This window comes from Macaca fascicularis, chromosome 3, assembly GCF_037993035.2.
Source record: "Macaca fascicularis isolate 582-1 chromosome 3, T2T-MFA8v1.1".
Lineage (NCBI taxonomy): Eukaryota > Metazoa > Chordata > Mammalia > Primates > Cercopithecidae > Macaca > Macaca fascicularis.
The window spans coordinates 159,640,123-159,712,211 of record NC_088377.1 but is presented as its reverse complement, the minus strand read 5'-3'; the positions used below and the strand labels follow the sequence as shown (position 1 = coordinate 159,712,211).

General features: G+C 36.0%; 1 protein-coding gene across 1 annotated transcript; it reads right to left on the bottom strand.

The window, feature by feature from the left end:
- Positions 1-29,142: 29,142 nt before the first annotated feature.
- ANKRD7 (ankyrin repeat domain 7) lies at positions 29,143-44,432 on the bottom strand. Its single transcript, XM_005550604.4, has 6 exons — positions 44,108-44,432; positions 34,295-34,409; positions 33,966-34,139; positions 33,004-33,110; positions 32,222-32,359; positions 29,143-29,228 (listed from the first exon to the last, which is right to left on the bottom strand). Exons 1-6 carry the CDS (start codon positions 44,311-44,313, stop codon positions 29,180-29,182), a joined length of 789 nt encoding a protein of 262 aa, XP_005550661.4. The 5' UTR covers positions 44,314-44,432; the 3' UTR covers positions 29,143-29,179.
- Between the last annotated feature and the right edge of the window lie 27,657 nt (positions 44,433-72,089).

Genomic DNA, 72,089 nt, shown 5'->3' with positions numbered 1-72,089 from the left:
TTGAGTTACATAGTTTGTCATGTATTTGTGAGTACTCATCTCATAGTATACTTAAGATTTGGACATTTCATTTTACATATATAAATCTCACCTTAAAATATATAAATGTAAATATGAAAGTCTAGTTAACATGTGCTCTTAAATATTTGAAAGAAAGTATTTGAGAGGAAATACTGATGTTTGTAACTTACTTTGAAATGCATTAATAGAAAGGACTGATGGGTGGATACAGGGCTGGGTAGATGGGTAACTATGTGATAATGTAATATATAGAATAGAAATGCCTAGGTAGAGGGTATACATATATTCTTTCCAATTTTCTTAATGTTTGAAAATTTTTTTCAAAAATAATGAGATAAAGACACACAGAAAATGTGATTTTTATGTGATTTTACAATGTTTCAGTGTGACATTTTAAAGGTGATGGGGATTTGGTCATAAATTTAGAAGAAATTAGGTTTAAATGCCAACTCAACTACCTTCCATCTATAATTTTATATGCAAGTTACTTTGCCTTCCTCAGCTATGGTTTTTTATTCTATAAAATTAAGATACTAACACTTGAGCAACAGAGTTGTAAAGATACTTACCTAGGAGAGAATACTAGCCCTTTGATAAATACAGATTCCCCATCATTCCTAAGTGTTTCTTAGAAAAAGCCATTCCAGGGAACGCCATGCCCATGGGAAATATTTTTGTCGTGAGTTAGAATATTTGACCTTGTGGACTTCTAATAATCTCTTTCAACTCTAGGATTTCATGTTTGGATATGTTAGTGAGTCCTAAGTGAATTTCTTACATTTTTTATATAGGGCATCTACATTTGTTTTCTTAAGATTTGGGCATTTCGTTGTATATAAATATTACCTTAAAATAAATATTAAACTCTAGTTAATGATATGCATGCTTTAAGTATTCAAATATAAGCACTACTTCCCAGGACATTGAGTTTAATGTTATATACCCATTCCACTTCCTAATGATATGAAATGCTGCATACTGCTTTAAAAATCTACAGTGAAATTGCAGCTGCCCTAAAAGAATGAAGTAAGTATACCTATTAATCTTATACTTGATCTATAAACTTTCTTCTCAAGGCTACTTAAGCTATCAAAGGCACTTTGAGGAAAACATCATTGATAGAATGGAGGAAGCTTAAGCTCTGGAAAATGAATCCACTTTTAAAATCCCCACAACAAGAAAAAAAACTCTAAGATTTATTGGCTGATAAAAGGAAAAAAAAATGCTATCAGGTCCAAAATGAAAGATATATATAGATATAGATATAGATATAGATATAGATATAGATATATAGATATATAGATATAGATATAGATATAGATATATAGATATATAGATATAGATATATAGATATCTATATATATATAGTTTTTTTCATTCACTATAAAAACTTGTCTCTGACACAGAAATGATTGCTCAAAACTCCTTTGAATGAGCTTACATGAGAAATACTGACTTCAGGCTTCATCATCATCATGGCTACCATCAATTATAGCTCATTACACTGACTCTAAAGAGAAAGAGCCTGGCTTGGAACACCAACGCAGCTGGGAAACACTGTGAAGATTTGGCATGCAGAACACGGACGTAATTTTTGCTGCTTTCTATCAGAAGAGGTTTTATAGCAAAAAGTAATGTAATTGATGTACTTAACACAGTTGTAAAAAAGGTTTAAATTTGAGTTTGCTTGTTTTTGGAATTAAGTCTTTCGGGAAATAGCGAAGTACTCTTTTATTGTATGCCTTTTAGAAATTTCTTAAGAATGAATAGTTTTTATTAGCAAATTAAATGTGTTGGATATAAAGTTTATTATCTTTAAACACAGGAAATTTCTGTTTGGACACATCTTTTAAAATATTACCTTTTGAGAAAATCTGATTTCCCTGTATCTAAAACAAACTACTTCAAAATGCTGACATTTTAAATTTTACTACAATGTTGTATTTTGTGTGTATGTGTGCTGAAAAACTAAGGCAACTTTTCCATTTCTCCAGCCTCATTCTTTAAGCTAAGCTCCTCTAATTCATTTGAATTTCTGTTCTCACATGTAATAGAACATTCATATATGAACATATTCAAATAGAATATATCTACAAGTAAGCTACATTTTTAGCATTTTTGCTTAATATGAAGGTTGCCCTCTTAAGATAGCCTCTCCCAACATTTGTATCTGCAGAGCTAAGAGAAATTGCTGTAATACAAAACATCACCAATACATTTTTATCATGCTGAATGGCTCCTCACATGAACAAGAAAAAGAAAATTGAGAATATGAAACTTTTAATATGTGTTGCACATATTAAGAATGTATCAAAAAAGAAATTTTACTATGAGTTATCATATCAAGTTCTTCCAGAAAGGTAGTTCTCAACCAGAGGTGATGTTGTGCCCCAAGCAAACATTTGGCACAATCCAGAGACATTTTTGGTTGGCATGACCAGGGGAAAGGGACGCTCATGGGCATATAGTGGGTAGAGAATAAGAATGTTGCTAGGCATCCTACAATGCACAGGATACTTTCCCAAAACAAAGAATTATCCATCCTGAAGTGCCAATAATGTTGCAGTTGAGAAACTCTGTCCTAGAGGCAGAAATAAGTCAAATTACAAAGCCCCTTTAATACATAAAATATCAACAATAAAACAATTGGTAAGAGTGGTAATATACATAACAACCTACACATTAAAACTGTGGTGACAGAGACAGCAATAAACCTTCCCCGCTTCACTTTAATTTTTAGGCTTCTCAGGCTGACACAACAGGGGGCTGAGTCATGTACATAGAAGATATTAGTATACCTTCCTCATAAGGAAGACAGAAAGTCATCTGTGTGGCAGACTGTTTCCTCTGGTTCCAACACCACCAACAACACTACAACGCTGTCTCAGCAAAAATTTCCCAGGCAATAGGATGAGAAGCAGTAGAATTGCTGAGAATCAGTCATATAGTTGTAACCTACACTTCTCTGCTAACTCAGGCTCCACTGCTGGATTGACAGACTCCATTTTCCCTTTATCTTTGCAAACTACCATTTGTTGGAGCAGTCTCTTTAACCATTATATTGAACTCTGTTGGGGAACAGAGGTCAAAGACATTTTTCCTGGGCTTCATGACCTCCGTGTACACAAGGAGATGCGAATGGATATTTGAGTTTGAGGCATCACTCAAGCCCAACTAGAAGCATCTAGTGCCCACTATGAATTTTCACACCAGAAGCCACTGAACCACATCACTGTAAGTTCTGATTTAAAGAACCTCTCCAAGTATTGTTAAATGTCCATGCCTTACAAATAAGGCTCTAACTGGTGCCTAAAGTAGAAAAATTCATAGTAGAAATAACCATCACAGAGGCTATCTTAATAAAGTTTATTGTTGTTAGAGTTTGCTGGTTATTCACATATTGTCCACTTACCATGCCCCAGATTCATTTTTAGCCTTTCTCTGTACCCTCTCTCTATTCTTCAAGATTGTGAACCCTACAGACTGCATCTTGCCAACTGGCTCCCATTTGTATTCAGCCAGTAGGAGGTGGCAGTGATCAGAGGGTAAGGGGAGAATGATGTCTGTGTATTCCTCACTCTCTAAGATGTGTTTTCTGACAGTGCTTTTATCCCTTGGTTACAGCAGTTCCTGTCCTGCACCCCTTGTCCAAGGACTCCAGCTGTCACTGGACTATTAATGGCATCTCAATATTGCTAGTCTCTAAATTATTCAACCTCCTTGCTGGTTTCCTTAATCTGACATAACTCTCTAAATTATGTCTTCCTTAATGTCTCGTGTTATCTAAGTTTTATAGTTTCTTTCTGGGACTCTGATTGTTATAATGAATATTATATATCTGATTGTTATAATGAGTATTATATATGTTACACATGTTTACATGCATTTTAACCACTCTATTCATGTAATAACTTAGTTTCTTCAAGCTGCAATAGTAGGTGAAATTCTCCACAAACAGCACCTATAAGAAGAGGACCAGTCAGGGAGGCAACTCACCGCCAGCCATCACCAAATATATTACAGTAGCTACAATTCAGTAGTTAAAAGGATTAGCTTCCATATTATCAAGATTAATAGGGGACATGAATAACAAGATCTCTTATGACTTTCTACAATATAAAACATTCACTAACACCAATAAAATTAAACTAATCTCAGCACTAGATCATTCCACATGAACAATCATTTCTACTGATGATGTGTCTGTCAGATCACTGTGTTATTTTTAATATATATTACGACTGGAAATTTATTAGACAGTTTACAGCACTGACAAGTTATGCTGATCTCAGCAGTGGTGCCAAGCAAAAAGAAATATATTATATGAGGGCAGCATTTGTTCTATACAAAAAAAAAAAATCTAAGCATATTTCTCCCTTATTTAAATTTGTTCATGGAAACCATTTTCCACAGATAAGTGAACAGTAAAAGTGTTTGCAATGTGCTACTTTATTCCTATCCAGAGCAGACAAAATGAGAACCATGTTTTCATAAATAAAAAGCAACAGACCATGTTATTGCCCTCCTCTTTCAGTCCTCTACCCATGAGTGTATGTGCAGTGGGGGAAGGTTCTGCTTCACACTGGACAGTGGAACTCAATATTGATGAAATTTGCTGATGGTCAGTTTTTGGACAAAATGTTTCAGCACAGAACACAAAGACCATGCTTCCTCTAAATACAGCAGGTTTAATTTGATTTGGCTAGTTAATAATAAATACAATGATTGCAAAAGTAAATCAACTAAGAAAAATACCACAGTACAAGGAACTTATATACTACGTAATTTCCAACCATGTTCTTCCCGGTGAAGAGTTTAGTTAAAATTTTAGTGCACCAGAAGAGTTGCCGAACACCTTTTGTATGCAATTCAAATTTAAAATAATTTAGTATAGCTTACTTACATAAACAAAATCTGGATATATTATCAAATCACTTGTAAATGCTTTGATAATTCATTGGCAGTATGAACTTAGAGGTAAAAGGAAAAAAAGTTGTTGAGGCATGATTAAGGCACCTAACATTTACCCATATTCCCTGCATAAGTCAAATTCATAGTAAATTCTGAAAGACTGTTTGAATAAATTATGATGTTACTTCCATTAATATAGGAATTTTTTCCCTTATGTGCTAATTAGATGCAAATCTTACACAAAACATTTTCCTCACTACCTAGACTTGGCATACACAAATATATTTAAAAGATACCAGTCATCAAGTGGAAATATAGCTAGTGTCCTCCCTATTCTCTATTACAATGCACTACATTTATGTAAAATAAATAACTCTTTATTAAAAGGATTTGACTACAGTAAATCCTTTAAGAGGCTAATAGGAACAGCTAAAATAAAATATATGCATTGATGTGTACTGCAGAGTTAATAAAAACCATTCTATGGTTGGGTGCAGTGGTTCACGTTTGTAATCCCAACACTTTGGGAGGCAGAGGCGGGTGGATCATGAGGTCAGGAGTCGAGACCATCCTGACCAACACGGTGAAACCCTGTCTCTACTAAAAATACAAAAAGTTAGCCAGGTGTAGTGGCAGGCGCCTGTAGTCTCAGCTACTCGGGAAGCTGAAGTAGGAGAATGGCGTGAACCCAGGAGGCAGAGCTTGCAGTGAGCTGAGTTAGCGCTAGTGCACTCCAGCCTGGGTGACAGAGCGAGACTCCATCTACAAAAAAAAAAAAAAAAACAAAAAAAAACACAACCATTTTGTAATCTAGATGTAAAGTTTAAGATTTTATTTTTAGAGCTGGAAAGGCTAACTTAAGTCATTATTCATTGAGCATCTACTATGTAGTCAGATTACATATTAATCTGATTATCAGTGCTAGACACTCTTAGGGACATGAAAATATAAAGCATTACCATTCAAAAAGCTGTCCTTACAGAGATAAGATATACTCTCATAAAGTTATTAAATATTTGACAGTATATGACTATGATATGATAGAACATTGCTGTAAGACGATGTTTAGTTTAGGTTTTCAACCACACATTCACATTCTTGACTTAGTATTAATAGCAACAACACACACACACGCACGCACACACATACACACACACACTTCACAGAGTACCAAAATCCTTCCAACATTGCTCATCTCTCCTGAAGTCTGTCTTTACTTTCTGTCTAGTGAAAATAAACCTTCTTCATGACTGCTTCTGGTTTTCCAAACTCCCACTTTGAAGATTTTATAGTTAATATTTTGGTCAAACAGGTAATACCTTTACAATAAAGAACACTTCAGCCAGGCACGGTGGCTCACGTCTGTAATCTCAGCACTTTGGGGAGACCAAGGCAGGCGGATCACCTGAGGTCAGGAGTTTAAGACCAGCCTGATCAACATGGCAAAACACCATCTCTACTAAAAATACAAAAGTTAGCTGGGAGTGGTGGCACACGCCTGTAATCCCATCTACTCAGGTGGCTGAGGCAGGAGAATCACTTGAACCCGGGATGCAGAGGTTGCAGTGAGCCAAGGCTGTGCCACTGCACTCCAACCTAACCATGTGCCACTGTACTCCAACCAGAGCAACAGAGTGAGACTCTGAGAAAGAGGAAAGAAAGAAAGAAAGAAAGAAAGAAAGAAAGAAAGAAAGAAAGAAAGAAAGAAAGAAAGAAAGAGAGAGAGAGAGAGAGAGAGAGAGAGAGAGAGAGAGAGAGAAAGAAAGAAAGAAAGAAAGAAAGAAAGAAAGAGAGAAAGAGAGAGAGAGGGAGGGAGGGAGGGAGGCAGGGAGAGAGGGAAGGGGAGGGGAGGAAGAGGAGAAGGAGGGAGGGAGAGAGAGAGGGAGGGAGGGAGAGAGGGAGGGAGGGAGAGAGGGAGGGAGGGAGGGAGGAAGGAAGGAAATTTCTACTCTGTCTATGCTGAACACTAATTTCCGAAGTAAAAAAAAAAGAATCTGTTTTTAAAAGTTTCCTGTAGCTTACAACTGCCAGCTATGCCAGTTAGGTATTACTCAAAATTTATATTTATTACTCTATTAACAATAGTTTGAATTTACATATTGATTTCACTTTAAAATTTTTATTTTCAAATGAACAACAAAAAATAAATAAGGCCCCATTGCAGAATGGCTTACAAATGTAATATTTAACCTAAATTAATTCTCACAACAGATTATGTCATTGATAAAAGTGAGCCTCAGATAGGTTTGAAAACTTAACCATAGTTTCTGAGTTCAAAAATGGCAGGGGATGAATCCAAATCCATTTTTTAAAGTGAAAACCTGGCATTGTTTCTATCACTCATTTTTTCAGAGTTCAGGCTTTTATCCTATTGAGCTAGGGAGCTGAAGCCTGAGAGCCAGACCCAGGTAGTTATGGCAAAGCTGGAAGATGGTTTTCGCCGTAGGGTTGTGTGCTGGCAGGCACCATAAAAGGATGAGAACAAAATATAAAGGTATTCAGAGCCAGTATAATCTAGTGGTTCTTAGGAAAGAATAAACTCAACAGCTTTGAACGCATCTCAAAGTTTAGAGTCTTACAGCTAGGAGAAATAACACAAAAGCCTCCACACTTTTCTTTTTTTAAAACTGGTATAGAGGTACTGAATACCTGAAAACAACAGGAAATGATTAGTCTCACTGAGAGGTGACAGTGTGCTAGTAGCCCTCGCAGCCCTCCCTCGCTCTCGGTGCCTCCTTGGCCTCGGTGCCCACTCTGGCCATGTTTCAGGAGCCCTTCAGCCCACCACTGCACTGTGGGAGCCCCTCTCTGGGCTGGCCAAGGCCGCAGCCAGCTCCCTCGGCTTGCGGGAAGGTGTGGAGGGAGAGGCGCAGGCGGGAACTGGGGCTTCCCGCGGCACTCGCTGGCCAGCACGAGTTCTGGGTGGGCGTGGGCTGGGCGGCCCCGCACTGGGAGCAGCTGGCCGGCCTGTGCCACTGGCCCCGGGCAGTGAGGGGCTTAGCACCTGGGCCAGCAGCTGCGGAGGGTGAGCCCAGTTCCCCAGCAGTACTGACTTGCAGGCACTGTGCTCGAATTCTCACGGGGCCCCAGCTGCCTCCCCACGGGGGCAGGGCTCGGGACCTGCAGCCAGCCATGCACGAGCACCTCACCCACACCCAGGTGGCCTCCGAGCCTCCCTGATGGATGGCCCCCTCTGCTCTGTGGCGCCTGGTTGCATGGACCACCCAAGGGCTGAGAAGTGCAGGCACTGTGCTTGACTGGCAGGCAGCTCTGCCCGCAGCCCTGGCGCAGGATCCACTAGGTGAAGCCAGCTGGGCTCCTGAGTCTAGTGGGGACTTGGAGAACCTTTATGTCAAGCTTTAGTCACCCTGTGTCTAGCTCAAGGTTTGTAAATGCACCAATCAGTGCCCTGTATCTAGCTAATCTACTCTGTATGTAGCTAATCTAGTGGGGAGTTGGAGAACTTTTCTAGCACTCTGTGTCTAGCTAAAGGATTGTAAACACACCAAACAGCACTCTGTCAAAATGGACCAATCAGCTCTTTATAAAATGGACCAATCAGCAGGATGTGGGTGGGGTCAGATAAGGGAATAAAAAGCAATCTGCCCTGACCAGCAGTGGCAACACGTTTGGGTCCCTTTCCACACTGTGGATGCTTTGTTCTTTCGCCCTTTACAATAAATCTTGCTGCTCCTCACTCTTCAGGTCTGTTCCACCTTTATGAGTTGGAACACTCACCACAAATGTCTGCAGCTTCACTCCTGAAGCCAGCGAGACCATGAACCCACTGGGAAGAACGAACAACTCCAGACATGCCACCTTTAAGAACTGTAATACGGTAACACTCACCGCGGGTCCGTGGCTTCATTCTTGAAGTCAGCGAAACCAAGAATTCACTGATTCCAGACACATCACCTTGGGTTGTTGGTTCCTCAGGCTTAGAACAGTCCCCAAGAATAAGTTCCAAACTGTGAAAGGGAGGGAAGCAAGAAAACATTTGGTGCCTGAAGTATAAAACAGTAGTCAAAATTGAGAGTCAAGAAGGTTGGTATTTCCAAATAATGTAAGTTTTGTTAGAAAATGAAGTTATATATCATTCATATACTGCATACTTAGATTTTTCTACACAGTTGAATAATGTGAAAGAAAATTAGAAAAATTAACATTCGACATGCATTAGAATTCACTAAATTTTAGTTAAAATTTCCAGTACAGATTTGAGAGTAAAAGTGTATTGTTATACAATGTATAAATTATAACATATTCAAAAAATATTACATTATGAAATCTATGGCTTATTTTCATATTTTCCCTCAAAGCTAGCAAAATTCCTAGTGTTAATTTTAGAAAAAAAAGTATTTTTTTAATTAATCAATACTTATAAATATAAACCATAATGAGTACTATGTAAACTAAATTTTAAATTAATTTGAAAAATAAAACTGCATTTTCTGATACAAGCATGAATTATCAATTTGTGAAACTCAGATGCCACCTATTGTTTGGAAAAATAAATACATCTTTTTTTTAGTTCTATTTTTGCTAACTTACATGTCTCTGGAAAAATATGAATATTGTACCCACAAAACAGTCTGAGCTCTCCAAAAATATAGAAGAGTTAGTTTTCAAGGCCATAAATATGTAAAGTAAAGTGTCCCTAAATTTATCTTAGGTTGGAAGAAGTAAACTATCCTTAAGTACCCATATCTTCAGAGGAGCATGTTTTAGCCTAGTAACTTTTTTCATATATATATAATTTTTAATTAAAATTTTTTATATTAAATTATTGTTAATTCACATTCAGTTACAAAAAAATAGAGAAATCCCATTTACTCTTTATCCTGGTTTCACCCATGCAAAATGACTAAAATATCGTCATTGACATAGTCAAGATATAGAACATTTTTGTCATCACAAGGATCCCATATGTTGCCTTTTTATAGCCATCCCTACCTCCTTCCTGCCCTGCACTACTTCCTTAACCCTTTGCAACCACTAATCTGTTCTCCATTTCTATAATTTTGTCATTTCAAGAATGTTCTATAAATGGAATCATACAACATAAGAACCTTTGGGCCTTGCTCTTTTCATTAAGCGTAAGTCTCTGGCAATTTACACAGGTCATGGTATGTACCAATAGTTTGTTCCGCTTTATTGCTAAGTAGTATTGTATGATATTGATGTACCACATCCATCTAGGTCATCTGACAACCTAGATTTCCATAAAGGGGTGGAGTAGTATTGTATGATATGAATGTACCACAGTTAAACAAACTTAGGAAAGGATCACAGTTAAACAAACTGTGGCACATCCATATCATACAATACTGCTCCTCCCCTTTAAGGACATTTAGGTTGTTTGCAGATTGTGGATATTACAAATAAAGCTGCTATGAACATTGGTGTACAGGTTTTTGTGTAAACATAAGTTTTTATTTGGTATAAATGCCCAGGAATGCAAGTACTGGGTTGTATAATAGTTGCATGTTTGGTATTTTAATCAACTGCTAAATTATTTTTCAGAGTTTCTGTACCACTTTACATTTCTAGCAACAATGAATGAGTGGTAGAGTTTCCCTGCATCTTCACCAGCATTTCACATTGACACAGTTTTTTATTTTAGCCATTGTGACAAGTATATAGTGGTATCTCGTTACAGTTTAATTTCCATTTCCCTAATGGCTAATGATGTGGAACATCTTTTCATTTGCTTATTTACCATCTATATATCGTCCTTGGTGAAGTGTCTTTTCATCGATTTTGTCCTTTTTCTAATTGATTGTTTTTTACTAATAACTTTTGAGTATTCTCAATATAATTCATATACTAGTCTTTTATCAGATATGTAATTTGCAAATATTTTCTCCTATAATAGATTGTAGCTTGAATTTTTATTCTCTACAACTAGGTCTTTCACATAGCAAAAATTTCCAATTTCAATGCAATGTAACTCACTGAATTTTTCTTTACTGGACTATGTCTCTGGTGTCAGGTTTAAGAGCTCTTTGTTTAGCCCAAGCCTAAAGATTTTCTCTCTGATTTTTTTCTAAAAGTTTTATACTTTTATGCTTTATATTTAATTCCATGATCCATTTCTAGTTTATTTGCATACAAAGTGAGACTTAGGTCAAAGTTCATTTTTTGGCCTATGGATGTATGATAGCTCCAGCTCTCTGTTTGTCGTCTATCCTCTGTTGAATTGCTTTTCTATCTTCATCAAAATTCAAGCATATTTGCGTAGGTCTATTTCTGGGTTTTCTCTTCTGTTTCATTAATTTATGTGTCTATCCCTCCAAGAATACTACCACACAGACTTTCTTACTATAGCCATATAATGTCTTTGAATCAGGTAGAATGACTCCTTCCACTTTATTCTTTTTTCAAAATTGTTTTAGCTATTCTAGTTCTTTTTGCCTTTCCATATAAATTTTAGAATAATCTTGTCTGTACCTACAAAATATCTTGCTGGGATATTGATGAGATTGTATTAAACCTACATATCTACTTGAAAAGAATTGTCATCTTCACCATGCTGAGTCTTCCAATCTACAAACGTATTAAGTCTCTCCATTTATTGAGATCTTGTATTTCTTTCATCAGCATTTTGTAGTTTTCAGCATAGAAATCCTGTAATGTTTTCATTTACAAGTATGTCACAGAAGTGTTTCCTTTATGAAAAAATATTTTTAGTTTTGATGCCCACATGTTCATTGCTAGTATACAGAAATATAATTAATTTTGTATGTTTATCTTGTGACTTTGACGAACTCATTACTTCTAGTAGTTGGTTTTTGTTTGTTGGTTTAGGTTCCTTTGAATTTTATATGTAGCCAATTATGTCATCTACAAATCAGAACAATTTTATTTTTTCTTCACAATCTTTATGCCTTTTATTTTCTTTTCATGCCTTTATTATGCTGTCTAGAAATTATATTACCATGTTGACTAAGTGAAGCCATCTGAATCTGGAGTTGTCTTTGTGAAAAATATTTATCTACATTTCTTTAGTATGTAGAAGTCCATTTAGTTTATATGTTTCTTCACATGTAGCATAAGAATCTTCAAACAATATACTTCCATATATTTTCTTTCCTGCATTGTCCTTTATTTTTATACATGTTACATCTCTATATTTACCTGTTATAAATTTTTAAAAGGTAAACTTCTTATTTACTCTCATATTTCCCATTTCTACAATCTTTTCTTTTTTTCTTTTTTTTTCTTTTTAGAAAGAGTTTCACTCTTGTTGCCCAGGCTGGAGTGCAATGGCACGATCTTGGCTCACCGCAACCTCCCAATCTGTGTACAAGCGATTCTTCTGCCTCAGCCTCCCAAGTAGCTGGGATTACAGGCATGGACTACATCGCCCGGCTAATTTTGTATTTATAGTAGAGACGAGGTTTCTCCATGTTGGTCAGGCTGCTCTCGAACTCCCGATCTCAGGTGATTCACCTGCCTCCACCTCCCAAAGTGCTGGGATTACAGACATGAGCCACTGCACCTGGCCTCTACAATCCTTTCTTTGTTCTTATCTAACTTTCCATCTCTTTCCATACTCCTCTGTCCAAAGAACTTCTTTTAACATTTCATGTCTGCTGGAAAGGAATTATTTCTGCTTTTTGCTGTGTAAAAAAGACTTTCACCTTCCTTTTTTAGAGATATTTTCACTGAGTATATAATTCTAGGGTTTACTTTTTTTCTTTTAATCTGTATTATTAAGATGATGCCCTCTATTGTCTTCTGGATTGCATAGTTTCTAAAAAGAACTCTGTTGTAATTTCTTCCTTGGTTACTCTTTAAGTTAACTTTCTTTTTTCTTAGGCTGCCTTCTGCTACACATATAAACCAACTTGAAAAAATATTTTTGATCTTTAAATTTTCACAAAAGTCAAGTGTTCTTAATTACAGCTATTCATAAATAGTTTTGATATTCCTGTCATTTCTGATACACAAATACATTTGAAGTAATTAATTTACCATAGAAAGTGTACATAAATATGATATTCTCAAAGGTGATGCATTTGTTTTACTTCTCTAAAGAAAATATGCCATTATTTTTAATATTTCTAATTAGCCACTCTATGTGAGAACATAAAGAATCATTGTACTTCCTGCCTGTTTTTCAAGATATTTCTTTAAATGTCAAACAAGTTGCTTCGAAGTGATAGAAACAGATTCCTTTGGTGATATTAAGCTTTATTTTCTCACTGACCATACCTCTAAAATTAAGGAAGAACAAATACATTTATTCTTCTGATACATACTTTTGATATTACACATACAAAGCTCAGGATAGTGTATATGTCAAGATAGACTGTATTTTGCTATGGCTAAAGAAACTTCAGTGGCTTAAAACAACAACGATTTATTTATGTCCATGCTAGACGTCCACTACTGGTTGACTGAAGCTCTGCTCTATGTTGTCTACACTCCAAAAATCCTGGTCAGAGCAAGTGATCATACCAAGCTTCACATCAAGGACGTGGCAAGATATTTCTGAAACATACTTCAGTCTACTACGGTTAGACTTGTATGTGGACAAAAACTCAAACTTTCAAGTCTAGGTCATCAATTGTCACACCTGCAACCTACATTTGCCTAGTTTTTGATCCTGTGCCAATAGGTAGATAATATAAACCTCCAACCAATTAAATTGAATACTTTTCAGATAATATAGGAAATGAATAAAAAGGATGGCTGTCAAGAATATCATTTAAAATAAAATTTTGTAATTATGTGTGGGTTTCAATAATCCATGGCATTAGAAACACCCATAAAGATACTAAAGTAAAAGTTAGGTATATTTTAGCCTAATAAATATTTAAAAAGTCAACATAGTTATTTAATCTTTCCAGCCCAATATCAAAGCAAGAATTTTATACAAGAATACAGTAATATACTTTTTACTTCTATAAGAACCTGTTTTTATTTTTCTTTTTTCATTTGTTCTCTTCCTCTCTTGTCTAAATTAGATAATAAAATGCATACTCCTTTCTCAAGTAAACTCTGAGTTAACAATTCTCAAAATCCAGGGGCAGGGTAGCAAAACAGGGAAAATCTGTCATGCCATAATCACTGGTAGCCTTTTAAAACAAAATACCTTCATTATTTTTCTCTCTTCCATTCTCCTCTATCCCCACCATCACCTATTCACACTATCACACATATTTGTCAGCTATTTTTATGTCTTTCTATAGGAAGAGAGCAAAAGTTAACCAGGGATTCTATACTAACTTCTTTCTACCAGCCTGGTTAGAAACAACTCTAAATAATACTATAACCCTAGACTCTGTCATGGAACCTGGGAAGACAGAGTAGATATATACCTAAATGTAGCTACATTTGAATAGATGGTATCTGTCTACAAAACTTTATCTTAATCACTATGGAATATAATTCTTTACAGCCCTCTGAAGTAGGCAATTTATATTAGTTACTAAAAATATTAGTAGGATAAATATATTGACTGTAAGTCACTACCAGTCAATTTCACCTAAACAAAAACAGGGATCTAGTGAAGAGGAAAAACAATTTAATTAATAGAAGTTAGGAAATGCTTAAATCCTAGAGCACTGTAGCATAATTTGACATACTAGGCAAATGACATCACAAAGACCTCAAGCATTTAGGAAGAATAGGAAATGAAAGCAAAGAGAAAATATCCACTTTGTAATTTTGTTGTAGTTGCCCTAGGATCACTCTCTCCAGTGATGGATAGTATGTTCCAACATCTACATCTACCTTATCCATAAGGTAATCATTGAAAAACTCACATGTTTTATTTACAGTCAAAAAAATTTAGAGGTGATATCTTAAATATTTTAAGTCCTAAGTTCTATTATTCTTTTCTTATTTACTTTCATGCTGGTTTTAGTCAAACTAAGTTCTATTATTCTTAATGAATGAATAAACCTAGGCCCAAAAGATTGGAAGATTTATTCCCATTCATATTTCTCTGTGATGGAACTAAGTTGGAAATGTTTCCTGACCCTCTAGGCAAGCACTCATTTTCATTACACAACACAAAGTTTTTACTTCCATCGTACCTAGGTGTAACAATTTGGTGATGCTAGACACCGCTCCCACCACAAGTTGTAAAACTGGAAAATCTGACGTAAAGCATGTATCTTTTTCTATGAACTATTTGGACACTAACACACTATTAACTGAATACTGATAGAGAATTGCATGTTCATAATATAACTTCCTATAGCAGCTTTTACCTTATGGGACCGATAAGGTACCAGATAATTTATTGTTGCATTCACAGTTTTTCAAAGATTGTTAACTGTCTGTAGAATTCATAGCATGACAATCATGCCTTTTATCTTCTCACAGGTATTTAATATAGATTGGTCAATTTTGTGAGGTTTGGTATGTTTTTATACGTAATCATTGACAGATTTACTGTTAAAAGGCTCTTTCACTTGTAGTGTCTGAGATTTGGGAACAATGTAAACAAGACTGAGACAGATTCAGTTAATAGAATATCACAATGTATTTTTTTTTAATCTTATAGTATCTATCAGCACTTTAGGGAGTTTCCATGCCTGACTCAAATGAGGAAATAATTTACAAAATTTGAAAAGTAAATGTGTATCCATACTATATACCAGCTGCAATTTCCTTATAATTCTATGCCTTCTATTACCATAACAATTCAGGCCCTTTAATGTATAGATAGAATCACTATTAAGAGAGAGGCCAAAGGAAAGTGTTGCTATTTTCCTTTTCTAGTGTATTACCCAAACTTTTTTTCTCAGGAAATCTTGGTATCCCATTACATATTGGAGCAATTAACTGATAAAATTCCAATGGCCTCCTTAACTCCCACCTTCCAAGTTCCTATTCTTATACTTTGTCTTCTTTAAGATCATACTTCGATTATTTAATTATAATAATAGAAATATTCCAGGGCATCAGAAGACCAACATTTCCCTTAGGGCTTCAGGGCTTCTGCTGGCATTTGGATTCTTCAACAATCCCAATAGTTTTGAGTCCCATAGTAGGGGTGGTTCACTTGGCTATGAAGGCCTTCAGTGTACAGCCAAGTCTTTTGAATGAAGTGGGATGATCCTTCTAGCAAGTGTGTGTGTATGTGACTAAAAGAAGGGTTAGATACATATATCTAAACCTGAAGCAGAAATCAGAAATCCATCGTGACATTCTATCACATCTTAAATTTATCTTCCTTAAATAGAAAGGAGAAACTTCTTACTTTTAAGAAACATAAAAATAAACAAGAATGATTCATAAAACACATGTTCCCCTTCCTTCTTGTCTCTGAATGGTCAATCTCTGGAAAGCAGGAAAGAATACTTACAGTATCATACTTGTAAACAATAGATAATCACTGTAGTCTTTTAATTTCATGTGCTTCTAAGAAGAAGAAAAATTACACTTGTTATGGGTGGGTCAGTTGCATTTTCTCCAGAATCTCCATTATGTATACATTCTTCTCAAAATCCAGCATTAATTCCTCAAATATTTTAGTTACATCGACTACATAGATTTTTATACATATAATTTTTTACTTTACATTTTTATTTATGCCTGAATTATCAGGGACATAATCAACATTAAACAAACAAAAAAGGAATACAAACTCTCCAGATACACTTCTTGTTGACAATTGAGGTTATTTCAAAGATAAAGGCAGACCTATTTTAATGTGGAGCTTGGATCAGTCATCAAAAGCATCTCAACAAAGAAAAGCCCAGAGCCAGATGGCTTCACTAGTGAATTCTACCAAACATTTAAACAAGAGTTAATGTCAGCTTTTCTCAAATTCTTCCCCAAAATGAAGAAAAAGGAGCACTTGCAAACTCATTAAGCCAGCATTCCCTGATATCAAAGACAAACAACACAAGAAAAAAAACTACAGGTCAACAAGCCCGATTAACAAAGATGCAAAAATTCTCTACAAAATACTAGTAAACTTAATTCAGCAGCACATTAAAAGATCGTATATCATATCAAGCGGGATTTATCTCTAGGATGCAAGCGTGGTTCCATATCCAAAAATCAATCAGTATGACCATGCCCATTAACAGAACTAAGGGCAAAACTCCCATGACCCTCATAATATATACAGAAAAGAGCTTTTGATGAAATTCAACACCATTTCATGATGAAAACTCTCAACTAACTAGAAATATAAGGAAATTACCTAAATATAATAAAGGCTTTATTTGAAAAGCCTGTAGCTCACATCATTCTCACTGGTGAAAAACTGAAAGCTATTCCTGTAAGATCAGGATCAAGGAAAGGTTTCCCACTTTCAGCACTTCTATTCAATCAAGTACTCAAGTCCTTGACAGAGAAATTATACAATAAGAAAGAAGAGGCATCCAAATCAGAAAGGAGAAAGTAAAATTGTCTGTTTGCAGATGACATAATCTTCTAAATAGAAAGCTCTAAAGACTGCAAAGAAACTCTGAATTAATAAACAAATTCCATGAAGTTGCGGGATATGAAATCAATATAAAACAAGCAACTACACTTCTATATACCAACAACCAGCTACCTGAAAAATAAATTAGGAAAACAATTCAATTTATAATAACACCCAAAAGAATAAACTTAGCTAGAGAGGTGAAAGGCTTACTGAAAGTTATAAAGCATTGATAAACTCAAAGTTTTATATGTCAGAGTCCTGGCACAGGGTGGTGGGCTGTCTGCGCAGGGTCTCAAATCAAGGTGTCCACAAGCTGCTTTCTCAGCTATTCCTCAGAGTTCTCTTCCAAGCTCATATAGGTACAGAAAAAAATCAATAATTTGTATCTGCAGGGTTGAGGTCCCCATTTTCTTGCTAGCTACGGCTCATGGGATGCTCTCAGTTCCTAGAAACTACTCTCAGATCTTGCCACATGGCCCCCTTCATACTCAAAGCCAGCAGGAGAGTTTCCCTCACCTCAGATCTTTCTTACACTTGCATCTCTGACTTCCATGTCTGAACTCTGGACCTAGATTTAAAGGGCCTATGTGATTAGGTCAGGCCCAAACAGGTTAATCTCCCTTTTGCCATTTAAGGTAACATAATTACAGGAGTGACACTTGATCATATTCACACTTTCCAAACACACTCAAAAGAAGAATACATAAGGGCATAGGTCACAGGGGCACATTTTACAATTCTGCCTATCACACAAGGCATGGGGAACCAAAAAAGCTAAAGCATAAGTTCTCAAAGAAGAAGTTAAGAGATTTTCAATGTGTTATCTCTCCAATTAGCTAAAAAATATTATAGACCATAAGATGTTTATCTTAGTACTGTCATGCATAATACATGACCAACATGTAACAGAAACTCAGTATTTGTTGAATGGAACATTTGACTTTCCTTTGTGAATACAGACTTCTAAAACATGCATTGATTAACCTTACTCTCCAGCACCTTCAATTGCCTTAATTGTTCAAGGCAATCAGGTGTCCACTGCCTTGAACTTCCAGTTGAAGTTCCCTGCTAGTTGAATATGCCAGCGAAATCCCAAAGGAAATAGTTCCTAGTAAAAGCAGCATAGCTTCACTCACTAGGCCCATGAATTATGAGAACCCTGACTATGAAAAAATGCGAAAGTAGCAAATCAGTCAACATTCATTCACATGTAGTCTAGATGCATAAATTGGTCATGTAACATAGACATTCTTTGGTAATATATGAACAAGTCCTCTGACTTGTAGCCATTCTTTTTGCTAATTCTACTAAATAGAAATAATGAAGTATAAAAATTGTAAATGCTGCAACCACTGAAAGACATGTATAGTTCACTAAACATTTTATTCATTCATTCAACAAATATTCCATTCAATAAAATATTTAATTTCAATAGGTGCCTACTAGGTGCTAAGAAATGTAGTAGATATGGGAGAGGATACAAATTCCTTCAAAATAACAATTCTTTTATATACAAATCAGAACTGATTTATAAATCCCTGTGTACTAAAATAGCTTAAAACTTGAAAACGTGGAAAAAACGTTTTCTCCCTACAAGACATTGTGAAAAGATCAAATTGGAAACTTTATTTTGCAAAACTGAGCAGCATTTAGATTGTCCACTAGATGGCAAATAGTTACACAGGGAAATACACAATAGAACAAATACTTTATAGAATTATAGATTCTGTTATAAAGAAAAGGCAGGGTTTTTAACAAATGAAGCAAATGCCAAATAAAATATTCTAAAAGCACCTTGAATCTTAATCTTATTCAGAATAAAATCCTTTGATATTCCTATTACCTTATCATTGCTTATGAAATCAAAAACATGGCCAAAAAGAGAAAAAAGACAAGAAATGAAGTTATATAAAGGAAATCTTTCTTAACTATAGGGATTAAATACAAGGTGCACTGTTATTTTTCAGTGAAATAGGTATAAATAAGATAAACATGTGCCATAAGCAACTCTGTGAGTAAAACAGTCTAGATTGTAAAAGACTGTAATCACTTAATAATAACTATGTCTAGAAGAGAAATATTAATCATATGAAGAGGACCTATTCAAATATGTAGTAGTTCAGTGAAGAATAAATATATCATTGGGGGTGGAGCTGATTGCTGTAAGAAATCACTGAAAAAATCTGTTGAACCAAAGTTAAATCAACTACAAAGTATGTCATATGCAATAAATGCATATGAATGTGTATTTGTAGTCTTCATATTTTAAGTATTAATGAAGGTAATTAAGAAAAAAACAGGAAAGGATAGGTCAGGCGTTTTATACTATTATCCCAAAAGGAAATCAAATGGCTAATAAATATGAAGATATTCCCCTACTACTGGTATCCAACGGGTAGACTCTGAAGATTGCTAATACCCAGTGCTGCCAGATGAGAAGAGAGGCACAGCCAAGGTTGATGGGTAAGTCAATTTATTCCCTTCGTAAGTATATAAATTGATCCAGAGTTTATATTTTCTAATGCATCAAAAGAAAATGGCAAAACAAATACAGTAAAGAACAGCAAAGAATCAGCAGAATCATCAAGATAGGCTACTGGCCAGTAAGCAGGAGGGCAAGAAACTTATTTTTCATATTTAGCATTAGGAGAAGATCATCTCACCTTAGAAGTCCAAGGCATCTCTATGATTGAACAAAAATGACTTCCAAACTTTTGCCAATATTTAAATAAATCTGTGATGTACATCAGTGTATATAAATATTTGCCTTATTTTCTAGTCATTTTCTTAGAATATATGCCAAGATGTGGAACGGTCAGGTCCACTAACAATGATATACTTTTAATAGTACAGTTGCTGATTTACAGTAGTCTTGAGTTGTCCAATACAAAAGGGTTTATCTTTCCAAAACTGGATGCTTCCACAAAAATGTCCTTAGAATTATTTTTGAAATGTTATATCAAAATATTAAAAGTTATCATGTTCAAAAATACAGTGAGTTCTGAGGCACGCAGTGTTGCTTCCTTCTTAGGCATGTTTTTCAGCAAGAGTTGATGTGCTTACTGATTAGATACACTAATGTGGGGAAAATATTTGACTCAGGATATAAGAGATCCTCTGACCTCTGTGTCCACTTCTCCCACATACTGTCTGCTACAATGAGTGATGCATATGTAACTTTCAAACGAATAGAACCGACAGCTGTTTTTTGTTAGAAATGGTTATAGTCTCCTCACAAAAAGAAGGATTATTGTGCATTTTATATATCATCATATGGATCCAGTGGTTTCCATTTAATCTGTTTATTTTTATAGCAGCATAGCCCTATAATACCGCTGATTAAGGTACCAAGTTAGAGTGAACATTGTTTTGTTTTCATTCTGTAAAATGTCTATGTTTCAAAATATTTCACATATGTGAGGATGGGAGAGTAAAATCTCAGCCAGATTTTTGAGCCCCTAAGTCTCTTCTCAACAACATTTTAGAATTTTAGGCATTTTAGAAGACACAGTCTCTTTTTTAGTGTCAGTTTTACTTAAGTCCACATTAAAAATACATTGGCATGGTCTAACATTTAAAAAATTCAACAATCTGAGAGCCAAATCGTGAATGAACTCCCATTCACAATTGCCCCCAAGAAAATAAAATACCTGGGAATATAGCTAACAACGGAAGTGAACGACCTCTACAAAGAGAACTACAAATCACTGCTCAGAGAAATCAGGGATGACACAAACAAATGGAAAAAACATTCCATGCTCATGGATAGGAAGAATCAGTATCATGAACATGGTCATACTGCCCAAAGTAATTTATAGATTCAATGCTATTCTCATTAAACTACCATTGGCATTCTTCACAGAATTGGAAAAAACTATTTTAAAATTTATATGGAATCAAAAAGAGCCCAAATAGCCACAGCAATCGTAGGCAAAAAGAATGAAGCTGGAGGCATCACACTACCCAACTTTAAACTATACTAATAACTGAAACAGCATGGTACTGGTACAAAAACAGACACATTGAATAATGGAACAGAATAGTTCCATTGAATATGGAAATAATACCACAGAATAATACCAGAAATAATAATAATACCAGAAATAAAACCCAGAAATAATACCACATGCCTACAACTATCTAATCTTTGACAAACCTGACAAAAAGCAATGAGGAAAAGATTCCCTATTTAATGAATGGTGCTAGGATAACTGGCTAGCCATATGCAGAAAATTGAAACTGGACCCCTTCCTTACATCATATACAAAAATCAACTCAAGATGGATTAAAGACTTAAATGCAAAACCCAAAACTATAAAAACCCTAGAAGAAAACCTAGGCAATACCATTTAGGACATATGCATAGACAAAAATTTCATGATGAAGATGCCAGAAGTAATTGCAACAAAAGCAAAAACTGACAAATGGGATCTAATTAAAACTTCTGCACAGCACACGCCACCCCCCCCCCCAAAAAAAAAAAACTATCAACAGAGTAAACAGACGATTTACAGAATGGGAGAAAATTTTTGCAAACCATGCATCTGACAAAAATCTAATATCTAGCATTTATGAAGAATTTAAACAACTTTATGAGAGGAAAAAAACACATTAAAAAGTAGGCAAAGGACATGAATAGATACTTCTCAAAAGAAGACATACATGCAGCCAACAATCACATGAAAAAAGCTCAATCAAAACCACAGTGAGATACCAACTCACACCAGTCAGAATGACTATTATTAAAAAGTCAAAAAATAACAGATGCTGACAAGGTTGTGGAGAAAAAGGAATGCTTTTACACTGCTCTTAAGAGTATAAATTAGTTCAATGACTGTGGGAGACAGTGTGGTGACTCCTCAAAGACCTAAAGACAGAAATACTATTCAACCCCACAATCCCACTGCTGGGTATATACATAAAGGAATATAAATCATTCTACTATAAAGACACATGCATGCATATGTTCATTGCAGTGCTATTCACAATAGCAAAGACATGGAATCAATCCAAATGCCCATCAATGATAGACTGGATAAAGAAAATGTGATATATATATATATACACACACCATGGAATACTATGTAGCCATAAAAAAGAATAAGATCATGTCCTTTGCAGGGACATGGATGGAGCTGGAGGCCATAATCTTTAGCAAACTAACCCAGGAACAGAAAACCAAATACTGCATGCCCTCAATCATAAGCAAGAGCTAAATTATGAGAACACATGGACACATAGAGGGGAACAACACGCACTGGGTCCTATCAGATGGCGGATAATTGGAGGGAGAGGATCAGGAAAAATAACTAATGTATACTAGGCTTAAAAAAAATCCCTCAGAAAAATAAAACAGAAACCAGAATTGCTAAATATATTCTCTAGAATGTCCAGTCTTTCACCAAAAAAAAAAAAAAAAAAAAAAAATTAGACATGCAATTCTGAGAAAATTTGAGCATCAAGTAAGTTACACAATCCATTGAAATAGGAAACTATGAATTCAAATTCATGTAAACAAATGGAAAGTGTAATGAGGATCAGGATCTTTACATTGTTTCAAAATACCTCCCTACAAGATACACATTATTACAAATAGAAAAAAAAAAAGAGCAGCTTTACATTGCAGAAGGCTGGCTGACAATACCACCTTAATCCAGTGATCAAAGTAAACTGCAAATTGAAATGGTGTGGCACAAGAGAAGATGCAACAACACTTCTGGGATAATTTTACCAAACACCCATAACATGGACCCAATCATAAAGAATTACCAAACTCAAAATCAGAACATCCTATCAAACAACTGTCTTATAATTCCTAAAGTGTCAAGGCCATAAAAATGAATGAAAGACCAAAGATTTATTGGAAAGTGAAGGAGAATCAAGAGATAAGATAGAGGCAATATTTGATTATTTTGCTATAAAGAACATTATTGGATCATTTGGGAAAATATGAATGAAATCTGAGAAGTATATGTTAGTACTGTATCAATATTAATCATTCCCCAATTTAGATAGTTATATTGTGATTATGTAAAAGAATGATCTTATTTGAGGAAAATTCACACAAAAGGCTTAGGGGTGATACAACATAAGGTCAGCTACTCACACAATGGTTCAGAAAAAAATTGTACCGAGAAGACAATTTTTCTCTAAATTTGAGATTGTTTCAATTTTTATTGAAAATTGAAAATTTTGTTTCAAAATTTAAAATAAAATCAGTAAGTAATCTCCAATCCACTCCACTGCACCTGTGGGTAGCAGAATAATGGCCTGTCAAAGATATCCATATTCTAACACCCAGAACCTGGGGATGTGTTATTTTAAAAGGCAAAAAAGGTATAAAGATGTGATTAGATTAAGAGTTTCAAGATGGGAGGCAGGCTATCATGGATTTTCCAAGTGGACTGAATGTAATCACAAGCATCTTTATAAGTGAAAGGAGGAGGCAGGAAAGTCAGAGAAGCAGATTTGAGGACAGAAGCAGAGGTCAGAGTGATATAATTGCTGGGGATCAGGAGCTAAGGATTGTGGGCAGCATCTAGATGCTAGAAAAGGCAAGGAAACAAACTCTCCCCCAGAGCCTCCAGAAAGGAGCTCATCCTGCCAACATCTTGTGGTTACCCTGCTAGATCCACTTTTTACTTCTGACCTCCAAAACTGTAGATAATCATTTTGCGTTGTTTCAAATCACTGCATTTGTGGTAGTTTGTTAAAGCAACAATAGCAAACTCATAGAACTCCTTAGGAAAGAAATGTCAGGTATTTCTTTTAAGGCAAAAAGTGATTATGTAAAAGTATGATAAATCTCAGTAAAGACTGCAGAATGAAAGCATCACCTATGTAGCACATGAAATGGTTTTCCTTGCAGCTGGTAAAAGAATCTTTTGTGGGGAGAGGCTTGATTTCTAGAGAATGAACATGGGTCGAGATGCACACTGTTGATCTGACAAGCTGACTCCATGATTTCTGTTATCAGTCTTCTTTTTGCTGGGGACAATAAACAATCTCACAGTATCAGTGGTTTAAACTCCAAACGTTTATTTCTTACTTTTGAGTATTGGCTGTGGTTCTGCTGAGTCTGGCAGGGTTCCTCTTATCAGCTGGGCTTAATTCAGACATGACCCATCTGTGTCTCATTGGGAGACCAAGGCTGGAGAAGTAGCTGCTATCTAAACATGCTCTCCTTGGAGAGGATGGCAAGAGTGCAAGAGGGTGATGGGCTTTGATAGGGAAAAAAAAAAAAAAAAAAAAAGGCAACCTGTCACTTCCACTTACCTTTGAAAACTTAAAAAAATGTGACCTTTCTTTGACAGAGGCTTGTGTCAAAGCACATGGTTTAGTCAGCATCACTCCCTCCACAAGGGTGCTCTAAATCTGCACCACTTTATGCCGTAACTCTAAGTTGGTTAGGGGAAGAGATCATTCATGAAGAAATGTATTCCTCCCAGCTGTCCACATGAGTGAGAAAAGTAGTCTACTTATATGGTTGCTTAAAGGAAGTGTACATGTTTACCTAAAGTTGGGTATGTATTAAATAGTTTTCTGTTGTTAAACTTCTTAAAGGAAAAGTAAATGTTCTCTGTTTTAGATATTACCAGACACACTAAAAAGTAATTCACAATTTGACAATATTCTAAGAATTGAAATACTTGAGAGAATTCACAAAAATATTCCTAGAAAGGTAACAGTAATGGAGAAGCAGAGCTGGCAAAATCAGATCAAATATCTGTGTACTGCATCTGCACTACAGCATACCATTTTAGAGTACACATTTTCCCCAAAGAGTAGTCAACACAAATTCGATTATAAGATACACAAAGTTCTTCATTCCACCTAATCTACTTTTTTTTTCTTTTTGTGACAAGGTCAAGCTGGAGTATAGTGGCAAAATCACAGCTCACTGAGGCCTCAACCTCTTAGGCTCAAGCAATCCTCCCACTTCAGCAGGAGTCTCCTGAGTAGGTGAGACTACCAGCATGTGCCACCATGCTTGACGAGTTTTTACATTTTTTGTAGAGATGGGATGTCATTATGTTGCCCAAGCTGGTCTCAAACTTCTGGGCTTCAGTGATCCTCCCACCACAGCCACGTAAAGTGTTAGGATTACAGGTGTGAGCCAACGTGCCAAGCCTAATTTTTTATTAGATGTACTATGTCAAAATTCCACCTACCCTTCAGAACCTGGTTAAAATCTCATCTACCCCGCCAATGTTAACCTTGTGGTGACTTCTTCTCTCCTCTGATTCTTGGGTGTTTTGCTTCTGCCTCTATTATGAACTTTTTATTATGGTTGAGTAAGTTTTGATTTGGAGACCTAGAGAAACCCTACTTATTCTATGATCCCAGCCAAAAAGTTCCTTTTTAGCTGAAATCACCCCTGACCCTCCCTACTCTAGTTAGTTACCACTCCCTCCTTTTCTGCTAATGACGAAGGTACATTACACCTGTTCTAACTCTCATTTACTTACCTACTAAAAAGACTGGGGGGGGGGGGGAAACTAAACATCTGTGAGTTCATTTAAGACAGAGTATATAATAACATCTTTTTCATCTTTGGTCCCCAGCATATAATATAGAATCTAGGTCAGAGTTCTCAGCCTTGAAACTGTTGACATTTGGGGCCAGACAATTATTTGTTGTGGGGACTGTCCCATGCATGATAGGATATTTAGCAGTATTGATTTTCAGTCTTGACAACCAAAAATCTCAGCAGACATTGCCAAATATCCCCTGGGGTCAAAATTGCTCCCAGTTAAGAATCACTGATTAAAACCATAGCAGAAATTAAATGTTCTTTGACTTGAAGTCAGGATTGTCTGGGGTTTTTTTCCCTCCATTTTAGCTCTTCAACATCACCTAGCACTAGAAGAAAGTGAAACAAACATACTTAAATAAAAGAGTGATTTAAACAAGTTTCAAATTAAAAGAAAATCTTCCTTCTGAGCCATTAAAAATAGAGCCTACAAGGATGACATACATTCATTCATGAGAGAAGTGACATGGCATACTGGTTTACGGTACGAATTCTAGCATGGGACTGGCTAGATTCAAATCCAGAGAGCATGGGTTTATACACCAGCTCCCAGTGTTCTAGCTCAGTAACCTCAAGCAAGTCATTGAACCATGTTGCACCTCAATGTTCTCATCTTAAAATGACGATATAAATACTTCCTACCTCAACAAGACTATGCAAAGATCATGAGGTAAGATACATAAGGTTACTGGAACAGGGCCCGACAAGTATCACTTATTATTTAGCAAATTGAATATCTACTATATACCAGGCGTTTTACAAGTAGTAGGGAACAAAAAGTTCAAGCCCTCATGGAGCTTTAATTCCAAGATACAAGAGGAGTAGAGAGTGGTGCATTGTAAGTGACAGAATGACAGAGCAGCGACTGAGGTCCCATGAGGAGTTGTCCTAGGCAATAGCTAAAGGAAAAAGGGTCTTATTGGGAACTGTTCTGAAGCCAGACCACACTTGATGTGTTCAAGCTATAGCAAAGAGCACAGTGAAAACTGAACAATGTATTGTGTTTTCAAGAAGAAAAATGTAAAATTGGAAATTCTCTTTGAGGAAAAAAAAAAATCTAAGCAAATTTTAAAATACTACAAAACATGCCAAAAATTTAACAAGTGTTTTGTTTGCGTAATGAGACTTTGAGTGATGCATTTTCTTTTTTTCTTTTCTGTAATACCCAAGTTTTCTGAATATATATTATAGTACTGCAGTGTTTCTAAAAAATCAAAAAGGCTTTACCAGTGAAAATACTTGTAAATAAAAGATAATTTTGATTTATACGGGATTATTTATAATGTTTTCCTTCATTTTGTAGCTGAAATGTATTTTTATTTTATTTAAATATTTTAATGCATGCCTAACACAGTTTATTCATTATTATTCCATTCAATATTTTGACACAAATTTTTTTCTGCCTATATGTTGAACACAAATTATATCTTTTTGGCTGATGGTTCACAATATAGATGTTTATCTTTTAAAATTTCTTCATGTCTTCTAATGTGGAAAAAAATATCCCATCCATTTAACAAACTTTTCTTCAACTGGGTAGTCAGCAAAAATGTTAAAATAGTTCACTTAATGGTTCTTTCAAAATATATTTTTCCAATTCAAGGAAGCAGCAAAGAAATTGTAGAAATGGGTTCCATATCTAGGAAACAAATGATATTTATAATGTCTTTACTTATGACTAAATATTTCCATTTCTACATGTACTTCTTAAATTATATGCCTCAGCTACGACACAATTATAATTTAGCATTTCTATATCTAATAGTAATTTTTTAAATGATTAAGTTGTCCCTTTTGAATTTGACATAAACATAACTTTTTACGTTCACCATTTTTGCAACATCTTTTGGTAATTTTCTTGACACAATAAATCTATGCTTTAAAACATTAAGATTAACATTTCACTATGAACTGTAAACAAAGCTTGCCAAAATAAAATGATTGAGCCTGGTTTTAAATGTCTACCCTCAAGAGGCACTCAAAATGCAGCAATGATTTTTCTGTAGTTTCTACTGCTTTAGTTCCCTTAAGAAACGAAGTATAAATCACAGAAATTCTTCACTTCTTAGAGCTGCAGAGACATTTAAAAGAGAGAGAGAGATGCAGGAGAAGAGGAAATAAGAGTGTACATTAAGAGTAATTCAGAGGGCCAGGCACAGTGGCTCACGCTTGTAATTCCAGCACTTTGGGAGACTCAGGTTGCAGATCATCTGAGGTCAGGAGTTCGAGACCAGCCTGGCAAACATGGTGAAACCCCATCTCTACTAAAAATACAAAAATTAGTTGGGCATGGTGGTAGACGCCTGTAATCCCAACTACTTGGGAGGCTGAGGCAGGAAAATCACTTGAACCCCGGAGGCAGAAATTGCAGTGAGTTGAGATTGCATCACTGCACTCTGGCCTGGGTGACAGAGTAAGACTCCATCTCAAAAACGAAACAAAACAAAACAAACAAACAAAAAGATAATTCAGAGAAATTCTCCCTTAAGTTTATTCACCTGGAATTGATAGGACCAAACATTGTTATAAGCATTATCACTATAGATTTGTGGGGATGGAGGATGGAGAGGGCTTGAATAATTGTGAATTTATATGATCTCCTATTGCCTACACACTCCTTCTATGTCCTTTTTATTTTCTTCCATTTTACACTGGGGGTGAATTGTAGTGCAGGAGTCTGCTAGTGAATACAGAGGAGAGTTCTAAAAGTTTCTCTCATCCAATAAAACAAGTCAGTGTAAAACATACTTGTCAATAAAAACTATTTTTTACAGACCTAAATAACTGTATACATTCTTGAAAATGAATAACAAAATTTTATTTTAGTTGATGCACAGTAAATTCTTTACAAATATTGTTTTGTTTTAAATTTTATATAATTATTTGGTATATCTTATATCAACTACTATCAACACTGCTTATTTAATGTATTTTTACAATAAAATTAAAATTTTAATGATAGCTTTTCATCTATTAAAATGTCTATATATGTGCAAAAATTTTGTTTTTTATAGCTAGACATGAGACAATGGGTTAAAAAATGATCTTAATCGTTAAGCATATTTTTACATTACATCTTTACATTTTCAGCCAACACAACATCGGAATATTTTAAACACAAATATTATTTAGAATAGTTCTTAAAAATATTTGACATTTCAAAATAATAAAAAATTTCATTTTAAAATTAAATGTTACTTAAGAAAGTTGTTTCCTTTCCTAAAAAATTAACAAACGAAAAGCAAGGAAAAAACCCTAATCCAGTTAGCAATCTTCTTACCTTCCTTTAGTCACATGCAGTGCCAAGAATAAGGTGTCTATTTAACATGTTTCTTCTTTCCATGACTTGCAGTGAATTGTGGATATCTATCCATAAAGGAAATTATGTGTGAATGCCAACATGCATAGAAATTTAATTCCTAACATATAAGTATCAAATCAAAACCTTAGACACCAGCCAATGCCGTCCCAAGAATGTAACACACTTGAGGACAAGCTTCCTCTTGAGCCAACTCTGTCAACAGACACCATTTTTATTTCATGTACTCCCATTCTCTGGCACCTCTTTTCTTCCTGCTATCACAAATATGATTTTTTTTAAAGCCACTATCAAGGTAGTAAAAATGGCTTTAATTTATACTTGGTGTATTCATTTGCTAGGGGTGCCATAACAAAACACCACAAATGGGGTGGGTTAAACAGAAACTAATTTTCTCATGGTTCTGTCGGCTGCACATTTATTGAGGTGCCAGTGGGGTAGGCTTTCCCTGGGGTCCTTAAGGGAAAATCTGTCCCAGGTACTTATTTGCCTTTTAGATAACTGTTCTTTAGATTAGTAATCCCCAACCTTTTTGGCACCAAGGACCGGCATTGTGGAAGACAATTTTTTCACAGAAGTTCAGTGACAGGGGTGTTTCAGGATGAAACTGTTCCACCTGAGATCATGAAGCATTAGTTAGATTCTCATAAGGAGATCACAAACTAGATGCCCTGCAAAGCAGTTCACAAGAGGGTTCGCGCTCCTATGAGAACCCAATGCCTCTGCTGATCTGACGGGAGGCAGAGCTCAGGTGGCATTGCTTGCTGGCCCGCGGCTCACCTCCTGTTGTGCTGCCCGGTTCCTAACAGGTCTGGTCCATGGCCCAGGGGTTAGGGACCCCTGCTTTAGAAGACTGCCCTTTAGATGACTGGCCTTTTCATATACGTCATCCCTCTGAGCACAAGCACCCCAGTGTCTCTCTGCATGTTCTAATCTCCCGTTTTCATAAGGACCCAGGTTAGACATTAAATTAGGACCCACCCTAATGTCCTCACTTTAACTTAGTCACCCCTTTAAAGGCTCTATCTCCAAAAATGGTCACATTCGCAGGTACTAGGCCACGGGCTTTCACGTGTGAATTTTAGGAGGAAATTCAGCTCACAGCACTCAGGTTTAATAGTAAATTAACAAAGTGAAGACAATTAACTCAGTCAGGGACTGAAACACATCCAGTGATGAATATACTTTTTCTCCATGACAGAAAAGAGCCATATGGCTTCTGAATTTTAATGCGAGAAATGAAGAAATGCATGGGTTATGGCTAACCATAAAATAAATACTTAAATATAATTCCTTCATTTGGAAGTGTTTCACTAATTTTTTAAAACTATATAAGGAATATTATCTATGCTTCCACTTTACTAAGCCATAGAATCTATGTAGATTCTACATAGAGAGTCAACAAATGATGCTATGAAGCAGCACATGCTTGAGTACGTTAGATAGGCAACAGCTACGCAAGCAACAAAAGTCACAATTACAGAAAGCTTAGTTCCCACTGCAAAAAAGGGGCAAATACTGCAAAAGAACAAGGGGAATTAGACTGTAGTTTTGAAGAGTCACTTGCAATTTTTATTAAATGTTGATCATTTCCACATCCTAGAGGTAATTGCTTAATCATTAGAAAGTTGCTTCTCTTCCCTTTCACCTCTTTGAAAAAAAGAAAAAAAAATGTAATTCTCTTAGAATTTTCAACATTGAAAATGTGAATCTATTAAGAGGACAAAAACTTCATGGTCAATATGTTTTTATTTTTAAATTAATGATGGAGCAATCTACAAAAAGAATTTTCTGTTCTAAAAGCCATTTGGGGTAGATAAAGGAAGATTGTAAGATTTCCTTCTCATCAAACTATCCAATAATGCCTTCATAAGACTTGCTTACATAGATGTAAATAAGTATTTTAATATACAAGTACTGTTTTTGACCAATAGATACATTACTAAACAGATACATGTGTCTTCCAGTTTCATATACCTAAGCTTTTTAAGTGATGGAAAAAAATTTGTACATAAAAGAAACATTAGGGATCCCTTTTATAGAGTGAAGAATCCTTTTATAGTTTGGATATTCACCAATAATTTACATGTTTATTTCATTTAAGTTTTTATGCATGTGATCTGCTTAAACCAAAGTAAAACAAAGTACACATGTTCCATATTACAAAGATGAAAATACTATATTTATTCAATCATGGTTCATACATTTAATAGAATAAAAATTCTTTTGTGTCTAAAGTTAAATTAAGACTAAACATCTGTATCTATATGTGATTATTTTTCTTCCCTCCCACCTATGCTTTTCATAATGGAATTAATGATTAACAAGTATTCCTAGAATGTGAATAAAGCAGTGAAAGAAGAAGAATAAAAACTGAAAAAAATACCTACTTATAATTTTAAATTGCTCTTAAAATAAAATTATAGAGAAAATACTTTGTATGTTATTTAACTTCATTAAGCTATAAATTTAGTTATAAATTATCTATAAGTTAATTCATTAGCTATAAATTAAATTTCTCTATATCATATCTAATTTTCTCATTATTAAAAATCCGAACTTCGTATTCATACATGAAAATAGTTTTTCTTTTGGGTGTAAATAGAGTGTACTTTAGAATTCTGAACACTTATCAAACTAAAGTTAGCTAATGAAATGTTAACAATAATATTCAAAATATGAATAAAATCCATACATTAATAATATCTATATCTAAAGGCAATGAAAGGCTTTGTGTGAATGAATCATCTTTTGTCCAACTCTATCACCTTTTGTTTTTTAATGGCTATGTTACAAGTGTCTAAATCCCTGTCCTGGCACACTTCCACTGCTCGTGCCTCTGGTAGTTTATTTGCATATTCAGCCCATTTGTAGCCCTTACATTGATTGAACTCACAGAGAAAATCAAGAATCCCTGCACAGATTTGTATGTGGTTACCCCTACTGTTGAGCCTATTCCAGGCTTGTACTTGGGGGCTTAGGCTTCGATCCTTACAATCAAACCCCACACAGTTGTTAAAAGACATGCAGTATCACTTACACAGTAAAACCATTGAAATAAGCATATTCCTCAGCTGTGAATCCACAAATATCTTGGCAAGATAATTCCACACCTTGCTGAAGAAGAAGCTTTACTAAACGTGTTGGTTCACCACTGACAGCAAGAATAAGGGCTGTTCTGGAGCAAGAAATAGAAACGAATGCCCATTTAAAGATCTTAAACATGCCTCATTTTAAAAAGTCAGTCTTCTCAATTTACTATTCAAATGTAGGACCTCTATCAGAAAGAATCAAGGCAAGAATGTAAAAAGTACAGCAGATCTGCTCAAAAAAGGGTGCCAGTCACAGATCATATCATGGAGTCTAAACATGCACAGTACCTAGGAAGCAGCTAGCTCAGTCATTTTCAATCTCTTCTTCCTGGAAGCCTAGTGTTTCCAAAAACATGTCTCAAAATTCCATGAAGGAATGTGTCTTAGGACTTTGGGTCCCCTGATCCCATTTAACTACAACAGTTGGTCATCTATGTAAGAGTCTAACGTTAAATTCTAATAATAAATGATAAATAAATAACAACAATAATAACCAATTAGTAGTTGGTCCAACTGTTTGATTTTACAAAGGGAAAAACAAATCCTGAAAGTTCAGATAATCTGTCCAAAAGCATGTGAGCATACATCCTATGGGTCTTATGGTTCTATATTTTCTCGTTATCATATCCCTGTGTTTCGTGGACACACACACACACACACACACACACACACACACACACAATCCTATTAGGTAGCTCTAGTTACGTGCTATCTTATTTATTAATTATACCTTTGATAATTATCTGAAGCATTCACATCAGCCCCTTTCTCCAGAAGAAATTTTACCATTTTTGGATTGTTGTTAATAACAGCAACCAACAGTGGAGTATAACCATCCTGAAAAAATTATTTCAAAATGATTAAAATATTGTAGCAAAGTTTCATGCTCTTTAGATTTAAGTTCAACTTAAAATACGTGTGTATAAAAACTTCTGAATATACACTGTAACCCTTAAAAGATTTTAGTGCATAAAAAAATGTGATTTCAAAGACCAATAAAACAAATCAGGGTTGAGCCAGACAAAAAATTAAAGTTGCTATTTTAGGCTTAATTCAAATTGTAGGTTAAGAGCAGCCTAGAATAAGTAAGTGATGAGCACCTAGCATTTAATGTAAGTATTGCATACCATCAATTCACATTTCATAATATTGTCATATTCAGATTTCCATTGGGTTTCATTTAAACCTCCAAGGCTGGCACTTATTTTGGATGTCATGTAGACAAAATATCAGTAAAGTATCAATATGCTTTTTAAAAAAATTCATCGGTTATTCATAATGCCTTAATAGAAGAGTTAGATTAATTTTAATATTATGTGATTTGCTATTTCAACCCTATTATTATTATTCATGAGTATATCAATAAAATAGAAAAAAGGTGGGTTTTATGTTTTTATCAATACCCAGTTATAAGAGAATTAAATATTCCTCATTTGTTAAGGCCTGTTAAACAATTATAATTGTTAAATATAGTGTTTCTTTGGAGGTCAGGATTACAATCTGCAATAAAATAAAGACTTTAAGAGAAGAAAAATTTTATCAGTTTTTGATAATCTCTTCTCTTTCTCCCCAATTTCAGTTTGGAAAATTCATTCTTTATATAACATATATTTCAACATAGATGAATTATCTGAAATATGCTCTTCAGTTGCTTTCTAAAATATAGGATTTTTTCCTTTAATAGAAAACTACCTTATTTTTCGCTTCAAGATCAGCTTCATAATCAAGCAGTTGTTCAACTAATGAGAAACTTTGACCACAAACAGCATAGTGAAGAGCAGTATTATAACGAACATCCCTCAGATTTGGGTCTGCACCACAGTTTAGAAGAATAGTAGCACAATCCTCATTTTGACACTGTACTGCCTGTTAATGCAACAAGAGTAGATGAGTAACAAATTTACTATTTGGGATATGATAAATTAATGTTTGATACTATGTTTTAAAACATGAAAAATCAACAAAAGTTAACTAGGAGAACTCAAACACATTCCAATTGAAAACGAAAAATTATGGCATACCTTAATCAATGGGGATTTGTTTTCACTATCCCGGATATTTATTTTGCATTGTTGCTCAATTAAGAAAAGTACAACATCTCTATGTCCATTCGCACAGGCCAGGTGCAAAGGTGTTCTATGTCAATAAAACAAAACACAAAGTTAGAGATAAGTCTCCGTTTGAGAAGTTACTTATTTTACTCAAAAACAAGCCAGATTGTACATTGCTAAAGTACGTGCTGCATGCACATATTTCTATTTAAACAAATGTACATTAACTACAATTACCTTTTATTGAAATTTCAGGGCTATGCCAGTGTGTTGAAGATTAAGTATTTAACTGATTTCACTTCAAGGAAAATGTAACTATAATTAGATGAAAAATAGATTTTTTAAAAAGTACCAAAATGATATCTGGGCTTGGAAAAGATAATAAAGTTATGCATCACAATAAAATTTAGAAATTATATTTAAAACCTGAGATGCATCTAATAGGTAACAGGAGGAAAGTATATTACTTAATGACATGTTATCCCTAATTGTGTGTTTTTCTTTATTAACTCAGTGATTAATGTTGGCATTTGTATCTGAGGAGTAAAAGGTGAATGCCTAAGGACTCTCTAAGTTGTAGATCTTAACCCTATTTTAAGTTATTACACTAATTTCCACTTCTAAAGAACCATATTCTAGGTAGCCTGCCAGAAACCAGACACACATTCATGAACTTTGACAGAAGACTAATTAGATCCATTTAAATTTTGCAATTTTTAGCCTGGACTGGCCCTCAATAAACATTTATCTTCTCCTAAGGCGATATCATTATAGCCTTGTTTTTAGATAATTTTATAATGCCAAGGCCACATATAAATAATCCATTTAAAACAAGAAGCTTAAATATATTTTCCTTGTTTCACTCTAGCTCCTCAGAAGTACTCTATGGGTACCTAAATAGACCTGCTATTGACACACAGGAGTAGCAAAAAGATGAACCTCAAAAATAAGATAACTACTTAAAAATAAGGCAATTTTCAAAAAGATAAACTAACTAAACCTATTCACAATAACTTACCATCTCTAGCAGTAAACCAAGAAAATATAAAAACAGTTTGAAAAAATTGGAGAAAGCTAAAAATCTAAGTTTACCCGAATGTAATCTCTGGAAGGCAGGACTGTAATATAACTACAATATAAAAAGCCAAATTTTAACCAGTTATATTATTATTTAGCTAAAGAGAGAGCACAGTCAGGAAGAGGACAGTCAGCTAACATAACAGAATAAAACCAGAAGTTATCCATAATTAACGTACTTCATGGAAAAGACAATCTGAACTTAAGGAACAAACAAAGAAGAACTTTGTTGTAGGACAAAAGTGATTCATCAAACACCATGGTCTAAATTATGTTTCCCTCAAAACTATCCACCTTACTTTACTGTGATTCCATCCTTACCAAGCATTTCTGATGACTAATTTCTCAGTAATCCTGATACAATGAAGCATTGATTAACCTTTCTGCTCACATTTACAATTTGGTTTAAGGATGAAATTCCTTATGTAATAGGAGTTTTCAGAGCCCTCAATCCCAACACAACACAGGGCTAAATAGCTTTAAGCCCACCAAAGATAAGTCTTTGCAGTAGATAGCAAATCCTGGCAAACATTTTGATGTGTCCCCTTCATCTGCCATTACACCTATCTTGAGAATTTAGTTCCAAGGAACTTTGGTGGTTTCCACCCAATTTTTAGATCTGCCTCTCCCTCCAACTCCAGTTTTATTTTTTACCTAATTTAAAATAAATACATAAAATTACATACACACACAGAGAGAGAGAGAGAGAGAGAGAGAGAGAGAGAGAGAGAGACTGTTCTTACTAAGAGAAAGTAAATGGATTCCCAATAGGTCCTCCAAAAATAGCTGCTGCATCCTGCTGTATACCTCACTCTTCTACCAACTGAATCTAAAACCTTCAGTAACAAATCTACAAAAAAATTTCATGGCCCATATTAAACTCCAAGAACTTAGGAAATCAGCCACAAATTCAATAAAATAAAATAGCCTTGAAAGATTCCACCTTCAAAGGAGGTATTGAACAATGCAGCCTGGGGTCATTTATACAAAATCTGAAAACAAGAGCTAATCTAGCTTGAGCATGCACAAAACACTAAAAAGTTGACAATATTCACTCAAACTGTCAGTCTTGTAAAGAAGATTTTTACTTAGAATATTTGACATCCTTTTAAAGCAGTTATCTTAGTTTAAAAAAAAGTTTTAAAAACATACAGATTTAACATTTACATTGATTTTATTTTAAATTTTAGATTTAAGTGTAAAATTTTAGAGCTCACAATTGGAGCAAGCAGCAAAAGAAAAAAAATTGTCATGGCTTCTCTATATGTTTACACATATAATGTAAATGCCTCAAGGCCAATAGGAATGCTTTTCCACTTAATGTCAAAAACAAAGGCCATTCTATTTTTTGAAATAGTTGAATGCAAAAAGTGTATTTACAGATATCTTGGAGAAACATTTTTAAATCAATGTTATTCCATTTGTCAAAAATCCTTAACTTTCATCAATACATCACACTCCAAATTTAAGACTTTATATTGTTACTTCTTAACTCATGGTACTTAATCTAACCAGAAATCTAAATTCCTGTGAAGCTTAACATTGGTTACTAGGTTTTCAGGCTAACTGGTGTCATTTTGTTTCATTCAAGTTCTGTTTTCTCCCAGACTCCCACTCTCTTTTATATCAATGGAAAAATTGTCAGCATAGACTGTGGACAGGTGATGAATGATCAGATACCAGAAATCTCAAATTGAACTTCAGCAAAAGGCATGACTCAGATGAGTGTCAAGGCTGAATGATTACTTTGAAAGCTGAAGTGAAAAGTGTTTTCTGCTAGACAGAGTACAGGGCCAGGGCATAGCTGTAGCCTTCAATTGAGTCTCATCATGAGAATGTCCTTTTTAAGTAATATTCTTGGACTCTTGATAACTTAAGAGTTCAGGGTGAGTGAAGGAGAAGTAACCAAGGAAGCTAACTCACCCTAGGTCATTTATTTTCAACTCTAGACTGGGCACTTTCGATGTAATCTAGGTTTGAGTAGTACGGTTGAAGGTATTAATTTAGAATTGGGCCTCCACTCCCCAATTTATGAAGGTGATCTGAAGGGCTTTTTTATTAAAAACCATAAAAGTGATTTTATAGCAGGAGAGATATCAAACATCTCCAATTCATTTTCAAACTTATTAGGCACAGTGCTCTTGAAATAAAAACAAAAATAGAAGCTAACTATGCAGAGCACATTAACAGGGAGCTATTCTGATTTAATAAGATGCCTGCAACAGAGCTTTGCAGATCTTTGTTTAAAAAACACTAATCGAGTAGTAGCTCTAGTTTGAAAGATGAGACTGAAGGTATATCCGCATTATACAGATGTAGAGAAGGCCTCAAACTCAGATCTTGACTCTCAGAACAATGTTTTTCCTACTAGGCCACTATGGCTTCCTGAACAATCTGCTAATGCTATTTCCCTTGTCCCTTTTTTTTTTTAACCAGAAATTCCAATTTTCAGTATCATTATTTTTACTAGAAAACATATATAAAAATATTACTTCCATTAGGCCATTAATATGCACATATGCTTACATGAGGTTTCAGAGACCTTAAGCACAATGCTTCCAAAATGAGTCTGTGAAACATTTGATAAAACATTGTAATTTACCTTATTAAAAATTCAAACAAAACGAATAGTTCCCAATGACCATCTCACTCTATCTACTTTCCTCTCCCCACATTTCATCTCTCTCAGAAATAGCAATTTAAGTGTATGTTCTTTAAGATTTTATCTTTCTCATTTTTGGTATCTCTCTCTTTACACACACACACACACAAATGTTCAAACAGAAATATACAGTTTGAGATTTTTTCATTCAGCTTTATCGAGGTGTAATTTATAATAAAATTAAAGTGTACAATTTTATGAAGTTTGACTAGTCAATTTACAGTCAATTCTCTGCAGTCAATTCTTTCACCCGCCCCCATATCTAAAACCACTGGTAACTATTAATTTGCAGTATGTCACTATCCTTTTTTTTTTAGATTCGGGGTGTACATATGTAGGTTTGTTACATGGGTATCTTGCATAATGCTGCGCTTCTGCTGAACTCATTACCCAAATAGTGAACATAGTATCTTATAGGTAGTTTTTCAACTCTCATGCCCATTCTAACATTCCCCCATTTGGAGACCCTAGTGTCTATTATTTCCACCTTTATGTCCATGTGATAGAGATAATTTCATATCCTCTTTGACAGTTTTGGATGCCTTTTCTTTCTTTTTTTTTTTTTTTTTTTTTTTTTGAGACTGAGTCTGGCTCTGTCGCCCAGGCTGGAGTGCAGTGGCCGGATCTCAGCTCACTGCAAGCTCCGCCTCCCGGGTTTACGCCATTCTCCTGCCTCAGCCTCCCGAGTAGCTGGGACCACAGGCGCCCGCCACTTCGCCCGGCTATTTTTTTTTTTTGTATTTTTTAGTAGAGATGGGGTTTCACCGTGTTAGCCAGGATGGTCTCGATCTCCTGAGCTCGTGATCCGCCCGTCTCGGCCTCCCAAAGTGCTGGGATTACAGGCTTGAGCCACCGCGCCCGGCCGCCTTTTCTTTCTTTTGCCTGATTTTTCTGGCTAGGACTTCCAGTACTACGTTGGATAGGAGTGGTGAGAGCAGACATCTTTGCCTTATTCCAGTTCTTAGGAGGAATGCTTTCAACTTTTCCACATTCAGTATGATGTTGGCTGTGTGTTTGTCATAGATGGCCCTTATTATTTTGAGGTATATTTCTTCGATGCCTAGTTTGTTGAGGGTTTTTATCATGAAGGGATGTTGGATTTTATCAATGCTTTTCCTGCAACTATTGAGATGATCATCCGGTTTTTGCTTTTAATTCTGTTTATGTGGTGAATCACATTTATTGATTTGCATATGTTGAACCATCCTTGTATACCTGGAGTAAAACCCACTTGATTGTGTTGAATTATCTTTTTGATGTACTGCTGGATTTGGTTTGCTAGTATTTTTGTGTCTATGTTCATCAGGAATATTGGACTGTAGTTTTCTTTTTTCATTGTTTCCTGTATGCTACAATGCTTTACCTTTTCTAGAATTTCATGTAAATGGAATCATTTGTGTCTGGTTTCTTTCAGTCAGCATGACACTTTCAAGATTCACCCATATTTTTTGCATATATCCATAATTCATTGCATTTATTACTGAATAGTATCTTTAAGTTATCCTATTTATATGTGTATGTATGTATGTATTCATCCTTTCATTCACGTATTTTTAAAATATTGAGCACTCACTACGGCTAGGCAGGGTTCTAGCTGATGAGGATATATCAGCAAACAAAGCATGTGCAAATACCTGCTTTTATAAATCACACGTTAGTAGAAGAGGTAAACAACAAACAATTTAAAAGATGAAAAGTACATCAGACAATATTAAGTTCTAAAGAGAAAAGCAGGGAAGAAGGATAGGAAATGTCAGTGAGGAGAAAGGGTACAGTTTTAGGTAAAGAGTAGCCAGGAAAGGCCTCACTAGTAAGGTACCAATTGAATAACACCTAAAGGAAGTGAAAGAGCAAGTGATACGACTATCTGAGGGAAAAGCACCCCAGGCAGAGGGACCAGCAAGTCCAAAAACCCTAAATGCATGTCTCGCATTTCTGTGGAACAGTAAGAAGACCAGTGTAGCTGGAGGTAAATGAATGAAAGGAAGAGTTGCAGGAGGTAAGATCAGAGAAGTAACAGGGTGAGGATGAAGATCATATAGGGTTGTATGAGACACTGGATGGATATCGCTTTTACCCCTAATAAGATGGGAGTGATTCTAAGTTATGAAAACAAGGAGTAATATCATTTGACATACATTATACAGGATCATTCTGATTGCTGTATTGAGAATAAGCTGAAAAGGGAAAAGTGTAGTTAAGTGGGCACTGTAGTAATTCTAGTTAAGACATAATGGTGGCTTTGACTATGGTAGTACTTATAAAGGTGGTAAGAAATGCTTGGATGTTAGATATATTTTGAAGGAGGAGCCAACAAGATTTCCTGTTTTATCAAATGAAGGATGTGAAGGAATTAGAGGAATCAAAAATATTCTAGAATTTCAGCCTAAAGCAATTGAAAGACAACATTTGGCATTTATAGAAAAAGAAAAGGCAGGTCAGAAATGAAATAACAGGATCTTAGTTTGGGAATGTTTGAGACCTCAGTTTGAGAAAGTTAAGTAGTGATGTGATGGAGCTCGTGGTTCTTGCAAGCTAACTGTTAAATTTTCAGGAATTTTGCAAGCCAGTTGATATCACATTGGTAGCTTAAAATTGGCCACTATTTACAAACCCTATGAATCAGGGTTTTCCCTCTTTCCCTCCCCTACCCATTAAGAGCCTGTTATTAAACATTTATTATCACAGCAGTGAATATCAGATATCCAAGTATAAATATAGGCAGGCAAGAGGTCTTGTTGGCTGGAGATTAAAAGTTGGAAGGCACTGGAATATGTATATTTAAAGCTAATCTCTCTTCACTAGGAGAGTGAAGATCAAAATACAGAGAGAAATCATTTCTGGCGGAACTCCTTAAGTATTTACAAGTCAGGAAGATGAAGAGAAACCAGCAAAGGAGTCTCAAAAGAAGTGTCCACAGAATTAGGAGAAATGCCAGATGGCCCCAGTGTTCTGAAAGACATTAATTCAAATACCGCTGATATGGCAAATAAAATACTTTGCTGACATGCCAGCAAGGTAAGACTGAAAAGTAACCCCTGAATGAAGTCATGTTGAAGTTATTGATTACCTTATAAAGTCATTCAGTGGAGTGGTGTAAGATAAAAGCCATCTAGAAGATTGGACAACACTGTTTTTGTCTCAAAAATAAAAAAAAAGACATAATACTACCAGTAAGCTAAATACAAATATTTTTTCTAACCATATAGTTTTCACTTAGCCTATTGTGATGAAAGATGATGCTTTTCATACCCTTTGACTTGAAACTCCCAAAAATATTTTAAGGCAGCCACAGAGAGTACATATTTACTGTTACTAATGCCAAACACATAACTTTTTTTCTTAATATGTATTAATTTTTGCAGCAAGTGGTTGTTAATGGGTTTGAAGATATTAGGTAATTGAGGAAATCTTTCATAAGTGATCCACATTAAAAAGATTAACCAGAGGGATGTCAGCAATATGACAGAGTAGGAAACCCTGAAGTACCCTTCCCCACAACAAACACACCAATTCAGCAACAGCATAAGGACAAACTCCCTTTGTGAAAAATCAGAAACTAATTGAAAGTCTCCTGCACCCTGGGAGAATACAAAACCAGAGGTAGTAGAACTTATAGACAGATTCAGAACACCCTCTCGCTGAAGATCCTGCCTCCAACACAGTGCCATATGATCAGAAAGAGATTCACTAGCTCCCAGCTTTACCCAAGGGAGCAAAGAGGGTGGCTTGCCAGCACCCCAGCTTCCCCATAAACTATATGAATACATGTTAATTATGACAACAAAGTTTGTGGGAGAGATAAAATTTACAATTTTTACATGCTATTGGACTTCAATTGTTAGCAACTTAAACTACTATGAGCTATTTTATGTAAGTCTCAAAGTAACCACAAAAAATCTGTAGAAGTTACACAAAAAAAGAGAGAGAAAGGAACCAAAGCACATCAATATCAAAGCACAAAATCAAGAAAATACAAAGGAAGACAGGAAGAAAGAAAAAGGAACTATAAGAGTAACATGAAAGCTAACAAAATAGCAATAGTAAAACTTTCCCTATCTATAAATACATTAAATGTAAATAGATTAAGCTCTGTAATCAAAGAGTGGCTGAATAGATAAAACACAAGGTGCAACTACAGTTGACCCTTGAACAGCAGGTGTTTTAACTGTGTAAGTTCACTTATACACAGATTTTTTTCAATAGCTACATTAGAAAAATTTTGGAAATTTGCAACAATTTGAAAAAACTTCCAGATGAAACAAGTAGCCTAAAAATACTAAAAAATTAAGAAAAGGTTACATATGCCATGAATGCATAAAATATATGTAGATACCAGTCTATTTTATCATTAACTACCATAAAATACCAGAGATACTATGATCAACCCCTCCTCTTCCTCCCCCTCCATCTACTTAATGTGAAGAAAACAGGATGAACAACTTTATGATTATCCACTTCAACTTAATAGTAAATATATTTTCTCTTCCTTATAATTTTCCTAATAACATTTTCTTTTCTTTTGCTAACTTTATTTTATTGTAAGAATACAATGGGTAATACATATTACATACAAAATATATGTTAATCAACTGTTCATGCTGTTGGTAACACTTCCAATCAACAGTAGGCTATTTATAGCTAAGTTCTGGGGGAGTCAAAAGTTATTAGCAAATTTTTACTTCACAGGGGGTTGGCTCCCCACCCCAATCCCTATGTGGTTCAAGGGTTAAGTGTATATGCTCTCTATCAGAAACTCACTTTAGATTTAAGGAGAATTTGATTAAACAGTGAGTTCAAATGCCTGTTTGGAAGCAGCCATTGTGCTCTCAAGTATGCCAAGATAGAGTCTAAAACTGTACTTGTTATAAAGCTAACCTGGGTATGAAGCTATCTGGGGAGTCCCTCTCTTTGTCAACCCCAGCTCAACAGCAATTCTGAGTTTGGAGACTCTCAAAGTCTCTTTTAAATTGTAACTAAAGTAAGCACAGTGGTTTAACAGAGTTCATATAGCTGATTGTGTTGCATCAAGGCCCCAGGGGGCTGCAAGGGACCTTTGTGACTTGACAAGTTCAATGGTAATGAGTGTGGTTAATGAATAGTACGGCTTATCATATTATCCCAGAATCTGACACGTTTATACAGTTGTTACACATATTTGCAGCACATATTTGGTGAGAAAATGAAATCAGATTTAAGAAAATTGGTGATGAGTAATGGGCAGCAATGAAGGGAGAAAAAAATCATCCTCTGTCCAAATAAGTTTGCTAAGCATCAATAAACTCAGCAAGCTTCTTTTTCAAAAAATTAAAAAGTTACTTGTTTTGATGTTTCCAAGTGTTAAAATCTGACTAACCAATGTTCTAGTGGGTCGTCTCTACTCTTTTACTATTCTCCAATTAGCAAACTTGTGCATCTTAGTGCCTGGGGACAATCAATTACCAAGAAGCAAAACAACAAGGTGGGGAAAAGATGGATTGCCAGTGGAGACCAAGCCAGTGAGAGGAGGGGATGGATTCAGGAAGGGCAGAAAATATTCAAGTAAGTATTCCTTTTTTTTTTTTTTTTTTTTTTTTGAGACAAGCCTTGCTGTGTCACTCAGGTTGGAATGCAGTGGCCCGATCTCGGCTCACTGCAACCTCTACCTTCTGGGTTCAAGTGATTCTCCTACCTCAGCCTCCCGAGTAGCTGGGATTACAGGCACCCGCCACCATGCCCCACTAATTTTTGTATTTTTGGTTAGAGACGGGTTTTCGCCATGTTGGCCAGGCTGGTCTCAAACTCCTGACCTCAGGTGATCCTCCCGCCTCGGCCTCCCAAAGTTCTGGGATTACAGACATGAGCGACCGCACCCGGCACATTTAAAAATAAATAAATAGCCGAAAGTTGGAGTGGGACCCTCTGCCAATAATCACCAGACAATCTTTCTTCTTTGGGAAACCCTGAGTGACAATCAGGGTTAAACAGCCCCTACTTGTCTTATTTCTGGTTGAAGGACCCGGGCCCCAATCCGTCCTCCCCCACTGGCTCTTCAGTCTGGTCACCTGTATTTTTTGTCCTGCATGTTTACATCGTATTTCTTGAGCTGAAGATATTCCTTCAGCTTCTTCAAATCCCCGACTGAAGCAGCTCTGTGAAGTTTTTTTAAATCCTTTTCTCGAAGGTTGTAGCCCTGGCCTATGGACGGGTCTGAGGAGGTACGGCTGCGGGTCTCATTCTTCCTCTTCCAGAAGCTGAAAAGCTTATTCATGGCGGTGCAGGCTGCAGTCTTTCCGTCAGACCAGGATGTTCCTTGGCCTCCTAGCCGTCCGCCCTGCCACTCTGCCCTAGCACCCGGCCAGCGGCTCTCTCCAGTACCTGACGAAAGTGGAAATGCTGGAAGGGCCTTGCGCAGCCGGCCGTTATGGCAGTTATGGTCGTTATGGCTGTTAAGGTCGTTATGGTCCGGTCCCAGGGGCTCGCAGACCTGCATTCTCACCTAGGACTTGGGCCTGACAGCCACACCTGCAGTCTTCCTATCTTGGAATAGAAACTTACCAACTTTCTTACAAATAGCCTCTTCTCCTTCAAAAGTAGATCTAAGGGCTTGAACTCTTGCAAACTAATATTTACCTTCCTTGTGATGGGGATGGGGATGGGGATGGGGATGGGGATGGGGATGGGAATGGGCATGGGGATGGGCATGGGGATGGGAATGAGGATGGGGATAGGGATGGATCTCTTCCAGTGATCTTCCCTCCAACCTACTCCCAGCCTCTCACCTCCCTGGCCACATGCTACAAATTGTCTTCATAATAACTGCAATTCCTCAATAACCTCAATTTCATACACACTTTTTAACACCACTTCTCATATTCCAGCTCATTTTGTCTGGTCACAAAACTCCAAAAGTCCTTTGAAAATCTAACTCACTGCACCTACAGTCCATGAGTCTCATATCCTTTCGCTGGCCTGGACCACCACACCCTGTGTCCTCACTTCACTACTTAACTAAATTCCACAGTCAATCATCATAATCACTCCCAGGCAGATACCTTCAACAAGTTTTCCCCCATTCCCTTTCTTACCTATCTGTGCCTAAACCAAAACCCTCATTAAATCTAAACTGTTTGGTCTGCCCTAAGCCACTGAAATGTGACCGAAGGAAAAAACACAGTCCTGCCATCATCTTTCATTTCCAGTTCAGGAAAATCCACCTCAAATTGTATGTTATTCTTCCTCTCTCTTCACACCTCCTTGGTTCATGGCCCTTTTTCCTGATCCATTGAGAAAAAGATCCAGTCAAAAGAGAAACTGTACCTGCTCCCAAGATATCTACCCACTTACCTGCAAAAACAAAACAAAACAAAACAAACAAAAAACCCTTTACCTCTCTCTTGTTCATATAGATGATAAGTTTATGTTCTTAGCAAAGGTCAGCACCATTCTTGCATGTACTAGACCCCATCCTCTCTAGCCTATCCAAAAACATTATGCAGTAAACCCTTCTTCCCTGCTTTCATATGTATTTTTAAAGTTTCCCTCTCTGTTAACCAATTCTTATTAGCTTAAACACATGCTAGTATTTGTCTCATCCTAAAAAAACAAACAGGAAGATTGACCACATCTACCCCTGAAATCATCACCGCAATTGCTCTCTTTTATGGCAAAATTCCTCAGTAGGATTGTCTAAAATGTTATAATCTCTGCTACAATTTTTCTCCTTCTGTTCTCACTTAAAGCAGTTCCCATCATCATCTTTTTGCTCCCATCACTCAAATTGACACTACTTTTAAGCCAGATTGACTATGATGTCTATCACATGAAAGCTAATGATCATTTCTGAGTTTTCATGTAAATACAGCAGCATTTGACACAGCTGACCATTGCTAACTCCTTGAAACACTTTTTTTTTTTTTTTTTTTTTTTTGGCTTCCAAGATATCACACTTGCCTGGTTTGATTCCTACCTCTTTAAATATTTTTTCTCAATCCAATTTGTTGGTTCCTCTTTATCTTCAATTATTGGAGAGCCCCAGAATCAATCCACCAACAGCTTTTTTTTATTCTTTATAAATCCTTGGAGACATTCTCAAATTTTATCTTTTATACCTACATTTAGACAGCCAGCAAATCCTGTCAATTGTAGCTACAAAATACATTCAGAATTTTTTTTTTAATTTTATCCATATTCCCTTCTGGGTTATCACAGTCTTATGGTTTTAAATGGCATCTATATGGTACTGACACTCAAACTGAGAGTTCCAGTCTGGTCCCTCTCCTGAACTCCCAACTGGTATATCCACTTGCCTATTCAATACCTGAATTTGGTTGTTTCTATTGTAGACTCAAAAAACATCTCACTCGCAACAGGTCTAAACTGGTCTCCTGACATTCCACTCTTACTGTCTTTCCTACTTGAGATCGAGTAATCCTATTCTTCCAGTTGATCAAGGCAAAAGCTTTGATGCCATCCTTGACTTTTCTCTTTCTCGAAGGCCACATCTAATCAGTTAGCAAACCCTAACTGCACTATTTCCAAAATATAAACAGAATTTGACCACTCCTGTCAATGTTTCCCAGACTAATATCATCTCTCCCATTTGCATTACCTTGCTTTAATATTTTACACTAGAATCCTGACTGATCTTCATGCTTCTGCCTTCGTACACTTCCCTTGCCCTGGTCTATTCTCAACCTAGCCACCTGAATTATCCAGTTAACATACTGTCAGATGAAGTTAATTATTTGCAAAAAACTCTCCAATCATTTCTCAAATTCCTAACAGTAAGAACTAAATTTCTTATACTGATCCACATGGCCCTATGCAATCTGTGACCCCAATCCCATATGCCCTGCCTCCACTTTTACTTTTCTGACCTCAAGTTCTTCTTACCCAAGCTCAAATAGCTTCAATCACAGTGATTTCTTTATTTCCCAGCACACTAGGCATGTTCCTGTCTCAGGGACCCTGACCTTGTTGCTCCCCTTTCCTGGAATGCTGGTCCTGCCACAATAATATAAGCTCTGAGAAGGCAGCCATTTTTGTATGCTTTACTCCAGGCTACTTTTCAACTCTCAGAACAGGTCTTGGCACATTAAGTGCTCAGTAAATGTATGTCAAATGAACGGATAAGTATATGAAAAATAGCCTCTGCTTCTGTTTGCCCTTTGAATTCTTGGATGCAATTTTGGGCACAGGACTTTTCCTATGCTCAAACTTTTCCTACTATGGAACAACACTAAAAACCAGGCTGTAGTATTTAATAAAAACTTGAGGGTATCAGATGCAATGAGACTACAGAATTTAATGTAAAACTGGCCCATCAGATATGTCTACTTTCCAAGACCCCAGACTCCAGTCCATCTCCATAAGCGCCTCCAGAAGGCAGTGTCCTGGCCATGGGAGACTGCCAGTTCCTATTCTACCCTTAGGGTGCTCCTGAGAGCAGGAATCTTTAAAGAGCAGTGCATAACACTCAAGTGATAAAAAACAGTGATCTGCCGGGTGGGAAAAAAGTATCAGAACTTCTTCATACCTATTTCTACATCTTCCTTTGAAAATAATTTTGTGTGCTCTACAATAGACATGATATATTAGTGCACTGACACATGAACTCATATATTTAGCATGTAAATCAAAAAAATACAATCATGTGCCTCATAATGACATTTCAGTCAACAAGGGACTGCATATACAATTATAGGCCCATATGATTGTAGTGGAGCTGAAAAATTTCTGTGATCTGCTGATGTCTTGGATGTCTTGATGATCCTGACCCTCTGTAGGCCTGGGCTAATGTGCACAATAACTAGACAGTTTAAAAAGTTAAAAAAAAAATAGAAAAACCTTGTAGAATGAGGATGTAAAAAAAGAAAGTTTTTTTTTACGGCTGCACAATGTGTGTTTTAAGCTAAGTGTTACTACAAAAAGTCAAAAGGTCAAAAAATTTAAGTTTATAAAGTAAAAAAATGACAGTATGCTAAGGTTAATTTATTACTGAAGAAAGAAAAAGGTTTTTCTATAAATTTAATGTAGCCTAAGTGCACAGTGCTTATAAAGTCCACAGCAGTGTACAGTTACGTCCTAGGCCTTCACATTTGCTCACCACTCACTCACTGACTCACCCAGAGCAACTTTTGGTCCTGCAAGCTCCATTTATGGTAAGTGCCCTATATATGTGTATCCTTTTTTATCCTTTATACTGTATTTTTACTGTATCTCTTCTATGTTTAGACAGCTTAGATACACACTTATCATTGTGTTACAACTGCCTACAGTATTCAGTACAGTAACATGATGTACAGGTTTGTAGCTTAGAAGCAATAGGCTATACCATATAGGCTAGGTGTGTAGTAGGCTATACCATATAGGTTTGTGTAAGTGTACTCTAGGATTTTCACATAATGACAAAAGCACCTAACAACATATTTCTCAGATAATACCCTGTTGTGAAGTGGCACATGATTGTACCTATGAATGTGTTTTGTTTTGCTTTTCCAAGGCCATCAACTTAGAGAATATGCCCTCGTTCATGTCATAGAATCTTCTGAGTCCAGCACTAAGAGACTAGTGAATTGTTCTACCATGTGATAAAGAGCCGCAACTCAATCCTTCATTTCCTCTTCCAGGATGTCTTTTATTTGGATGATTGCTTTTTAAAAATCCACTATATTTAGGGCAGTTTACCCTCTGCTTGACAGAACAAGTCATCAGAACACAGGAGTCCAACATCCATATGAGGGATATAAAGACATATGGAAGGATTCTTTCCCTCAGGAGCTCCCTTCCATCTCTTCTACTCGGAAATAGTCTCTCCTATTTCCAGTACCTTAATTTAGTCTCTTTATCTCTTGCCTAGATTACTTCTGTGACCTTTTAAATAGCTTCTGTACCTTCACTTTAAACATCATTCAAACAGTGGTGAGCTGGAGGTCATTCATATCATACCTAGGGTTAGATTGCTAAATATACAAGAACTGTTGGAAGCTTACACTCAGAAATGAGAGTATTTACATAATGAAAATAGGCGGCCAGTCTCGGTAGCTCACGCCTGTAATCCCAGCACTTTGGGAGGCCGAGGCTGGTGGATCACGAGGTCAGGAGATCGAGACCATCTGGCTAACACGGTGAAACTCCATCTCCACTAAAAATACAAAAAAATTAGCCGGGCATGGTGGTGGGCCCCTGTAATCCCAGCTACTCGGGAGGCTGGGGCAGAAGAATGGCGTGAACCCGGAGCTTACAGTAAGCCAAGATTGCACCACTGCACTCCAGCCTGGGTAACAGAGCGAGACGTTGTCTCAAAATAATAGTAATAATAATAATAAATAAAAATAAAAAATAAAAATCGGTGTAAATTCCAAATTTATATATTGACTTATATATTGATTTTTGCCAGATGACTCAGTCCCAGAGTGGACAGTGTGGACAGTGGTCATCAAGAAAATTGACAAGAACTACATATCAGGGCTTATTTTCAATACTTACAGTATGCCTATTCCAAGAAGTATTAAAAAACAGATAATATAAATTTAGAAAGAATAATAATTGAAATCAACTGTTGAAGTATCCAAGCAAGATTTATGAAAAAAAATGTTTCTTAATAAAAGTGACAATGACTTATGTGTGTTTAAAGTGATAAATGGTTGTTTTTCACATTTGTTTATGGTCACTATTTTTATCTTTTTTCATCAATTTTCCTACTTTCTATAATCAACATTAATACTCATATACAAAATTTTCCTAAAAGTTTAGTATAAAGAAATTGTTCTTGGGAAGTACAGGAACAGAAATCTCATAAACCTAAAGATTATATCTCTTTTGTTATAATATTAGTAGTTTCTTTGAATTACTTGAAAATATATAATTCCTTTTCCAAATTAAAGAATGTATATTTTAGTATACTCTGTAGATTTTACAAAGATTAGAATCAAGTCCTACTTAAGAAAATTGGAAATTAAAAATAGCAAAATTGTGAGATATTTCTACACCAAAATTATTACCTTTCTTTCTGAATTTTCTTTAAAAATAGTCCTCTAAGGGCCTTTATCCATTAATTCTTTCATTCATACATACCTCAGAGGTGAATTGAGCCCTGTTGTGACATTTACTCCCATTTCTCAGGACCTATCTATACTTCTTATATAGATACCTCCTTGCTATAAACAATTTTTATCTACTTCTGATCAGTGTGATTGAAAAATGTAAAAGTGGCCAGGCGTGGTGGCTCACACCTGTAATCCTGTAATCCCAGCACTTTGGGAGGCTGAGGCGGGCAGATCATGAAGTCAGAGGATCGAGACCATCCTGGCTAACATGGTGAAACCCCATCTCTACTAAAAATACAAAAAAATTAGCCAGGTGTGGTGGCGGGCACCTGTAGTCCCAGCTACTAAGGAGGCTGAGGCAGGAGAATGGCTTGAACCCAGGAGGCGGAGCTTGCAGTGAGCAGAGATCAAGCCACTGCACTCCAGCCTGGGCCACAGTGCAAGACTCCATCTCAAAAAAAAAAAAAAAATGTAAAAGTATTAGTACTAAGTGCCAGTTGAAGATTTCTCTGTTTCTCTTCAAAGTAAAGCATTTCTGAATAAAGGCTATTATACTAGACGATTTTTCAAAGCTCCATTTACAATATTATTAAATTCTAAGTGAGTCACTGAAAATACCTGATGTGTGTATATTTTGTGAAATTTCTCCTCTACTTAGTTTAAATGTCACTTGGCTAACATGATAGTTCCCTGATCTACTGACACTTCCATCCTTGCAGATCACTATTTCTTATCTTCTATATCTACCTGTCTCCTACTCTGATGACTTTGTATTTCACTGACGTGAAAAGCCAGCAGAAGGCAACTTACACAGTCTTCCTGGACCACTCTGACCCTCTTGACTGCACCTTGCCCATTGTTCCTTTATTCCTCTTACTGTGGATGAAATGCTCCTGCTCCTAAGTAGGCCAGCCCTTGAGAAAGAGGTGATCACCTCTTAACTTCTGAAGGATATTGTTCCACTAATTCTCCCTTTTCTGATTTGAATATGATGTTTTCTTTTTCCTTCATTCAATAGATACTGCAATTTCTCAATGCTTTATGGTGTGCTTATGCACACACACACGCGTGCGCGCACACACACACGCACAGCTGCTGCCTAGATCTCGTTTTCTCTTAGCACAAAAATTCCTTAATGGAGTTGTGTGGAATTATTTTTCTAGTTTTTCTCCTCACATTCTTTCTCAAACCTGCTTCCACCAGATATCTGTTCCTTCTCTTCGGGAAGATAACACCTCTATCCTATAGGACCGCCCATCAGAACCTAGAGCCCAGGAGATCTACATTTATGTGAGAGGTACACAGACACAGAGAAGGGTATGGACTTCTATCTCTAACGAGCTGTTTTTTATCTTTTCCCTTTTTCCCTCGTCTCCCATTCCTGTTGCCTTCGTCCAGGCTCTTCTTTGTTCCTTAAACTATTACAACAGACATCTAAATGATCACTGAGCCGCAACTTTTATGACTAGTCTTGCCCATCCTCCACACTGCTGCCAGCATTAACTTTATTAAAAACTTTGATGAAAACTTTCCAATATATCTTCACTTCCTACAACTCAAAATATAAACATTAGCCTGATGTAACCTAGAGCAATTTCCCCAAGCCCTGTAACACACAACCTTGAACACAGAAGAGATAACACAAAAGAGACAGAGCTGGTTTGGAGTATTTTTCAGATAATTTACTGAGCTCTTGATATCTGCTTATCTTATAAGACCAGGCTGTGCCTGAGAGAAGAAACCTTTTAGATAATTCTTATACAGATACTTCTTTCAAAATATGAATCAAATTGTGTCACTCTCCTTGCTTAAAACTCTAAGTTGTTTCTTCATGGAGAAAAATGAAAATTTCTTAGCAAGTATATTTAAGCTTCTACATGATCTATGTTCTGAGTATATCTTTAAACCATTCTCCCTTGCTCATTTGTGCTCATGCCACAAACCATTTGTGATCTCAGGGCTCTCACACATGTTGTTCTCTCTGCCTGGGACATATTTTAGCTTCAGTTTTGTACTATCAGTGTTTTTTCCTCCATGGTTTAAAAGTGTACATGTAAGAAGCAGCAGCTTTTCCTGGAGAAGGACAGAATTTTGATTTAGATGATTCCATCCATAACAGTTGGCAACAGTCAGTCTAAAAGTGAGGACTAAAAATAAAATTCTAATCCCTGCAACTGACTGAATGGACCAAGGGACCCCAGAGAAACCTTAAAAACTGAGCTCCCAGCCATGACAGTACAGGAGGCTCAATATGCCTCATTATACCCCCTCCCTTTTGTGGTGCAGACACAATAACTGATCACCATTAACGTCAAAACAGAGATCATAAGAATGACAGAATGGACTCTTTGTAGCAATAAGATATCAAATTGGAACAAGATACCTAAGCAATAAGATATCTATGTCCTGTTTTTAATTTGGTATCTTATTGCTAGAGTCATGCCAGGCAAGGGTTAAGTGACACACCGCTACACCTAAAGAATAAACTGTTCTGTCAGGAGACGTTTTTTTTTCTCTAGCAGCTAAACAAGCACTGACCTCATGCTAAGCAATATTCAAACAATTGCATTTCACCAACCGACAGACACTGAATAACTGACTCCTCTGTTCCACAAGCCATAACCTCTGCTTTGATTGGACAAGAGACTGATTTCAGTAACTTTCTTCTGATAAGAGATCGCTGACCATAGACTGGCTCTGGCCAGTTTACAGAGGCTCTGTGCTTGAGTGCCTTTATATCCCTGCTTCACCTTTTGACATATGGGCCTAACTGTAATGCATTTAAATGCAAAGTGAACATGGAATGCATGTAGCATGCATGTATGCTCCTCATTCATGTGTCAGGACCCCTTTTATGATTATTCACAGCTCTTCCTATCACCTGTTAAATATGTAATCTTTAGCCAACCCGTGCAACATAAAGTTCCTGCCCCAACACTTCCTCCTTCAAAGTGCCTGCTAACAGTCTTTGCTAAAGGCTAGGCTTCCCAGCCTGTCAGAATGGCCGGCCACCTTTATAGGCTGCAACCTTTTATAAGAAATAAAGTCTCCTTTCTTAATTTATGCATTTGTGATTCTTATGTTGACAAAAGTGATGCTTGTACACTTTGTACCTCAGGTACCCGATCTGATGGTTGACCTGCTCCAAACACAGATTCTACAATGTGTCCCTCTCCCAATCCCCTGACAGGTGGAAAATCAGAAACAGTACTCAAACTCAAGATTTCAGGATAAAAAAAAATTGACGCCTCATCCAGTTTTATTGGTGATCAAAAACAAAGTCTGTCCAAATAGGATGCCAGCCTGGTGCATTCACTGGTCTGTGAGACCAGCTTAAACACCAGGCTTACAAAACATTGGGTATGTTTTATCTTGTGATTCTCCTTCTTATGACAAACAACACTTTAGACAACACAATGTAAAATGAAAGTCCAAATATAGAGCAAGAATGAATAAAAGAGAATGGCCTGATTTCACCAAAGATGCCAAACAAATGAAAGTCAGTAGCAAAATCCAGATACCAAACTAAGAAACCAAGAAAATCGAAGAAAAAATAGTAGAGGAACTGAAACACACACATAAAGCAGAATGCAGACTTGTGCTGACTTAGTCACATCAGCAAAGACTCAACAAGCCATGAAAAGCAAGGTGCAAGGAGTCTCCACGGGAACCACTGGTTGAAGGATGGGGTCTGCAGTAACAAGCAGTATAGACCAAATCTCGCTGGTGGTCTAGGGAAACTGTGCACATAAAGATAACCCAAATAAGAATAACCAGAACCTATTTATTCAGAGTTTGCATGCCACCATTACTTGCATCTGACAGAGACTCAAAGGCAAAAAGGAAAATGAAAAAACTTTAATGGTGAAAAAAAGAAAAGACTCTCAGTGTGCTCTGATTGGGGGGTTGCTGGCAAGGGGAAGCTGGAAGTTGGCGAACTAGAAATGGGACAACTTATGTGATTGGTTTGAGGATCCATTTGGTTTTCTCTGGTTGGTTCTGGTTGGAGTGAGGCAAAATATTGGCAGTCACTGACCATTCTGGGCTGATTGCTGCAGAGGTTGTGGGTCAGAGTTCTACTTTTATACATGGTCTGGCCATTGTCTATTTGTACATTCACTCTCTGACACATATTCTAATATTATGTCTTTGCCTCCTGATTTTTAAGTTTTAAATCTTTGGAAAATGTGTCTATTTAATAAGAGTTATTATTAAAGCTTTTAAATTATTTTTCTGTCCTCTACAAACATAAGAGAAAAACTCTCCATATCGTATGCCTCCTTAATATATTTACTATTTCCATTGATAATCTTAGTAATAGAATGAAAATGATATAGTAGATTCAAATTCCTACCTAGTCACTTAGAAGCATCATAATTTTCAAGCTTCTTAACTGCTAGGGTTTGAATGCATCCCCTCCAAAACTTATGTTGAAACTCACTTCCCAATCCAGCAGTATTAAGAGGAGGGGCCTTTTGGAGGTGATTAGGCTATGAAGGCTCTGACCTCATGGATGAGATTACTGCCTCATAAAAGGTCTGGAGATAACTACCTTGGCCCTTTTAACTCTTTCCTTCTGCCTGTCATGCGAGGACACAGTATTTATCCCCTCTAAAGGACACAGTGTTTAAGACATCATCTTGGAAGCAGACACTGGGCTCTCAGCAGACACCAAAACTGCTGGCACGTTGATCTCGGAATTCCCACCCTCCACAACTGTAAGAAATAAATTTCTATTGTTTATAAATTATCCAGTCCCAAGGAATTTTGTCATAGCAGCACAAACAGACTAAGACATTAACCATAGCTCCACTTCCCTAGATGTAATATAAAGATGATGTACTGGTCACTTCCCAGGATTGACCTCATAAAGGAGAACCTTTTCTCCTTTACCCTACGTGTATGTTACTTCAGCATCCTTGGAACCATGTATCTTTGATATGAATTGCATACGTTGGCTACAAATTTGAATTCTTCAAATCTTGTATGTGTATCTCTGTGACTGAATTCATGGCACTCATTTGACATTAGGGTTAACATTTAAAGGTAAGGTTTAATGGAATGAGACAGAGCCAGAAGAGGAGAGGAGGAGTGATTCTGCAGAATACCCTTTTTTCTTTACATCTAAACTGCGTACTTCTCTTCTTTCTTATAAGTTTCCCTTGGAGATGTGCTGCCACACTCTGAAACCACAGCCGCGACATGGGTTGCTGAATGGGCTCTCAATCATTAATAATCTCCTTTACTTTCTAGAAACATATGCGGAAGAGCCCAGAGGGGAGTGGGAAGACAATATGCTCCGGGACTGAGGTGGGATAAGAAGACTCTTTAAAAAAAAAAAAAAAAAAAAGTTAAGTGCGAGATGCCAGGGGAAGCTTACTGCGACGAGACTTTCAGGGTCCTGGAGCCCCGGTCGGCACGGTCCAGGTCCTGTGCAAGCCTGCTTGTCCACAGACATCAGCCTCCCTTTGAACGCCTCCCCAGATACTCTACCTCCAGACCTAGCAGTGAACACCACCGCCACCCAGTTTAGAGCCTAGAGCCGGCGTGCTTGGTCTGCGCGTGCGCGCTTGGCCTGCGCCGACCGAAAGGGCGCGCGCAAGAGCAGACCTGCGGAGTTGGCTGTGACGTCCTTTCCTGCCTCGGAAGCCATGGTTTGTAAGCAGCAGGGCTTTGCGGCGGCGGGGCTACAGCGAGACCTGCTTCTGTGACCCAGCGCTAGTGTAGGGGTTCCTGCGAAAAGCAGAGAGGAGAATTGCGCGTCTGGACTTGTCTGGGCTATCCTCAACCCTCTCCCCAGAGACATGAAACGGTTTATTCTCCCGCAGAAGAAAGGGACAGTGGCCCCCGGCTCCTCCAGGACTCGAGGAGAGGCCTCAGGGCGCTGGCTGGAGACGAGGGATGGGAACCGTGCGCCATGACAGAGCTCGAGAAAATCCACCGGGGTGCCGCTTGGGCAACGTGGCGAAAGTGCAGCACAGTGTTTTGCTGGGGATCTCTGGTCTCAACCTAGGAGTCAAAAAGGACAGGTAACAGGACGGCGCGACAGGAGGCACACAGGCCCCGTGGGTCTGAGCCCGGGACAGATTCTGGGAGAGGCGCGCTCTGACCTGGAGTCCACCACTGCGGAGCTGGTCAAGTCCTCAAGTTCTGAGAGGCCTGTTCTGTCCTTCTAAGGCTCCTTCAGCCAGGGACACCGAAGCACCTAAAACAGTAACTGCACACAGACTCCAGGCCAAGTGTGCCTGTCAGTCTTTCATAAATCAAATCTTTAAAAACAGCACAAAGAATGGGGGGTGGGGAACCGGGGGGTCGGGGGACAACACACCTTTAGCTGGATCCTTGTCTTTTTACAGCTCACCATTATAGACCACTTGACTGACAACTTTAAAGTGGTTTCATTAAATATAAATAACAATAGAAATAAAGTATATACACCGTCATTTCCATTTTAGTAGACACACTTCTGATGATCAAATATTAGTATATTATAGAAACGTATGTAATAAGAGAAAAATACTCCCATAACATATTCAATTCTGAATTTAAAATATTTTTGACGAAGTCAACATACTTTTTTCTTTTTTGAATAGCCTTTTTTTTTATTTTGAGACGAAGTCTTGCTCTGTCACCAGGCTGGAGTGCAGTGGCACGGTCTCGGCTCACTGCAACCTCCTACTCCTGGGTTCAAGCGATTTTAGTGCCTCAGCCTCCCGAGTAGCTGGGATTACAGGTATGCACCACCACACCCAGCTAATTTTTGTATATTAAATAGAGATGGGGTTTCACCATGTTGGCCAGGATGGTCTGGATCTCCTCACCTCGTGATCTGCTCACCTCGGCCTCCCAAAGTGCTGGGATTACAGGCGTAAGCCACCGCGCTCAGCCGATAGACAATTTTTAAAGCAGTTTTAAATCCACAGCAAAATTGAAAAGAACATACAAAGATTTTCCATATGCTACTTGGTCTCACGCATGCATAGCCTACACTATTATCACCCCATCAGAGTTGTACGTTTGTTACAGTTGATTAACCTACATTGAGACATCATTATCACCCGAAAGTCTGTAGTTGACATTAGGATTCCTCTTGGTCTTGTACTTTCTATGGGTTTGGACAAATGTATAATGATGTATCCCCCATTATTTTAGTGTCATATAGAATAGTTTCACAGGCCTAAAAATTATCTCTACTTTGCCCTTTCATCTCTCCCTCTCCCCAACCACTGGCAACCACTGATCTTACTGTCTCCAGGCCCTTGCCTTTTCTGGAATGTCATATACTGTAGTTGGAATCATACACTATGTAACCTTTCAGACTGGCTTCTTTCACTTAGTAATATGCATTTAAGTTTCCTCCATGTCTGCATTAGGTCGTTCTTGCACTGCTATAAAGAAATACCTGAGACTGGGTTATTTTTAACAAAAGGGGTTTAATTGGCTCACAGTTCTGCAGAATTTACAGGAAGCATACCAGCATCTGCTTCTGGGGAGGCCTCAGGAAGCTTCCAGTCACGGCAGAAGAAGGCAAAGGGGGAGCAGGCATATCACGTGGCAAAAGCAGGAGCGAGAGAGAGAGAGAGAGAGAGAGAGAGAGAGAAAAGGGAGGTGCCACACACTTTTAAACAAGCAGGTCTCATGAGAACTCACTCACTCACCAGTACAGCACCAAGAGGATGGTGCTAAACCATTCATGAGAAATCCACCCCCATGATCTAATAACCTCCCACCAGGTCCAACCTCCAGTACTGGAGATTACAATTCGACATGAGATTTCGGCAGGGACAAATATCCAAACTGTATCACTAGCCATGTTTTCATGGCTTGAGAGCTCATTTCTTTGTAATACTCAATAGTATTCCATTATCTGGATGTGCCACAGCTTAAGTATACATTCATGTGTCAAAGGACATTTGGTTTCTTCCAAGTTTTGGCAATTGTGAATAAGGCTGCTGTAGAAACCTGTGTGCATGAAATTATAAACCACAAACAATAGGCTACCTAATAATCAATGTCAGGATTTACAACATTTTGTGAAAACTGCAGAACTTTGAAATCATAAAACCTATGTTAAAATAGACAGTGGGTTTTATTTGGGGTTCTAGAATAGTTTCAGTAGTAAAGCTCAAGAGCAAATTCTTCTGTTACTTCACTACCTCACAAAATAGTAGTATATGCTATCTTGTTAAATCCTTGCAACAACTATTGTAAGTTAAGAAGTACAGATAAGATCTACACCTGATAGAAGACCCTGAGCCTAAGAGAAAGTACTTAACCAAGAAAATACAGCTACGTGTAAGAGCCAGGGCAAGAATTACTAAACTATTTTGACTTCAGGACTCTTTCCATCACATCATGCCACCTCCACTTAAAGAGTTATACCAACTTCAGTTTAGGACTACTCAGCCATAATTTTTCAATTGCATACTAATATAAAACTCATACAGCTCAGAAATTTGAAGTGGATAGATATATACTAATTTTATATAATTATTAATATGGTTATGAGCTGCTGTCTCTTCTGTCAGAAATGAGTGTTGTGTAATACGGTTGTTATGTTAATATCAGTATTAAAATAGTAGTGTTATGTATCACACTTTTTTTTTACTTAGCAATCACCAAGTAATTTCTCAGGAAAAATAAGAGACTCAAATGTTCTTTTTTTCAGACACAGCAATCTGGTTAAAACTTCTGATATAGGTTTTCTTTTGGTAGTCCTGCTAAAGAGGAAAGTAAGATTATGAAAGTTTTGACAATGAAAGATCATTTTTAAAATAATTATGTAAATTTATTAGTTTCTCTTAAAAGTTAAGAATTTTGGATTATTTAAGAAGTTATTTGTCAAATTATGAAATAATATCTGAAGCCAAACTTACTTTCATAATAGTTGAAGATTTTAATCACTCCTCTCCCAATAAACAACTAGACGAAAGGAAATCAGTAAGTACACAGAAAATTTGAACAACACTACCAGTCAGCTAAACCTATTAACATATATGGAACATTACACCTAATGCCTGAAGATTATACATTATTTTTATATAGTCATGAAACATTCACCAAGGTAGACCATTGGACCATAAAACAAGTTTGAATACATTTTAGAGGTCTGAAATGCAACAGTAAATGTTCTCTGATCACAACAGATTGAAATTAGAATTCAGTAAAACATATGTTTCTGGAAAACCCACAAATATTTAAAAATTGTATTTTAAGATCATTTTAAATAAGCCATGGATCAAAAAAGAAACCATGAAGGGAGTTAGAAAACATTTTAAATGATTGGTAGTTAAAGCATAACATACGAAAATGTGGGATGAAGCTAATTCAGTGATTAGAGAGAAATTTGTACCTTTGAATATTTATATACAAATGAAGAAAGACTTACAATGAATGACCTAAGCTTCCAACTTAAACTTTAAAAAAGTAGAAGGAAAAGAATGAGAGTAGAAATCAATGAAGCATAAAATGTACAAAAGGTAGAGAAAAATAAATGAAACCAAATGTGGTTCTTTGAAAAGAATAACTAAATTGATAAACCATAGCTAGCCCATGTAAGAGAGTGACAGAGACAGAACACAAATGACCAATATCAGGAATGAAAGGGGAGATCTCCATAGACATTTAAAAAATAATAAAGTAGTATTATGAAAAACTTAATACCAACAATTTTAACAACTTAGATAAAGTGGATAAATTCTTTAAAATCTAAAATATGCCAGAACCAGAATGAGTAGAAATATAAAATATGAATATCCATTAAATAATAAATATTTTTTTCCATTTTTTTCTACCTCATGCCTTTTTTTTCCATTATTTTTGATGCTCTTGTTCTCCTGTCAGTGAGTATGCTTGGAAGATGGTACAACTTTTGTGCTTTTTGAGGTTTTTTTAAGTTTTCAATTAACAAATTATAATTACACATATTTATGGGGTACAATGTGATGTTTTGATGCATGTATTTATTGTGGAATGCTCAAATCAGGGTAATTAACATATCTGCCACCACAAATATTATTATTTATCTCCGGTGAGAACATTCAAAATCTTCTTTTATCCATTTTGAAGTATAAAATACATTATTATTAACTGTGGTCATCATACCGTGTAAAAGATCGCCAGAATTTATTCCTCCTGTCCAACTGAAGCTTTGTACACTGACCAACATCTCCCCTTTTTCTCTCTGCCTCCCAACCACCAGGAGCATGTGGTAACCACCGTTCACCCTCTACTTCTGTGAGTTCCAATTTTTTAGATGCCACTTATATGTGAGATCATACAATATGTGTCCCTTTGTGCCTAGCTTATCTCACTTAGCACATGCCCTCTAGGTTGTTACAAATGACATCTAATTTTTAAACTATTTATTATACTTATGAATAGTTTTAATTTATAAATTATATTTATATTTATAAATAGTTTTAAAAATTAAATGCCAATGTTGTTTCCTGCTTTTTAAAGCCTGGATAGTATTCCATTGTATATATATACATTTAGAGAAACGTTTAGGTTCTAAAGTTCACTATGTTCAAAAAGCCCATATAGTACCATTATATAAGTAAAAAACAAATTAAGTATAGTATTTGTTTTTACTTAAATTAAGTAAATTATTTTAAATACATATATACTTTAAAAATAAGTATATTATTTGTTTCTCTATAACATTAGATTTGTTATAAAATGGATCTACTGCTTTTAGAAGTGAATTATTACTGATAAATAACCATTAAATATAATGACTTATTCATAATAAAAATGCTTGTCTATTTAAACTAAGACTGTAAACAAACAGAAGAAAATATGAACTACAATAAGAAATGTCAGATTTAAAAGAAAAAAAAAGACATGTCAGGTTTAGACAGTGTACATTAATGCCAAATTATATTTTCAGTTTACTCCTGTGGATTCTTATAGAAATTAAAAGCAACTTTTTACTGAAAATCACAAGTTATTTTACACATGGTTGTAACATGTTGTATTAACAGTCTACTAATATCCTTTCCCTTTCATAAGTTGAAAGGAATGATATATGTTGACTCCCATTAGAACAAAATACTTTTATTTCATCTGTTGGTTAATCGTCATGATTTACTAATTTTGTTACAACAAAGATACTTTATTGGCATTAGCCAGAAGATGTGCATTTGTTTAATAAATATACAAAGAGACCATCTCTGGACTCTACTCAAAGTTTTAATAGATGTACAAAAATGTGTCACAAAAACAAAAATACAATACTACAGTGAAAATTGTGTCTCCTTAGGTGTAGTAACTTGTGTAGTGCATGACCTGAACAACTGCATGAGGCCACCATGAGTTTAGCCTACGTTTAGTGAAACTCCTATGAGTCAGGCATTTTGCTAGATGCCAGAAATGCAAACATGAAATAGGTGTAGTTCTGATCTTCAAGGTACCCATACAGAACAGTTACTTTTAATGGTTTTTCAAATTAATTTCATTCACTTATTCATTTAACAAGTAATTATTAAGTATCTTTCAGGGGTACTAGGTTATGACTAATATTGGGGAATAAAACATATTTTTCTTACCTAAATATACTTTTTAAATTACTTTATATATTACATATGCTTCTACTTTGAGGGTGATATCTATGTTCCCTTACTTAAATCTTTAATTATATTCAATTTTCAAGGCAGCTAAGTTTTGCTACAATATACCATAATAGAATAATCAGCAAATCGCTTTTTCAATAGTTTAAAAAATTAAATGCCAATTTAATGGATTATAGCCATTCAAGTTTGTTTGTTTGTTTTTGTCCTTTGGCATAGGTCTTGTCATAATGCTTGATAAAGCATGATTATGGAAAGGGTTAGAAAAGTGACATCATATGATGCTAACTCTTTGAACCATCATGCCATAAGAAGTAGTCCAGACAGCTTCTCTGCCACCTAAAAGAAAGAATCCCAAGAGATCATCACTTAAAACAAGAATCGCAAACCCTTTATTAGAAATAGAGTTCAGGGCTGGGCATGGTGGTTCACACCTCTAATCCCAGCAGTTTGGGAGGCCAAGGCAGGTAGATGACCTAAGGTCAGGAGTTCGAGACCAGCCTGGCCAACATGATAAAACCCCATCTCTACTAAAAATACAAAAATTATCTGGCATGGTAGTGCCTTTCTGCAATCCCAGCTACTTAGGAGGCTGAGGCAGGAGAATCACTTGAACTCGGGAGGCAGAGGTTGCAGTGAGCCGAGATCTTGCCATTACACTCCAGCTTGGACAACAAAAGCGAGACTCCTTCTCAAAAAAAAAAAAAAAAAAGATACAGTTTTGCTTACATGATATGAACAAACATTTATCCCACTGTGGGAGGGACAACTGATGACAGACTCTGGAAGCTTGAACATGTTGATATGAGTTGCATCTCCAGATGGTCCCACTCTGGCACATGTTTCCACTTTCTCAGAGGTTCCTCTTCAACTTAATTCATTGAGTGTAACCTCCAAGTCGTTCAGAATATATGAATTCTTAACATGGGACTTTTTCATTTGTTCTTTCCAAGAGAGAGAGAAATGGCCACGTTTGCAGGATTCAGTCAAAGGATAGATAAAATGGCTAGGACTAAATGAATTTATGAACATCTTCCTGAGAAGAAGAATAGAGAGAGTAAGTAAGTACATTGGTCTCTCTTGCACATCTCTCCCCTGGTACCTTGAAAGTTTTTGCGAGGGTTGTTATCTCTTACCTGTTTTCTATCATCTGCTATTTTGTACAATACAGTGCCTCTAGACCTTACAATGGATGCTTTCTGCTACACTCAGTGGTGTCTACCAATATTCCCTCCTTGGACTTAAGGATTAAAGAGCAAAATAAGTATGCTCTCTGACCCTACTGGAATAAACTCAGAAACATCACACTATTTAAATTTGTCATTGTCCAATTGTGACACCAATTCTGTTCATGATGACATTTTCTGTTAGTTTGATAGGGTCAGGTTAGGATTATGATAACTGTAATTCACTTTTAGGTATCAAATTTTCATAAATCACATCCTCCCTTGCATATGATGGTGTGCCACGTGAGACATTTTAATGCATTAATTGCCTAACAAGAGTATAATGAATATTCACTCTGGAATATTGTTCAAGTATGTTCCAAGGGTTACTTTGTAGCAAAGCCTCAGAACATTATATTCTTAATGTTGTTATATATTTGTTTAATTGAATTCCTTACACTTTTTAGTAATGGATGAGAATTCTGAAGAATAGTCTTTAAGCTGGCAAAATTTTATGATTCTTTTATTATCTTTTAAATAAGAGAGTGGGGAGACACGGAACTAGTATTTATTCAATGTTTTACTACGGGTTAGACACCATGTTATGTGCTAAGCATATCTTCTCTGCATAATTATAATCACTCTACAAGGTTGCCATGCTGTTCATAGAGATTGATTGGCCCAAGATTCTACAGTTAAAAAAATGGTTAAAGCATAATTTAACTCCAAGCCTGCCTGGCTCCCAAACCCATTCTCTTTCCTCTCTCCATGGTATTTGTACAGCAATAGTATCAAAATGTGGGATCCAATAAGATCCACTTGAAGAAGTGAGATTTAGTTATGTTTTCACTCCAGCTGAAATTTATTTCTGAGAAGATTGATTAGACCTAGAGTTTGTTCTAGTTGAAGTGATAAGCCTTGTTTTCCTCATCCAGTGTTTGAAGGCAGACCTCAGTTAACCATGGCCTCAGGACCATAGATGAGTTGATTGGCTTCTTTATCTTCATGAAATTGACATAAGCAATATCTACTCTGGCAAGTCTGTTCTTCTAGAAATTACAATACATATTTCGCAACACAATGTACAATGCAAATATACTATGCATATGGACTATGTTACACTAATTAGATTCAGCATCTATTTAGAGAGTGTTTCTAATTGGTTTCTCTACTTAGGAAAATAAGTCAAGGGTAAGGAGTCTTACTGTGAATTTAAATCAAATTAATTGTAGCCTTTTATATCAGCTATACCTAATAAAATGTTATTTTCTTGAATTAATTAATTACTGCAGTGATCATGAAATCTCCCTGGTACCTCTCAGTTCCAAAACTTATATATATATATATATATATATATATATTTATATATATAACCTAAATTTATATATAATATAAATATGTTTGTATATTATATATAAACATATTTATATATGTAATATATACTAGTAATTATATATATAGAGAGAGAACTCTATGTATATAAAGAGAGAACTTTTTCTCTATCTTCATTACTGGTTCTATACTTCGAATGAACAAAATCTTAGAAATATTGCTTATCTTGTAAGACGAATTTAAATTATCTTCCCCGGACCAATATTACAAAGGAATTTCCCTGTACTTCCTAAATATATTCATTAAGAGTATGGTAAAAATTCTTCATCCAAATCCCAGAATGCAAGCTCTGCTAAAATAATTCCAGAAGCAATAGCTCTTGATAACCACATTCTAGAGCTCCCCAACCTCAGGAATTTTTGTTTCATAGTTATTTTATACCCATTTTATATCTCCTGCATAATTTTAAGCTGTTTGAGATCAGGAGTCATATTTGTAGATTTCCTGGAGTACCTGGAATAATGTCCAACACATAAAAGGCATTAAAATGCAATGTTACAATAATGTAATCTGCATAATATGCCTAGCAATATTTTTGAATTTCTAAATGTATGGCATACATTTATATTCCCTATTGATGTTTATGATGTGTAAGTTCAATTAAGTTATGTTGAAGAACTGTAAATAAAAAAGAAGAACACAGTATGTTCTCTGATATTTTTTAATTGTAAGCTTATACAGGGAATTTTAGACCATAATTTCCCATTTTTTAACCCATGCCCATGTATCATTAAATATACATTTCAAACCATATATAGAGAGAAGTATCAGATTTTATTTTAATAATTTATCTATTTTTGCACCTCTCTGTCTTCTAGCTCTGTCCAGTAATCTACAGCTGTCAGGTAGTAGTAATAAGCATATGACAATTTATAGTTATAAAATTAAGCTATTATTATTTATTACAATAAGTGTTTATAAATAAATAATTGTAAAATAATATACATGACTTTAATTATAAATGTCTATGAAAAAAGTTTCTGATATGTATTGTCATAGACTTTATTATTCTTACCTTTTTCTTTTACTTCCTTGGCTTAAGCTCATACCTAATTGGTTTGTCCTGTCACACCTCTGTCTCTACCACTCCTTCCTTCCTCTCTCACTTGCCTCTCTTTCTCCTCTCCTTCTCTCTCTCTTCTTTTTCTTTGATAATTATTATAAGCGAAATGTCCACCTCACAGAATCCATTTATTCAATGTCTAACTCTCTCAGTTCATCTCCTTTTTTTCATCTCCATTGTCAGTGTATTTATTTACAGCTTTCTACTTAGTAGCTATATGTAAGTGCAGACACTCTCCCATTGCCCCCACAGCGTGTGTGTGTGCTTTTTTTTTTTTTTTCTTTTCTTTTTCTGGGAAGGACCTGAACTTACACAATCATTTTTCTTTAGTTTTTTAAACAAATCAAAGTAACCTGTACCATTTATGATTTCACTTATCTAAATGACTTCCTACCAATAATTACATTTAACTATTTTTTTCTGCAAGAGATCATTTGGATGGCATGAACCTGGCATTTCGATGTATAATGAATTAGATTCATTTCCAAAAACTAATATTCGTCAATAGTACTCTAAATGGTAACCTAATGAATACCCTATTCTATGTATAGTCATAAAATAGGGGGAAGGAATGTAATCTTTTGTGGATTATGTACATTTAATCTCATTTGATCTATACCCTAGCCTTATAAAAAGGAGTTAGTAATAGACAGAACATGGAATTGATCTCAAATATGTCTGACCCCAAACCTGTACTCTTTGAATTAGATCACATAGCAAAGATGAATATTATTATTTGGCCCAATTTGATACTCATTATTCTTAATATTTTTCCAGAATATACCAAAACTAAGTTTATCAAATTAGTAACTACCTTTCAGCCATATAGGAAAGTAAGGTATTTGAAATCTGTCAGTTGAGTTATGTAACAATTTGAAATTTAAATTTCATATACTTTTTTAACATTTTAGATTCAGGGGATACATGTGCATGTTTATTACATGCATATATTGTGTAAAGGTGGAGATTGGGTTTCTAGTGTACTTATCACTCATAGAGTGAAAATTACCCAATAGGTAATTTTTCAACCCTGAGCCACCTCTTATACTCCCCCCATTGTAGTCCCAAGTGTCTATTATTTCCATTTTTGTGTCCATGTGTACCCGTTCAGCTCCCACTGATAAGTGAGAACATGTAATAGTTGATTTTCTGTTTCCAAGTTAGTTCACTTAGGATAATGGGCTCTAGCTCCATCCACGTTGTTGCAAAGGATATGATTTAATTCTTTTTTATGGCTTCATAGTATTCCATTATATATATAATTTTATGTATTATATATTATATATTTATCTATTATATATATCATGAGATGTGTGTATATATACACATAAACACATTATATATATACACTATACACGCTATATATACAATATGTATACAATAAATGTTATTGTGTATATATACAAAAATGTTATATATGCGTGTGTGTGTGTGTGTGTGTGTGTGTGTGTATGAATGAAACATTTTCTTTATCAAATCAACCACTCATGGACACTTAGGTTGGTTCTATGACTTTGCTACTGTGGATAGTGCAATGATAAGCGTACATGTGCAGGTGTCTTGTTTATAGTTTCATATGCTTTATTTTTTACTGTAGTAAATGAAAAATATAGCCCCATCAAATCAGAAAATTGAATCTTGCTTGAGGACAATAATTAAAATTCTTCTTATATCATCAAAGTCCAGGGCTTTCTTCAAATGTAAACTTCTGTTTTTTAAAAAAGTGTGTCCTTGCCATTTTTACATACCATCCCTTATCCCCATAATTACATATCACCCTTAAAATATGGCAAGACTCTCAGAAAAAACATGGACATTCTTAGTAGCCTCTGTAAAATAATTTATTTTTAGATGTAATAATTAACAGCAATACATCTATAATATTAAAATTTACAAATCGTTGTTAGAACTAAACAATTCATAGGTAACCAATAAGGGAGGAAAGGAATTCGAAAGCAACCAAGAAAAACAGCTATAAGAACATGGAGATATACTTCATATTCAATAAGGTGGAAAAATTATTCAAAAAAACACGATAAATATAAAGGATGAGTATGTTATACATGTGCACATATTAAATGTTTGAAATCACAAATTATGATTTATTTTCTCGACTCAACAGTTACCATAGAATCATAAGAAGGAAGAGAATCTTGATTTTTCCATTAGAGTATACCATGTTAGATCTGGCAGATGACCTTTCACTTTTTATAGTGCTCAAAAAAAATGGTACACTTCCCTTTGCCTTTTGGAGACATCACTGACTTTGGTATTCAGGGTAGTAAAATCATGATATACAAATTCTTCCCCATTAAAACTCAATTATCCTATTTACTTGATTTTTGGTCCCTTTCTTCATTTTCCTTATTTAGATATTAATCTCTACTAAACAACCATTACTCTATTTAAAAAATTTAAGTCTAAAGCTTGAATAATCACAGCTCTATTAATATTGGATATTAGGACCTCCCCTCAATTTTTACTCCTATGTCATATCAAAAATATTAGTATCTTCTTTGAGGGAAATTGGAAAATTATATGAGTTTTAAAAGGGGTTTATATTTCTTTCTTAAATTAGTATTCAGAATGCCCCATAATTCTGTACTCATATATGCATTTCTCCTGTACAATTTTAAAATCTGTTTTTTAAGATTAATTTTTTTAATGAGTCTTCTTAGAATATCTTGCTTTGGAGTTTAGGAGTTAAATCCTTTCATTAAATGTTTAAAAAGAATATATATTCTGAAGTCTTGGGATAGAACGTTCTATAAATGGCAATTAGGTCAAGATGGATGAGAATATTGTTCATGTCTTCTAAATCCCTACCGATTTAAGGCTACAGTTTTTAAAGACTGATAGGGAGGGACTCGATGCCAGAATCCTGAGGGATAAAGTAAGGTAAAAAAGTGTGTAGAAAGACAGTATAGATCAGTGCTCCTCAAACTTTAATGTGCATATGATTCACCTGGGGAATTTATTAAAATTCATATTCTGCATTTTATATCGGAGATATAAAAAGAATCCTGTTTGGGCATAGAAGTTGTTTTCACATACCTCTGAGGTACTTGCTCCTATACTAGCACAATGGCAGGCATTGCTGGTTGTCCATCCCATCCCCATTCTTCTCTTTTTCCTAACAGCAATCCTTTTTTTATTTGGAATGGGAAAATGTCACTATAAAAGGAAAAAAGTCCCTCACCTTCCTAGCCTCCCTTGTAGTTAGGGTGACCATATGGCGAAGATCTGGCCAATGGCATTCAAGCAGTGTATTTTGCCAGTATAGTCTGCTGGTTATAGTTGGAAAAGCATTTATTTCTCCCATGTGATAATCTCACTTTCCTATTTCATCTTTCTTTATTCTCTCTAATTAGATGGAAAATATGAGTCACAAGATGTCACAGACAAATTATTAGAACAAAAGGATGGCAAACAGAAAATAGTGGTCTGGGTACTGGGTCACTTCTTTGAGTAGCTGCCCCATTCTGAACTGCCTTCCTTTTCACTTTTCTATTCTTTTTTCTTGAGATAAATGAACTTCTGCCTGTTAAAGCCACTGGCAGTCAGAGTTTCCAGTGGTAATAGCCAAATACCATTCTAACTGATGTACTCACCAATGATAATCATAACTTCCTTTCATATGACACTTTATGGTTTCTAAAGTACTTTCCATACATTGTTTCATTTAATCTTCACAACAACCCAGGGAGAAGTCTGGGCATTTGTCTAATTTTTTACAGGTTAAAAATTTGAACGTTTATGAGCTTAAATTATTTGTACATTTAAGTGACACAGCCAAGATTAAAATCCAGTCTCCTGTTTGAAGAGTAAGCCCACATTCCATCTCTAAGAGTCCCCTACCTTCCATATATCATGTAACCCGAGAAGCAGAAATGATAAAAGGCGAGCAAGGAATAGTCGAAAACCTAGATAAAACAGTATTCACACGTGAAGGCATCAGAACTTGAGTCACCAGTGAAATGGATCCATTAAGAAGCTATCCTGGACCTTAATCTAGGAGTGCAGATGCCCTTCTCTCCAGCCAAGAGACCTCATTTAAAGACTTCTCTATCCTCACCCCAGAAAAATCCATAGAGGTTTGCAGAAATATTCCTTAGTGGGTTTTCAATTCACAGCCTTATGCATGAAGAAAGGTATTGGCTGATGCATGAAATACCACTACCAGTAGGCTTTGCTTGTTTAATGAAACAAACCCATCAGGAGCCCGAAGATAATTCACCATATTGGTGGAGTGATGGCAACAAAGGCTAACTGTCTAACACCCCGTAACAGTGGCAGGGCTGAAAATGCTAGAGGCCCATTAAGAGGGTTTGCTGACAGCCAGCTGTACTTGAAGACTTTCTGCAAAATGTGAGCTGGCGAAATTTCAGCAATGCCCCCAGAATCAGAAACCCTGAGACAGAGTCCTAAGGATAGAAAATTCTTATTTGCAGAAGAAGGATCTAGAAAGTCTTTGTGTCCTGAAGAAGTTTGTGACCAGGAAATTTCATCAATATAAATGTGTTTTGAAGAAGGGACAGACATCACTGTCCAAGGGGTAAGCTTTTAGATGTCACTGATTACTTCATACTGCTATCAGAGTCAAAGAAAAACCCAACTGGACTCATGCTTTTCCTGTAAAGCCATTGACTCAAGAAGACTGATATATGACTCCCACAAAGAACTTGAAATTAGCTCCCTACAGAATCTTTTATTTCCTAGAATATCTGAGTTTGCTAGAGTATCTAATGCACTCAACTTATTAGGTGAGTGCAAAAGTAATTGCAGTTTTTGCATTGTTGGAATTTGCCGTTTGATATTGGAATACATTCTGAAATGTCGTTGTTATACATCATTTTAATGAGCTTTTCTCGCTTTATGTTTGTTTGCTAAAGACTTATTACTTGTTGTTTATTTTATGTGTATTTTAGACTATGGAAATGATGTTAGACAAAAAGCAAATCGAGTGATATTCGAATTCAAAATGGGTTATAATGCAGCGGAGATAATTCGCAACATCAACAATGCATTTGGCCAGGAACTGCTAACAAACATGCAGTGCAGTGATGGTTCAAGAAATTTTGCAAAGGAGACGAGAGCCTTGAAGATGAGGAGCACAGTGGCTGCCCATTGGAAGTTGACTGCAACCAGCTGAGAGCAATCATCTAGCAATCCTCTTACAACTAGCTAAGAAGTTGCCGAATAACTCAATGTCAGCCATTCTTTGGTCATTCTGCATTTGAAGCAAATTGGAAAAGTGAAAAAGCTCAATAAGTGGGTGCCTCATGAGCTGAGCGGAAGTAAAAACAAATAGTTTCGAAGTGTCCTCTTATTCTATGCAGCAACAACGAACCATTTTTCAATTGGATTGTGATGTGCAACGAAAAGTGGATTTTGTATGGCAACTGGCGATGACCAGCTCAGTGGCTGAGCTGAGAGCAACCACTTTAGGAAGCTCCAAAGCACTTCCTAAAGCCAAACTTGCACCAAAAAAAGGTCATGGTCACTGGTGGTCTGCTGCCATTCTGATCCACTACAGCTTTCTGAATCCTGGTTAAACCATTACATCTGAAAACTATGCTCAGCAAATTGATGAGATGAACTGAAAACTGCAACTCCTGCAGCCGGCATTGGTCAACAGAAAGGGCTTAATTCTCCACGACATTGCCCGACTAAATGTCACACAACCAATGCTTCAAAAGTTGAACGATACCACTGCGCTCCAGCCTGGGCGACAGAGCGAGACTCCGTCTCAAAAAAAAAAAAAAAAAAAAAAAAAAAGTTGAACGAATTGGGCTACGAAGTTTTGCCTCACCGCCGTACTCACCTGCCCTCTTGCCAGTCGACTACCACTTCTTCAAGCATCTGGAGAACTTGCAGGGAAATGTTTCCACAAACAACAGGAGGCAGAAAATACTTTCCAAGAGTTTGTCAAATCCTGAAGCAAGGATTTTTACACTACAGTAATAAACTTATTTCTCACTGGTAAAAATGTGTTGATTGTAATGGTTCCTATTTTGATTAATAAAGACGTGTTTGAGCCTAGTTATAATGATTTAAAATTCATGGTCCAAAACTGCAATTACTTTTGCACCAACCTAAGAAAAAGGGATATTCTAACAAGCCTACTACTAAGCAAGTAGATTGCTTTGCTGTCGTATTCATACTATTTAATTTCTTAATTCATCCTATTGTAATTTTGATAATTGCTTTGCTTTGTATTTTGCTATTGCTCAAAGAAAAATAGATATGGCAAATGGCATTATTTAGAAAGTTATGTTATTATAAACTAGTAACAAAATGGGAAAATTGTAAAGGTAAAATGGTGAGATTTTCTTTGAGGAGAAAGGCTGTCTACCTTCCTCTTATTAGGGTGTCTCTTTGAAAACATAATAGGCCCAATAGGAGACATGACCTTTTGATTTTACAATGCAAGGTATGGACCTTCTGGCCTTTGGAGGAATAATCACATTCCTCCAAAATGAACTCTTAAGAGGTGTACAGGAGACTATCACGAGGTGCATCTATGTGTCTCCTGAGAAATTAAGAGAAGATTCAATTGTTCTTTCTTCTACCTTATTGTATAAATTTGTTTGGAATTCTGTCCAGACTTGTGGACACCTTTGTGCTATCTTTTTATGCACGTAGAACTGTAATTATTACTAGTAGAGTTTCCCCTTTCTCTTTAAATGTCTCATTTGAGCCTACTTATTTAACCTACCCCAATACAGCCATTAGGGATTTATTTTACAAAAGATCAAATAAATCTGAGATTCTAGCCCTTGTTTAGAATCAGTATGCATATTTTC

Coding starts and splice junctions, on each gene's coding strand:
- ANKRD7 (XM_005550604.4), bottom strand. CDS start 44,313: ATGAATAAGCTTTTCAGCTTCTGGAAGAGGAAGAATGAGACCCGCAGC. Junction 32,360..33,003: donor GCTTCAGATAATTATCAAAG/GTATAATTAATA, acceptor TTCTTGCTCCAG/AACAGCCCTTATTCTTGCTG. Junction 29,229..32,221: donor TATTTCAATGGTTTTACTGT/GTAAGTGATACT, acceptor CTTTATGGATAG/ATATCCACAATTCACTGCAA.